Below are 72,089 nucleotides of genomic sequence, written 5' to 3' on the forward strand. Positions count from 1 at the left end.
TTCTAGAATATACTAAACACTAGAATATTCTATATGCTAGACTATACAAGATTAACCATATACTTTACATATAACTTAAGGATTTCCAAATGGTTTATCTAATTGTACTAAGTATTGGGTGTGTTATAGGTCAGAGGTTCGAGTTTATGACATTATCCCCCTTCCCAAACCTGTCGCCGGTTTGTGGGGATATCAGAGATGAAAATCTTGAACCACCTCTGGGGCATTTTGTAAATTCTTCGCGGGTTCCCACGTGGCATCAGACAAGGGGTAACCTTTCCACAAGACGAGGTATTGCAGGTGTTGACGGTGCAAACGTGAGTCAAGTATTTGGTCGACCTCGCATTCCTCGCCGGTCGTCAATTGCACAGGTGGGGGGGGGGAGGGTTGGCGTTCTGGGAGTTGTGAAGCATAGTGGGGCTCAAGGAGGGAGACATGAAAAACATCATGAATCCGGAAATGGGATGGAAGGGCTAGCCGGAAGGCGATGGGATTGATGCGTTCAACTATATGAAATGGTCCCAACTTCTTGTAATCAAGTTTCTCACATGGACGGGTAGTAGAGATGTGTCGTCGTAACAACCAGACCATGTCGCCAACAACAAAGGGTGGAGTGCTAGATCAATGGCGATCAATGTGCTTCTTGTATCGTTCACTAGAGAGACGAAGCTCCAAGGATAAGTCATGATGTAGCTCCTCTAAAACGCGGGCTCAACCTTCTGCCGAAGGATTCACAGAAGTGGTATGGAGGGAAATGTTGAAGTGAGGATGTAAACCATAGTTTGTAAAGAACGGAGTGACATCAGTCGATGCACGGACAGAATTATTGTAGGCGAATTCTGTGAGTGAAAGTAAGTTGACCCAATCATCTTGTTGGTAACTAACCAAGCACCGAAGATATTGCTCAAGGATTTGGTTGACACGCTCCGTCTGACCGTCAGTCTGAGGGTGATAAGTGGAGGAAAACTTGATGGAGATGCCTAAAGTTTGCAGCAGGCGCTGCCAGAAGTGAGAGACAAATTGGGGTCCGCGATTAGAGACGACATCGTTGGGGAGGCCATGCAAACGAACCACATGATTAAGGAGTAGATGTGTCATTCCTTCTCCGGAAATGGTTTTTGCGCATGGAGTGAAGTGATCCATCTTTGTAAACTGACCAACACTGAGTCATAGCTATTGCCCAAGGGTAGATCGCTTATGACATCCATAGAGATAAAGGCCCAGGCGCGACTAGGGCATGGAAGCGATTGGAGTAAGCCATATGGCCGATGATGAGCAACTTTGGAGTGAACGCAAACCTCACAAGTCTTAATGTATTCTTTGACCAACTTCCATGGTTGTGTCCACTAGTACCCTCGAGAGATTAGTTCGAGGGTTTTTGCAACTTTGAAGTGCCCTGCAAGGGGGTCATCGTGGCATTCCCGCAACACTCGGGTGCGACACGGGCCCTCCGGGACATATAAGAGATGATCGTGGAATAACAAACCATCTTGTATGGTGAAGTGGTTAAGGTCTGTCCTTCTCGGCGTCTTGGAGGGATTTTGTAGACTATCTCGAATCTTGTTGGCAAATCCATCAATCATGGATGCGTCAATGACCTATTAGAGTAATGAATCATCCTGCAACATACAAATGGCAAAAAGATGCAATTGGTCGGGTTTCAGAAAACAACGAGATTGTTGAGCATGAGCTGCATCCACAGGGCGGATGACAAATTCGGGTTGACGAGAACGAGCATTGGCCTTCCCATGTTGGCCACTAGGTCGAAATACGATCTCCAAATCATAGTCAGCGAGAAATGTCGACCAACGAACGTGCCTTTGATTCAAAGTACGAGTAGTGGAAAAATAAATTAAATTCTTATGATCAGTCACTACCTGGACATGGTGTTGTGCTCCGGCCAAATAGGGGCGCCATTCTTCAAAGGCGGCAATGATAGCAGCAAGCTCCTTGCCGTATATTGGATAATTGATTTCGGATGTCGTGAATTTACGGGAGTAGTACGCCACCGGGTGCATTATGTTGGAGTCATCGGTCTGGGATAAAATGACACCAATGGCGAAGTCAAAGGCACCAATTTCGACCTGGAAAGGTCATGTGGGGTCAGCATGTAGAAGCACGAGGGCAGTGGTGAATGTGTGTTTGAGAGAGTCGTACGCATTTTGTGCCGCCGAGGTCCATACAAAGGGAGTACCTTTGCGCATGAGGACAATAAGAGGATGAGATAGAGTGGAAAACCCCTAGATGAAGCGACAATAAAAATTGGCAAAGCCAAGGAAGGATTGTACATCTTTAAGTCGAGTTGGAGTCACCCACTCACGAATGACGAAAACCTTCTTCATATCCATCGTGATGCCATTGAGCGAGATGATGTAGCCCAAGAATTCAATCGAGGTACGGTTGAACTCGCATTTTTCACTTTTGGCATAAAGGTCGTGCTCCCGAAGTTTTGCAAGAACTAATTGGACTTGACAGGTGTGCTTCGCCATGTTTGGCGAAAAAATGAGAATATCATCCAGGTAGAAAACCACAAAATGATCGAGATATTCCCAAAATATATTGTTCATCATATCTTGAAAAACAACTGGGGAGTTAGTAAGGCCGAAAGGCATTACCTTATATTCAAAATGCCCATATCGTGTTTGGAAGGTGGTTTTCCATTCATCACTGGGCTTGATGCGGACCAAATTGTACGCGCCACGCAGATCAACTTTGGAGAAGACATGTGCTATGTGGAGCCGGTCGAGGAGTTCGGGGATAAAAAACCAGTGAAGAATTCGACATAAGAAAGTATGATCAATACAATTACTTTGTAATTGGTGGATTGCATTCGGTGGAGGCACGTCGGCAACTTGTGAGAGAACATCCAACGACTTTCTTCTTCAAGTATGCCAAGTGCAAAATTTACGTGGGCCTCACAACTGAAGAGGCAAAGCTATTGGCATGGGACCACAATAATGATAATGACCATAGGCAGAAAATGTCATCGATTGAGCGTATAAGGTTCTTCCACCACCTCCGCTTTTGCCATCGGAGATCGAGTATGGCTCTTACGTCGTCACATCAAGACAACTCGACCATGCGACAAATTGGATTAACGACGACTCGGTTCTTTTCATATTATCGGCAAGATTAATGATGTCATGTTCCGCCTTGATCTTCCTCCGCACCTTCAAATACATCTGGTCTTCCATAGTTCTCTTCTCGAAGCTTATTAGGCCAACACTATTCTCGATCATGTTACACCACCACCGCCCTCGCTTGAGTTGGACACCATCCCGGAGTATGAAGTTGTTGTCGTCCTCAACTCCAAGTTTGTTCGCAACAAACTTTATTATTTGGTCGATTGGCTCGGCTATAGTCCGAGCGACCATACTTGGGAACCCGTCGAGCATGTCACCAATGCTCAGGATCTTCTTGCTGATTTCCACCGAAAGTATCCGGACAAACCCGGTCCACAATCAGCGCCGACTTGTGACACTCGTCGTCTTAAGTGGGGGACAGTGTCCTGATATGGCAAGACTCGAACCCATAACCTTATGTTATATCGATCGAGCTCTTGACCATTACATTATCTATTGTAATACGTAAAATATTATTTTCATTTAAGTTTTACTATAGAAAATTATTGTATATTCCAGATTTCTCTGGAACATTCTAGAAGCTTCAGGACTATTCCTGAGAACACTATAAAAAGAGGCACAAGGCATTATTTCAAACCAAATTGGTTTAACGCCAGTCTTAAGCCTCATAGCTATTTTGTACTTACTCTTCACATAATATATCATCTGTTATCATCATCCTCTCTCTCTCTCTCTCTCTCTCTCTCTCTCTTGGTACTAATAGTAATTCCCTTCTCTAGTACTAATTCTCTCTCTGTTTTAGTACTATTCCTGACACTAGTTGTCGAAATTCCGAAGCATAGACAAAAGTTGCACGCAAACCTTGTTCGAGTGCATAAAGCTTGGTGAGTGTTGTATATCACTGGTCCGCCTCTCCAAATGTGGCCTCTAACTCGGCGAGGAAGGCAGGAAAGTCCTCTAATAGAGGTGACGAAGTTTCCACTAAATGTGCAAACCAAGCTTGGGCCAGACCGGAGAGGAAGGTGCCCACAAGTCCAACTTGTCGAAGACCATCAGCATAACGTTGAGGTTGTAGCCAAATGATTAGGCGAATTTGGTTGATGAACCCCCGGAAACGTGACCTCATTCCATCAAATCTTAGGCTCAAGAAAATGAGAAGAAGTTAGATTAGATGTTGGTAGAAGATTGGGCTTTGGGCTAGGTTGTGGTGGGATATTAGGCTCTATGGGTTGTGAGGATAGGGAGGCACCGACTTGAAGTTCTCGTAATGAATTCCAAAGGGCTTCATTTTCAAGCTGGAGTTGTTGTAAGTCTATCGTTATCTGGCTTAAGTCACAAGCTGTGTCGGACATGGCTACGGCTAATGAGGAGAAGAGCTACGAGGATGGGAAGGTGAACAAACTGTCATGAGTGGAAGATATACACAAGAGAGTAGAAGATAATCAAAGAGATGAGTTGATTAATTGAAAGACTCCGTAACTGGTGTTGTTCACCTTGATTGTAATCTAGGTGAACACACATATTTATACAAGTTCTGAGATTGGATATCTCTAGAATATACCTAAGAAATATCTCTAAAATATACTCATCTAGAATATACCATAGAGCATTTCTAGAATATACTAGAAACACTAGAATATTCTATATGCTAGACTATACAATATTAACCATATACTTTACATGTAACTTAAGGGTTTCCAAATGGTTTATCTAATTATACTAAGTATTGGGTGTGTTATAGGTTAGAGGTTTGAGTCTATGACACCAGTCCTCCTTCACGTTGTCGCGGAGAAAACCGGCCTTAGGAGGAATCATGGAATTCGGCGCGTGAAACGGCACTTATGCATGTGCACTCAAACCAACACACTGTACATAACTAGGAATAGGCCGGCGGGATGTGTATATCCTAGGGAGAATATATTAATAGGCTAGTAAATCGAAGCGGATCTTTGTCCGGAGGGACAGAGAATAAAGATGATGTGACCCGGATGGAACCGAGCTCCCTCCTCCTCAATCGTTGTTTTCTACGGGTTTTTTGAGTTGGTTGCTTCTGCTTCGAGGAAAGCCCGTGTGCTTTCCGGCAAAGGCTCTAATGCGTGCGTGCGTGGGTGTGTGATTGTCTGGGTTGGGTCTCTCGCCGGCTATTCGACTGTAATCCTGCGAACACTGTAAACTTTACTGTTATTGGAATCGAATCTCCTATTTCCCTCTCTGTGTTTCTATGAGCCTCTCTTTTACGCGAGTGTGCATCTTGTTTAGATACGCATTAGTGGTTCATTCAGTCGGCAAGCGTTGTCAGTTGCTAACGGCCCTAGCTGGCCCTACGCTTGCGCTCTTCTCCCGCTCCGCCTTCTTCTCTCTCTTGCTCCTTGGTTCAGGGCCCCCGCAGTCCCATCTTATTTCTATTAGGATTTCAGTCCCTCTGGATGGGATGATGAAGGCCCGGTGTGAACCGGATGTTGCACGCCCGGTGAGAACCTCTCACCGGATGAAGGGACACATGAAAATATGTTCCAGAGAGCCCATTGTGGCTATATTTGTAAATAGCCCGAAAGTCATATTAGTATAAACGTGACATAGGGCAAACACTTGAGTGTGGTTAGTTGTTGTATAGAGTTATTTGGTGGAACTACTGGATAGAGCGTAGCACACACAGAGAGAGAACGATACAGAGAGTGTGTCTTTGTTGTAATCGCCGCCAGGCGAAGGTTGAGAGCAAGAGGTCGTTGCCTTTGTGCTCCTTGTTGTATTTTCCTTGACATAGTGATAGTCTGGAGTCTGTGGGCTCCCGTGGTTTTTCGCTCACAGGGTTTTCCACGTTAACATATTGTGTACTCTCTCTCATATTGGCTGTGTATATGTGCATTTACCTTCATTGCCCATTTCTTCTGTGGTTGTGATTCTAACGAAGTGATTGAAGTATCGGTGGTGGCCGAGCATTATTCTGTATATTATTGTCAATCTGGTATCAGAGCGAAACGACACAGAAAGTGGAAGATTCGTTTGGAGGCATGTTCAAGCTCACCGGCTCCAACTACTTAGTGTGGAAGTCGAAGATGAGGGACATGTTCATGGTTAAAGATCTCTGGTTGCCGGTTTAGTTCAGGGACAAGAGACCGAACAAGATTGACGCCACGGTGTGGGAGGTGATGCACATGAAGACAACAACTTACATCCGGTGCTTCATCGACATGAGCCTGTACAACAACTTCAATGAAGAGAGCAAGACTCATGAGCTCTGGGAGAAAATCGGCATAATGTTTCAATGAACAGAGCAAGGCTCATGAGCTCTAAGAGAAGATCGGCATTATGTTTTAGAACAAAAATGTTGTTAATCGGGTTTCGGTATTTCGGAAGCTAGTAAAGCTCCAGTACCAAGACGACTCTAGTATGGCGGAGCACATGAATGCCTTCCAGGGGCTGATTAACCAGGCAACATCGTTGGAAGTACCTCTTGCCGATGAGGTACTAGCACTGCTCCAGCTCGGTTCCCTCTCGGATAGCTGGGAGATGTTAGTTGTCACTTTGGGCAACGTCGAGACGGAAGGGAAACAGTTATCCCTGGCAAGAGTCAAGTCGAGCTTGCTAGATGAGGAGGCGCGTCGAAAAGACAAGGATACGAGCTCCGACTCCAAAGCGCTCCTTACCGAATGGGAACGCGGAAGACAAAGGAACCGGAGTCCCCAGAACTGGGAAAATGTCGGGAACTCAACACTCCTTTTGCAGAACGCTCGGCCACAACCGAGCTTAGAATCATACACAGAAAACAGGAAACGAAAAAAAAACACGACACAAAGGAGAGAAAAGGTGCACAGGATGTTTACGTGGAAAACCCAAACTAAGGGAAAAACCACGGCAGCCCACAGGCTACAAGCTATCACTATGTTGGAATGTACAAACAGTGAGTTCACGGAGGCAACGACCTCGTGCTCACGATCTTCACCACAGGCGGCGGTTACAACAGAGGCAATGAGCTCTTTCTCTCTCTCTCTCTCTGTACACTGTTACGTGCTCTCTCTTCTTCTTCTTGCACCACCAAGAAAAAATGACAACAACCGTTACTAAAAGTTTGCCCTAAGTCATATTTATACTAATATGACTTTTCGGTTATTTACAAATATAGCCTCGATGGCCTCTCAGAAACATATTTACGAATATGTCTCTTCGTCCGGTGAGCATTCCTCACCGGGTCAGCACCATCCGGCTCTCCGTAGCCGGGTACTTCTCATCCGGTTCTCACCGGGTCTGCACCATCCGGCTCTTCGTAGCTAGGTACTCCTCATCCGGATCTCACCGGGTCAGCACCATCCGGCTCTCCGTAGCCGGGTACTCCTCATCCGGATCTCACCGGGTCAGCACCATCCGGCTCTCCGTAGCCGGGTACTCCTCATCCGGATCTCACCGGGTCTGCACCATCCGGCTCTCCGTAGCCGGGTACTTCTCATCCGGTTTGTTTATCGGCACTGTTGTTCTCTCTTCCCATTCGGAGGGACCTGTCTCCCAACAAACTCCCCCTTCACTCCGGCATGGGGTGTCTTCCCAGTCCGATCCGCTTCCGGCATACACCCAACTTGTCGGGTATCAGAACTTTGGTCAGCATATCAGACCCGTTCTCGGCCGTGTGGATCTTCGACAGTGCGAACTCCTGGTCATCTACTCTTTCCCGGATCCAGTGATACCTTCACTGGATATGGTTCGTCCGGGAATGGTAGCCCACATTCCTCGCAAGGTGGATGGCACTTTGATTGTCGCAATAGAGTCGGTATTCATCTTGTTGCATACCGAGCTCTCCGATGAAGTCCTTCATCCATAATATTTCCTTGCCGGCTTCCAAAGCCGCCATGTACTCCGCCTCCGTGGTTGACAATGCAACTGTCTTCTGCAGCCTCGACTGCCACGAAACAGCTCCCCCTGCATATGTCATTACATACCCGGATGTAGACCGGCTAGTATCCACATCAACCGACATGTCCGAATCGGTAAAACCGTCAAGTTGAGGTTTTCCGGAGCCGAATCGGAGACACATATTTGAAGTGCCCTTCAAATACCAGAGTATCCATTTGACCGCGTTCCAGTGCTCCTTGCCGGGATTGCTCATGAACCGGCTCACCACTCCGACTGCGTATCCTATATCCGGTCGGGTACACACCATTGCGTACATCAAGCTCCCGACGACAGAGGCATATGGAATCTTCATCATATCCGCCTTCTCTGCTTTCGTCTTCGGGCTTTGCTTACCGGATAGCCTGCAGTTTGCCGGAAGTGTCGATCCGACCGGTTTCGCTTCTGACATGTTGAACCGGTGAAGCACCTTTGTCACATACTTCTCCTATGACGGCCATAATTGCTTCTTTAACCGGTCCCGAATGATGTGCATCCCTAGCATCTGTCTTGTCGGACCCAAGTCTTTCCTTTAGAAGGTCCGGTTGAGAGCTTCTTCAGCATCCGTATTTTGACTTGGTCACGTTCGACGATCAACATGTCATCCACGTACAGAAGGAGTATCAGGAAGTCGCCTCCTTCGAAGTTCTTCACCAACACACAGTGATCGGCCTGCGTCTTGTGGTACCCTTGATCGATCATGAAGGAATCGAACTTCCGGTACCATTGTCGGGGAGCCTGCTTTAGTCCGTACAAGCTCTTCTTCAGCCGGCATACCAGGTGCTCCTTCTCTTTCTCCACAAATCCCTCCGGTTGCTGCATGTAGATCTCTTCTTCGAGGTCGCCGTGAAGGAATGCCATCTTCACGTCGAGCTGCTCTACCTCAAGGTCCATGCTTGCCGCTATACTCAGCACCGTCCGGATGGAGGTCATCTTTACAACCGTGGCAAATATCTCGTCGAAGTCCACGCCCTTCTTCTGCTGGAACCCCTTCACCACGATCCTGGCTTTGTATCTCGGGGGGTTGTCGGCATCTCCCGGTTTCAACTTGTACACCCACTTGTTTCGGAGTGCCCGTTTTCCTTTCGGCAACTCCACTAATTCGTACGTATGGTTCTCATGCAGGGAATCCATCTCATCCTGCATGGCACTTAACCATTTGCGGCTATGGGTGTCATCCTTCGCTTCTTCGAAGCTTTCCGGCTCCCCCTCATCGGTCAGCAGCACATGCTCTCCATCCGGAAATCTCCGGGGGGGCCTTCTCTCTCTGAGAGGATATCTCCGTCTTTGGGCTTCGGTAGCCGGCTCCTCCATTTGCTCTTCATCCAAATCTGATTCGGGGTCTAGGCTGGTTCCGGTTTTAACTTCCTCTACTTCTTCTTCAGCCTGTTCGGTATCCTCACCGTAACCGGCTGGTCCCTCGAGTGCTAACCGGTCTCTTGCCGGTTGGGTCTGCTCATCGTAGGGTCGATCCTTACCGGTTGACTCGGAGTTCATTATCTTCTTCTCCGACTCCCAGTTGGCGAGCGTCTTGTCCTCCATGAAGATAATATCTCGACTCCGGAATACCTTCTTGTTGACCAGGTCCCACACTCGGTAACCGAACTCATCATCACCGTAACCGAGGAATATGCATGGCCGGGTCTTTGGATCTAACTTTCCTCTCCGTTCCTTAGCTACATGCACGTACGCGAGACACCCGAATACCTTCAGATGCCGGTAGGACACTTCCTTACCGGTCCAGACTCTCTGTGGCGTGTCTCCGTCCAAGGGTACTAAGGGTGATCTATTTATCATGTATGTCGCTGTCGACAGTGCCTCAGCCCAAAACTTCTTGGGTAGTTTTGCATGCGCTAGCATACTCCGGACCCTCTCCATTATGGTCCGGTTCATCCTCTCGGCCAATCCGTTTAGTTCCGGCGTCTTCGGCACGGTAAATTCGAGCCGGATTCCCTTCGAGCGGCAGTACTCCTCGAACTGCCCCCGGTATTCCCTCCGTTATTTGCTCGAACCGCCTTCAGCTTCCGGCCGGTTTCTCTTTCCACTCTCGCGTGGATCTCTTTGAAGACGGATAGCACTTGATCCTTCGTCTTCAACGGTGTGGCCCACAACTTCCGGCTGTGGTCATCTATGAACGTCACGAAGTACTGCGCTCCGGCATGTGACTTCGTGTCTAATTGACACACATCCGTATGCACCAACTCCAGTGGTGCATTACGTCTCATCGGTGGCCTTGGTCGGAAGGAGGTCCGGTTTTGTTTACCGGCCAAACAATCAGTGCACTTCTCCAAGTGCACGTTCTTCACTGGAATGAGGTTGTCGTCTGCGAGCCTCTTCATCCCCTTCTTGCTCATATGACACAGTCTCTTGTGCCACAGCTCACCGGCAGTGTCGGATGCCACGTTCACCTCTTCCGGACATAACCGAGCATTCATCAGGTACAGTGTGTTGACCTTCCGGGCCCGAGCCACAATCAAGCTCCCTTTTTTGAACTTCATGACACCGTTCCGGATGCTACCCGTGTAGCCTTCATCATCTAGCCGACCGGCTGATATCAGGTTCAGACGAACCTCCGGAACGTGTTGAACATCCTTCAGCAACAACTTGCATCCGGTTGGTGTTGACAGCCACACGTCTCCTATGCCGATAATTCGGCATGTACCTTCATTCCCCATCTGGACACAGCCGTGATCACCGGCTGAGTAGGATGAGAAGCATTTTCGGTCCGGGGTAAGGTGGAACGATGCTCCGGAGTCTACCACCCAGGTCATCTCGTCGCCGGCAAGGTTTATCTCACTCTCCTCGGTGATGAGCATCAACTCTTCTTCACTTGCCACGATTGTCGTCGTTCCCTTCCGGTCCGTTCCCCTCCGGTCTTTACCGTTCCGGTCCGGGGTCCGCTTCGAATCGGTACCGTCGGTTTCCTTGTCTTTACGGAAATGCCGACAGTTCTTTTGGAAGTGTCCCGGCTTGCCGCAATAGAAGCAAGTGGGCCTCCCCCTTGACTTTGACCGTGTCCCTGACTTCTCCCGGTTCTGGGGACTACGGTTTCTATGTCTTCCGCGTTCCAATTCGGTAAGGAGCGCTTTGGAGTCGGAGCTCGTATCTTTATCTTTCCGACGCGCCTCCTCATCTAGCAAGCTTGACTTTACTCTTGCTAGGGATAACCGCTTTCCTTCCGGCCGGGCGTTGCCCAAAGTGACAACCAATGTCTCCCAACTATCTGGGAGGGAACCGAGCAGGAGTAGCGCTAGTACCTCATCGGCGAGAGGTACTTCCAATGAAGTTGCCTGGTGGATCAGCCCCTAGAAGGCATTCATGTGCTCCGCCATGCTGGAGCCATCTTGGTACCGGAGTCTTACTAGCTTCCGGAATACCGAAACCTGATTAACAGCATTTTTGTTTTGAAACATTATGCCGATTTTCTCCCAGAGCTCATGAGTCTTGCTCTCTTCATTGAAGTTGTTGTACAGGCTCATGTCGATGAAGCACCGTATGTACGCCGTTGTCTTCATGTGCATCACCTCCCATATCGCGGCGTCGATTTTGTCCGGTCTCTTGTCCCCGAACTGAACCGGCAGCCAGAGGTCTTTAACCACGAGCATGTCCCTCATCTTCGACTTCCACATTGAATAGTTGGAGCCGGTGAGCTTGAACATGCTGCCAAACGATTCATCCATTTCTGTGTCGTTTTGCTCTGATACCACTTGTCGGGAACTCAACGCTCCTTTTGCAGAACGCTCGGCCACAACGGAGCTTAGAATCATACACAGAGAACAGGAAACGAAAAAAAAACATGACACAAAGGAGAGAAAAGGTGCACAGGATGTTTACGTGGAAAACCCAAACTAAAGGAAAAACCACGGCAACCCACAGGCTGCAAACTATCACTATGTTGGAATGTACAAACAATGAGTTCACGGAGGCAACGACCTCGTGCTCACGATTTTCGCCACAAGCGGCGGTTACAACAGAGGCAACGAACTCTCTCTCTCTCTCTCTCTCTCTCTCTCTCTGTACACTATTACGTGCTCTCTCTTCTTCTTCTTGCACCACCAAGAAAAAATGACAACAACCGTTACTATAAGTTTGCCCTAAGTCATATTTATACTAATATGACTTTTCGGTTATTTACAAATATAGCCTCGATGGCCTCTCAGAAACATATTTACGAATATGTCTCTTCGTCCGGTGAGCATTCCTCACCAGGTCAGCACCATCCGGCTCTCCGTAGCCGGGTACTTCTCATCCGGTTCTCACCAGGTCAGCATCATCCGGCTCTCCGTAGCCGGGTACTTCTCATCCGGTTCTCACCGGGTCAGCACCATCCGACTCTCCGTAGCCGGGTACTCCTCATCCGGATCTCACCGGGTCAGCACCATCCGGCTCTCCGTAGCCGGGTACTCCTCATCCGGATCTCACCGGGTCAGCACCATCCGACTCTCCGTAGCCGGGTACTCCTCATCCGGATCTCACCGGGTCTGCACCATCCGGCTCTCCGTAGCCGGGTACTCCTCATCCGAATCTCACCGGGTCTGCACCATTCAGCTCTCCGTAGCCGGGTACTCCTCATCCGGATCTCACCGGGTCTGCACCATCCGGCTCTCCGTAGCCAGGTACTTCTCATCTGGTTTGTTTATCGGCACTGTTCTTCTCTCTTCCCATCTGGAGGGACCTGTCTCCCAACAGAAAAGTTGGGGACACGGTCAAAGTCAAGGGGAAGGCCCACTTGCTTCTATTGTGGGAAGCCGGGGCACTTCTAGAAGAACTGTCGGCATTTCCGGAAAGAGAAGGAAACCTACAGTATTGATTCAAAGCGGTCACCGGACCGGAAGGGTAAAGACCGGAGGGGACCGAACCGGAAGGGAACGACGGCAATTGCGGCAAGTGAAGAAGAGTTGATGCTCGTCACCGAGGAGAGTGAGTTGAACCTTGTCGGCGATGAGACAACATCGGTTGTCAAATCCGGAGCGTTGTTCCACCTGACCCCGGACCGGAAATGCTTCTCATCCTACACAACCGGTGAGCACGACTGTGTCCGGATGGGGAATGAAGGTACATGCCGAATTGTCGGCATAGGAGACATGTGGCTAACAACACCAACCAGATGCAAGTTGTTGCCGAAGGATGTTCAACACATTCCAGAGGTTCAACTGAACCTGATATCAACCGATCGGCTAGATGATGAAGGCTACACGGGTAGCATCCGGAACGGTGTCATGAAATTCAGCAAAGGGAGCCTGATAGTGGCTCGGGCCCGGAAAGTCAACACGATGTACCTGATGAATGCCCGGTTATGCCCGGTTATGCTCGGAAGAAGTGAACGTGGCATCCGACACTGTCGGTGAGTTGTGGCATAAAAGATTGTGTCACATGAGTGAGAAGGGAATGAGGAGGCTTGCCGATGACAACCTCATTCCGGTGAAGGACATGCATGTTGAGAGGTGCATTGACTGCCTGGCCGGTAAACAAAACCGGACATCCTTTCGATCAAGACCACCGATGAGACGGAATGCACCACTGGAGCTTATGCATACCGATGTGTGTCAAGTGGACACGAAGTCACATGACGGATCGCAGTACTTCGTGACGTTCATAGACGACCACAACCGGAAGCTATGGGCACACCGCTGGAGACAAAGGATCAAGTGTTATCCATCTTCAAGGAGCTCCACGCGAGAGTGGAAAGAGAAACCGGCCGGAAGCTGAAGACGGTTGGAGCAGATAACAGAGGAGAATATCGGGGGCAGTTCAAGGAGTATTGCCGCTCTAAGGGAATCCGGCTCGAATTTACCGTGCCGAAGACGCCGGAACTAAATGGGATGGCCGAGACAATGAACCGGACTATAATGGAGAGGGTCCCGAGAATGTTGGCACATGCCAAGTTACCCAAGACGTTTTGGGTTGAGGCGCTGATGACAGCGACGTACGTGATAAACATATCACCCTCAGTACCCTTGGACGGAGACATGTCGCAGACGGTGTGGACCGGTAAGGAAGTGTCTTACCGACATCTGAAGGTGTTCGGGTGTCTCGCTTATGTGCATGTGGCAAAGGACCGGTGAGCAAAGTTGGATCCAAAGTCCTGACCTTGCATATTCCTTGGATACGGCGATGATGAGTTCGGCTACCGAGTCGAGATATTAGCTTCATGGAGGACAAGACCCTTCCCGATTGGGAGTTGGAGAAGAAGATAATGAACTCTGAGTCAACTGGTAAGGATCGAACCGATAAGATTCGAACCTACCCGGCTAAGAGCCGGTTGACACTCGAAGAACCGGCTGGTTATGGTGAGGATACCAAACCGGCAGAAGAAGGAGAGGAAGCTGAAACCGGAACCGGACAAGACCCCGAATCGGATTTAGATGAAGAATAGACACAAGAGCTAGTTACCGAAAACCGAGGACGAAGATATCCTCTCCGGGAAAGAAGTGCCCCTCGGAGATTTCCGGATGCAGAACGCGTGTTGTTGACCGATGAGGGGGAGCCGAAAAGCTTTGAAGAAACGAAGGATGACACCCATAGCCGCAAGTGGTTGAGTGCCATGTAGGACGAGATGGATTCCCTGCATGAGAACCACACATATGAATTGGTGGAGTTGCCGAAAGGAAAACGGGCACTCTAGAATAAGTGGGTGTACAAGCTGAAACCGGGAGATGCTAGAAACCCCCCAAGATACAAAGCCAGGATCGTGGTGAAGGGGTTCCAGCAGAAGAAGGGCGTGGACTTTGACGAGATATTTGCCCCAGTAGTAAAGATGACCTCCATCCGAACGGTGTTGAGCATAGCGGCAAACACAGACCTCGAGGTAGAGCAGTTAGACGTGAAGACGGTGTTCCTCCACGGCGACCTCAAAGAGGAGATCTACATGCAGCAACCGGAGGGATTTGTGAAGAAAGGGAAGGAGCACCTGGTCTGTCGGTTGAAGAAGAGCCTCTACGGTTTGAAGCAGGCTCCCCAGCAATGGTACCGGAAGTTCGACTCCTTCATGACAGATCAAGGATACCACAAGACACAGGCTGACCACTACATGTTTGTGAAGAAGTTTGAAGGTGGAGACTTCCTGATACTCCTCCTGTACGTGGATGACATGTTGATCGTCGGACGAGACCAAGTCAAGATACGAACGCTGAAGAAGGCTCTGAACTGGACCTTCTCAATGAAAGACTTGGGTCCGACAAGACAGATACTGGGGATGCACATCATCTGGGACCGGTCAAAGAAGCAATTGTGGCTGTCATAGGAGAAGTACATGACAAAGGTGCTTCAGCGGTTCAACATGTCAGATGCAAAACTGGTCGTATCGACACTCCCGGCAAACTGCAGGTTATCCGGTAAGCAAAGCCCGAAGACGAAGGCAGAGAAGGCGGATATGATGAAGATACCATATGCCTCTGGGGTCGGGAGCTTAATGTACGCAATGGTGTGTACCCGACCGGATATCGGATACACACGCGGAGTGGTGGGCCGGTTTATGAGCAATCCCGGCAAGGAGCACTGGAATGCAGTAAAATGGATACTCCGATACTTGAAAGGCACCTCAAGTATGTGTCTCCGATTCGGCTCCGGTAAACCCCAACTTGACGGTTTCACCGATTCGGATATGTCGGTTGATGTGGATACTAACCGGTTAACATCGGGATATGTTATGACATATGCAGGGGGAGTTGTTTCGTGGCAGTCTAGGCTGCAAAAGACAGTTGCGTTGTCAACCACAGAGGCGGAGTACATGGCGGCTGTGGAAGCCGGCAAGGAAATACTATGGATGAAGGACTTCATCGGAGAGCTAGGGATCTGGCAAGAGGAATACCGGCTCTATTGCAACAGTCAAAGTGCCATCCACCTTGCGAAGAACACAACGTATCATTCCAGGACGAAGCACATCCAACGTAGGTACCACTGGATCCGAGAGTGAGTTGAAGATCAAGAGTTCGTGTTGATGAAGATCCACACGGAGGAGAACGGGTCAGATATGTTGACCAAAGTGTTGACACCTGACAAGTTGGACGCATGCCGGAAGCGAATTGGACTAACCAGTCATCCCATGCCGGAGTGAAGGGGGAGTTTGTTAGGATTTCGAGCCCTCCGTATGGGATGATGAAGGCCCGGCGTGAACCGGATGATGAAGGCCCGATGTGAACCGGATGTTGCACGCCCGGTGAGAACCTCTCACCGGATGAAGGGACACATATGAAAATATGTTCCAGAGAGCCCATTGTGGCTATATTTGTAAATAGCCCGAAAGTCATATTAGTATAAATATGACATAGGGCAAACACTTGAGTGTGGTTAGTTGTTGTATAGAGTTATTTGGTGGAACTACTGTATAGAGCGTAACACAGAGAGAGAGAGAACGATACAGAGAGTGTGTCTCTGTTGTAACCGCCGCCAGGCGAAGGTTGAGAGCAAGAGGTCGTTTCCTTTGTGCTCCTTGTTGTATTTTCCTTGACATAGTGATAGTTTGGAGTCTGTGGGCTCCCGTGGTTTTTCTCTCTTAGGGTTTTCCACGTTAACATACTGTGTACTCTCTCTCATATTGGCCGTGTATATGTGCATTTACCTTCGTTGCCCATTTCTTTTGTGGTTGTGATTCTAACGAAGTGATTGAAGTCTCGGTTGTGGCCGAGCATTATTCTGTATATTATTGTCAATTTCCTACGCGAAAGCGGAACAACACGACATAATTTGGTGAACCCGATGTGAAACAAGGAGGCAGAGGAGTAGAAGATGAGGGGATCAGAGCTCGTTGAAGCCATGGCGGCAACAGTCGATCACATAGTAAGTGCTCGCGAGGGCACATGCGCCCTCGATAGGGCCATTGAAGCAATTGTCAGCACAATAGGCCGGTTCGGTGGGAAGGACTCCACGAGCTATTTGGAGGCCTACCGAGTCGAGATGGTCATGAGGGACATTCCGGAGGATAGGCGTTTGGCCGGGTTCCCTCGGGTGGCGACACCGAGCATCGACACAGAGGTGCTCGAGGTATAGGCTGGATGCCGGACCTGGGGAGAATTCGAAGCACGGCTCCTCAAAAGGTACGGGCTTGATGACGCGCTTCGGTTATTGAAGCGGGACTTCATGGAGTGGGTGGAAACCCCTGGAAAGGGGAGGAACGCGTCGGCGCTCTTCCGGGAGTTCGAAGAATGCTTTGCACGGCTCTCGGCACTAGACAAGACCGTGCTAGACACAAGCCGTGTTCTGTTGTTCGTCAAAGTGGTGGACATGCGGGATCGGGATCAAGTGGGTCTCCTGGTTGAGACAGATGATGGGCCGACGACCGATTGGGCCACGGTCAAAAGAGTCTGCAACTATTTTGACAAGCGGCGTGAGTGGGGCGATTTGGGATTGTTGGCGGTGAGACCCGTCTTGGCAAGGAAGTTCGACGAGCCTTCGCTGGCACGAAAGGAGGAAACCCGGGATTGGCTTGAGACGGGCTCGACCTCGACCGGCGTGGTCAAGGGCCCATCCGGAGGAGCGACTCTGGAAGAGCTTACGCAGATGGTGTGTGATCTCCAGATCGCACAAGCCCGGAGAGACAATGGCGAACAATCCTGTGACCGGAGGCCTCCGGCTAGGCAGCGGTGCATGTGGTGCGACGCGTTCGGCCACACCCGGAAAGAGTGCGCGGATTTTGCAGACGCTCTTAGAAGTAATGTGGTGTACCTGTGGAACGGGCGGGTGCACACTGGTGATACCGGAGACCCCTAGAGACGAACTTCGAGCACGGCGGAATGAAGAGGTTGATGGAAGAAGCAACAGCGCATCATGCAAAGGCCGTCCATTATTCGGTGTTGGCCAGAATCCGGGCCGGAAGCGACGAGGGCCGAAAGACGGAAGACTCCGGATTCTGGCCGTTGGTGATAGAAGGCCTCACCGGCATACAACTAAGGAAGGAGGAAGTGGACCGTGCGGAGAAGCGGATCCTAGAGGTTACCGGGTGGGACGACCCGGTAAAGGAGAAGATCGGCTTCGTGGAGGCCGTGTGCCAAAACTACGAGGTTCTGGTGGATGACAACAAGGCAGGGAAGGCCGGTGGAACTGCAACCCCGAATCAGTACGAGACCCGGTTTGGGCCGAAGAAGAAGGATGCCGGCAATCCCGGCATGGCGGACAAAACAAAGCCGACCGGTTACCAACTGGGCACCGAAATAGAAAGGACAACTGACCTATGGAAGGTCCTCGAGGAGCGGATTCTCGACAGCAAGGTGGAGTTGTTGCTGAGGGAGGTGCTCCGGATCGCCAAGAGGGAGTTCCACGATTCCATCGTGGACTTGGTGAAGCGTAAATGGCTCTCGACGGAGCCGGAGCCGGAGAAGCAAGTGGAGGTGCGAACGACGCACCTAGAGGACGTGGCCATGGAAGACGAGTTGGCGGAGAGCCACTATTCGAAGTTGCACTGGGCAAGGGCTACTACGGAAACCCCTGTTCGGGTCGGGGAGGTCCAAGAGCCAGTAGTGGCGTTGATCGACCACGGATCAAAGATCAACTATTCGAAGTTGCACTGGGCAAGGGCTACTATGGAAACCCCTATTTGGGTCGGGGACGTCCAGGAGCCGGTAGTGGCGCTGATCGACCACGGATCGAAGATCAACCTAATGTCTATGGACTTCTATAAGAAAGGGAAGTGGTTGATCAACACCAAGCACGGGTGGAAGATACGCGCGACAACACACGCCACGGAGGAGCTGCACGGGGCCTGCCCGAATGTACGTGTAAAAATCGGCGATGTCGAGATTGATCAACACTTCTTCGTGCAAGAGACATCCTCACACCCGGTGATACTTGGTGAACCGTACATTACGGCGGCACACATGGAGACAAAGGTGTTGGATAACGGTTCAACATACGCACGTGTGAAAAGCCAAGATGGGCGACACTCCATCCAATTTCTGACAGTGCGACTGAACCATGAGCGTAACTACGAGACCCTCGGTGGCGACAACCGAGCGGATTTTTAGAGAGGGCTATCAAGCCATGGGGCCGTGATAGTCCGGACACTCCAGCAGAACCCCACAAGTGTACTATGGGTAGGAAGTTTTGGGTCTCCAACAATGGAAGTTGTACAATAGCCAGCGTCGGTGGCCAGGAGAAGAAGAGGGCCGAGGAACGTTTCAGAGAGTGTGGTGTCCTCCCCGACGAAGAAATTAGCAGCGCCGTGGAGGCGGCCTCTTTCCACGACACCTTGGGGGAAATGGGAAAGGTGATCGATGAAGGCCTCAATGAAGACCGAGTGATTCCAGTCAACTCGGTGGAGATGTACGAAGTCATTGCCGACTTTGGGGAAAGGGTCATGTTGGATCGGACGGCCTGTGTAGATACAAAATACAAGACTGTGGACCGGAAGGTGAGGCCAGTCGCGGCTCCCTTGCCGGAGGGCAGCAGGGAGTGGAGAAAGGGGGTTGCGTTGGACCCAAGTTTACGGAATCCGGCTTGCATAGAACACCGGTTCACCAACATAACGCTACAGGAGCTCAAGGTCGGTGGGGGTGGCTTCCTACTGCCAGCGGAGGAGGAGAGGTTTCGGAGAATGCTCGGAAGGCACGGGAAGGCCTTCACATTCGCGTCGGGGGAGATCGGGTGTGTAGACCCGACAATCGTGGAACCAATGGTGATCTTCGTGGTACTGCATGTGTCGTGGAATCTCAAGCTGATTCCGGTACCCAAAGCTCACATCCCGAGGTTGATGGAGCTACTGAAGCAGAAGGTGGAGTTGGGCATCCTCGAGCCATCGAGTGCCCCATATTCGAATCGTTGTTTTAGTGTGCCGAAGACGAACGGGACGTTGCGCTTTATTCAAGACCTGCAGTCGGTCAACAAGGTGACCATTCGGAACACAAGTGTCAGACCGACCATTGACGAGTTCGCAGAGGCCTTCACTAGAAGGTCGATCTATTTGGTCAATGATCTATATTCAGGGTACGATCAATTCCAACTAGCCGTGGAGAGTAGGGATATCACGACGATGCAGACTCCTCTTGGGCTAGTGTGGATGTGTACCCTACCGCAAGGAGGGACCAACTCAGTGGCACACATGGTGAATGAGATGAACAAGGTGTTGAGGGACAGCATCCCGGACATCACCCGTTCTTGGACGACATCCCAATAAAGGGGTGTCCGATGGAAGAGAAGGACGAAACGGTTGGGCTGGATGGATGTCGAAGATTCGTAGTGCACCACATCGGCGACTGTGAGAAGGTGCTTCAAAGACTTGAGGACGCGCGGCTCACCTTCTCGGGAGAGAAATCAGCTTTCGGGCAGTCGGAGATCCTAGTGGTCGGGCACTTGTGCGGGCCTTACGGCCGGAAGCCGTCTCCTGCAAAAGTAGAAGCCATCTTCACAATGAAGGAAGAATGCAAGTTGGTTACAAAGGTGTGGAGGTTCCTATGCACGTGCGCATTCTACCATATCTGGATTCCGCATTATGCACACGTCGTGGAGCCGCTTTACGGGTTGCTGAAGAAGGGACATAAATTCGAGTGGGGCGACGAGCAGGCAGAGTCGGTTCGAAGATTGAAGGAGGCACTGACCGCGGCACCAACACTCCGGAAAGCGGTTTACGGCAAGGACGTCCCAATTTACATTACGGTAGACATGAGCCTAATCGGGATAGGATGGGCGGTCAACCAGGAGGACGAAACCGGCACGAGGTTCCCCATCCGGTTTGGAGCGAAGGTGCTAAGTGAGCGGCAGCGAGGATACGCCCAAGTAAAACGCGAACTCTGGGGTATCGTTTCGGTTGTCAAGGCCGATAAAGACTACTTGATCGGGATGGAGGTGATAATCGAGACAGACTGTCTACCGATCCTTGGTATGATTTCCGGATGCGCGACGCAGGACCTGGCAATGCTCAGGTGGATCGCATACATTAAGTCTCTAAACCCAAAGATACGGCACATCTTCGGTAAAGACAACGCCATGGCCGGATTTGGTACATACATATGTATGGGGACCTACAGAAAATGCCTCAATTGGTGACTGTAGGTTTTATGTAACATTCATTAATGATTGCTCAAAGAAAACATGGGTTTACTTCATGAAAGAGAAGAGTGAAGTATTTGATTTCTTTTGTAAGTTCAAATGGAAAGCAAAATAGGTTGCCTTTCCCTCATGAAAGACATATAAGCAAAAACTTGTTGGATTTGGTACATACAAATGTATGGGGACCTAAAAAAATGCCTTAATTGGTGGCTTCGGGTTTTATGTAACATTCATTGATGATTGCTCAAAGAAAACATGGGTTCACTTCATGAAAGAGAAGGATGAAGTATTTGATTGATTTCGTAAGTTCAAATGCATGGTAGAAAAGCAAGTCGGGACTAAAATAAAATGTTTACGGTCTAATGGAGGAGGAGAATACTTCTCAAATGAATTTTCTGATTTTCTCTGCAATCAAGGAATAAGGAGATAGTTCACATGTAGTTGTACTCCACAACAAAATGGAATGGCTGAGAGGAAAAATAGAACTTTGGTAAACATAGCAATAGCTTTGATGATTGAAAAAAATATGTCATTGTATTACTAGGCAGAGGTTGTAAATACAACAAACTATAATCTAAATATATGCGTAACATCTGGAGTACATGTAGTAACTCCTGAAGAATGTTTCTATGGCAGGAAACCTAGTTTAGGACACTTAAAAGTGTTTGGAAGCATTGCTTATGTTCATATACATGCTGAAGTAAGGAGTAAGTTTGATCAAAATGCTGAAAAATGTGTTTTTGTAGTATATTCAGAGGAGCAAAAAGGGTATAGATGTTATAACCCTTTAACAAAAAAGATTGTAGTAAGCCATGATATAATATTTGATGAGTTGGGCAGTTGGTACAGCCCAAAACAAAATGTAGAAACTGATGAAGACAATGAAAATGAAGACAAAGATAAATCTAAAAATGGAAGACATTGCCATGGAAATGGAAATAAGGTTGGACAAAAAAGTTCAACGTCAATAGAATGTACTAGACCATCTGAAAACTCAGGTAGTAAATCTGATTCAAATTCATGGAGTGGAAAAAATGTAAGACATAAAAAATATTATGATAAAAAGGGAAAACAGAAAAATGGCAGAATATGAAATGTTTGATGAAGGATCTAGAAACATGGGAAATGTAGATTCAGATGTATCATTGGATGATGAGTTGGGTACACGAGTCCTGAAAATCCCTGGTATTGAAAAAAAAACAAAAGATGCAAATCAGAAATTGAGAAGATCAAATAGAGAGAAAAAAATCGTTGAAAGATTTGGTTATGATACATACATGGCTATGCATTATGCATATATGTCTAAAGTGGTACAAATCCCTAATCCAAATAGTTTTGATGAAGTAAAAGCTGAGAAGAAATGGGTAAATACAATGCAAGAAGAAATGGATGCATTGGCTGAAAAAGGCTTTCTATGGACTGAAACAAGCACCGAGAGCACTTTCAGAATCTCTGAAAGAAATTGCTTTCAAAATGTAAAGGTTGATCCATCATTGTATGTAAAAAGGATAAATGATTGCATTGTTGTTATTTTGATTTATGTAGATGATTTAATCAATGGAGGTGATTCTATGGATGAAATAAGCAAGCTGGAAAAAAATCTAGAAATGCAGTTTCGTATGACGGACTTGGGAGAGCAGAAATACTTTCTTGGTATTGAGACGATCAGATCTGAAAGTGGAATATATATGCTGCAAAAATAGTATGTTACAACTATGCTGAAAAAATATGGAATGCTTGGATGCAAACTTATTGATATACCACTGGATAAGAACTGCAAATTGAGAGCTGATTTGGGAGCAAAAATTGCATATGTCAACATGTACAGGTCTATGGTGGGCAACTTCATATACTTGACTATAACAAGACCTGATTTGAGTTATGCAGTTGGATTAGTTAGCCAGTTTATGCAACATGCAACAAAGCCACATTTGGATTGCATTAGGAGAATTTTGAGGTATGTAAAAGCTACTCAAAACTATGGACTGTTTTACATGATTGATTTGGACATAAAGTTGGAAGGATATACATATGCGGATTGGGCTGGAAGTCAAACTGATAGAAGATCCATGAGTGGATATATGTTTACATTAGGAAGTGCAGCTATTTCATGGAGTAGCAAGAAAGAATCTATTGTTGCATTATCAAGTACTAAAGCTGAATATAGAGGAGTTGCAATAGCTACTTGTGAAGAAGTATGGATTAGAAGATTGCTTGCTGATTTGGGAGAGTATATAGATGATGCAGTCACAATTTGGTGTGACAATATGAGCAACATTCAATTCGCATAGAAAAACATACACAATTTAAAGACATGATGGGAGTTATAAGCATTGATATGATAACCAAAAAGCATGATGGAAAAGAAGATTGATGATGATCTCAAGAGTGGATAAGTTGAGCTTGAGGTGGAGTGTTAAAAAACAAGCTCAACAAAAGCATGTGATGCTTATTGGTAACTGAGATCTTCTATAGTAACTATTAGGAAATTAGCTACTATTAGACATATAGGTAAAACAACTATTTAGCCACTCACAGCTATTTAGTTGAATATGTAAGTGTTGAGAGTCGAACTCAACTTCCCATAGTAATAGGTTTCACACTAGCTCATGGTCATACCAGGCTAGTTTTGTAAATAGTAGAAAGGGCACTTGCCCTAGTTTAGTTGGTATTTAAACCAACCCCTTGTAACTTAGTTACTGTTGGAAGTATTTTGGTTAATGCAATATACAGTCTTTTATCTTTGTCTTAAGCTCTCTCTCTCTCTCTCTCTCTCTCTTTCTCTCTCTGTTTTGCCTTACGTGCATACACACAGTCCTTCCGATGCATTTCAACCACTCTTGCTCCTCATTTTATTTACATGGTATCAGAGTGTGTGGTTGCATAATCGAATCTATTCAACTGTGTTGTGGTACACGCCGATGATCAACATAACCGGCTCATCAACAGAGAAGAAATCGACATAATGAACACTCAGATGGGAAGCGCTCTTCCTACCGAGAAGCTTGACAGAACGAACTTCGCATCTTGGGAATATAAGATGCATCAATACCTTGTTGGGCAAGGTTAATAGAGCTACATTGAAGGAGCTCATGAAACTCAACCCAACTCAACACACACTGACTATCCCGTTTGGGAGCAGGCCGCAAGTCGTGTGTTGTATTGCCTTGCATCATGTGTTCATGATCGTATGCTTGGCTATATTCAAGATTCGAAAACACCGAAAGAAGCTTGGGGAAACCTCAAGAAGATTTTTGCGGCCAACACGACTGCATGAAAGCTCCAACTTTGACAGGAGCTAAACAACATGCAACAGAGGGACGTGTCGATCACAGGCTATACCTTAAAGATCAAGGAGCTATGCGATGCCCTCGGTTCGCTTAATGTCGTAATCGACAATGACAAGATGGTGCAAATATGCCTCAGCGGCTTAGCACCCCGATTTGGCTCGATTAGATCGGCCATCCTTGCAAGGGAGAACCCTCCTTCATTTTTCGATCTCCAATCAATATTGTTGGTTGAGGAAAATCACGCCTGACAAAGGAGCAACGCACCAGAGGGTCATATGCTCTACTCCCAGTCGGATGATAGAAGAAATTTCGGTCGTGGAAATAGAGGTCGATTCAAACAAGGTCGTAATGGTCAACAGACTCAAGAGCGTAACCCCCACCAATGGCAAGCGGACATGAACAGTCCCAGAGAGTTCGGCAGAAGGGGGAGTCATCACGCCGGACCGAGCAATCGTAACAACCCGATCGAATGCGAGTATTGTGGAAAACACGACTACTATGAAGAGGAGTGCCGGAAAAAGGTACGAGACTCGGCCTCAACTAGCCGACAGCTCACGAACTACGCATCGAATTCCGACTACGACAACCGTAGCGGAATGTTTACAGATTACACCACGAATTCCGACTACGACGACCGTGGCGAAATGTTCGTAATGAGACACGAAGCATGCCAGTTCGGAAAGCAACGCCGACATCCATTCCTAAAAGAGAGGAATGTGAGCAAAGGGATCCTGGATGTTGTACATTCAGATGTATGGGGACCGGCCTAGGCAAGCACACTCGGCGTATGCCGATATTACGTTACATTCATCGACAACTTCTCCAGGAACACTTGGATCTACCCGATGAAACAAAAGAGCGAAGTGTTTGGATACTTCCAAAGATTCAAAGCCAAAGTCGAAAAAGCTACGGATCGACACGTACGCTGCCTTCGATCGAATGGAGGCAAAAAATACTTTTCGGATGAGTTTACGGCATATCTCCGAAAGGAAGGAATCCGACAAGAATTCTCATGTTGTCACACACCTCAACAGCACGGTGTAGCTAAGCGTAAAAACTGGCACATAGTAGAAGTGGCGCGGGCAATGATGAATGAGAACAACCTGTCGACATCGTACTGGCCAGAAGCGGCAAACATGGATGTATACCTCATGAATAGGTGCACAACCTCGGGAGTACACGACGTAACTCCTCATGAGAAGTTCTTTGGAAAGAAGCCGAACTTATCACATGTCCACATTTTCGGCGCAATTGCTTACGTACATATTCCCGATGATACGCAACAAAAGCTCGACCCGAAGTCAGAGAAATGTATCCTCATAGGATACTCACTCGAACAAAAGGGGTACAAATGCTACAACCCATCTACCCGAAAAGCTCGAACAAGTCGAGATGTAGTCTTCGACGAGTCGGCATCCTAGTACGCACCAGAAACAACTTCGACTCTGACTCCACTCGACCTGGAATCCGCCGAAATGGAGATAGAAGACGAAGATCGGGTCACACGCATGTTCAAAGAAAGCCCGATTATGACACGGCTTCGTGGACCACGGGAGCCCCCGAGTGACCAAAGCACATTTCGACCGAGTCCGAAACTCGACAAAGGGAAGGCCAAGATGTCTGAATACGAAGATCCAATCGATAATGCGTCGACTCACTCCCTCGACAATGAGTTCGAAGGCCTGGACATCCCAATCATCCGGATAGATGGAGCGAAGAAAGCCCTAGTATCTACAAATGAGAAACTCCGTCGATCGACCCGTGAAAAGAACCCCGTAAGCCATTTCGGCTACAACAATTATATGGCGTACCATTACGCCTTCATGTTGAAGGTAGCGTCAATACAGGAGCCGGAGACGCTTTCCGAAGCCGTAAAGGATCTGCAATGGGTCGATGCGATGAATGAGGAAATGGAAGCGTTATGCAAAAACGAGACCTAGGATCTCGTCCCTCACACGCCGCACAAGAAAGTGATTGGTTGTCGATGGATTTACAAAGTGAAACACAATGTCGACGGCTCAGTAAATCGCTTTAAAGCACGGCTCGTTGCGAAAGGATATGCGCAAAAGCGCGGCATAGACTACGAAGAGACCTTTGCCCCAGTGGCAAAGATGACAACTGTGCGGACCGTAATTGCAATCGTGGCAGCAAAAGGGTGGCACCTCCACTAGATGGACGTCAATAACGCCTTTCTTCAAGGCGAATTGGAAGAGGAGGTGTACATGATCCAACCACCCGGTTTTGAATCATGCAATCATTCAAACGTCGTGTGCCACCTCAAGAAGCCACTATACAGCTTCAAACAAGCATGTCGTGCGTGGCACTCGAAGATCACGCAATATCTTCATCAGATCGGATTTCGAATGTCAAAATCTGATACTTCCTTGTACATCCGACATGAGTTGGATAGCCCGATTGTCATCATCCTTTACGTGGATGATTTGGTCATCAGAGGAAAGGATATCGCCGAGATTAACAAAGTCAAATCACTTCTCTCTGACAGATTCGAAATGAAAGACCTGCACGAGCTCCATTACTTCCTAGGCATTGAAGTAATTCGGACATCAGTCGGAATAATGATCTCACAACGGCACTACGTTCTCAACTTGCTGTACATGTTCGGAATGACCGAATGCAAACCTGTGTCCACCCCTCTCGATCGTAATCTCAAGATGGATGTCGATTCCAGCACAGCCATGTGCGAGTCAACTCAGTATCATCAATTGATCGACAACTTAATCTATCTCACCATTACTCGACTCGATCTCAATTATTCGGTTGGCCTACTTAGCCAATTCATGCAGAATCCGTGAAGCCTTCATCTCGATTGCGCTAAGAGGATACTCTTGTATGTCAGTACCACGATGGATTATGGCATTATGTATAAGTCCAATACGCCCATTCGATTCGAAGGATACATAGACGCGGACTAGGCAGGATACAAAGCAGATAGACAATCCACATCCGGATTCGTCTTCTCCCGCGGCAACGGAGCGATCTCCTGGATTAGTAAGAAGCAACCGACAGTCGCACAATTGAGCACGGAAGCCGAATACAGGGGCGCGACAGTCGCCACATGCGAAGCTGTATGGCTCAAGCGCATACTAAAGGATCTGGGCATTCCCATTACGGATCCAATTCGCCTCTTCTGCGACAACATGAGCAGCATCTACCTCGCTCGGAACCCCATCTTCCACGCGTGGACTAAACACATCGAAGTGTACTACCACTTCATCCGCATGTGTGTATAGGCCGAAGATATCAATCTGCAACATATCAGTATGCACCTCCAGATTGCTGATATTTTTATGAAGGCCTTAGGAGTCGACAAGCTCGGGCAATTCACATCAGATCTTGGTCTCACGGCATCCACATTGCCGAGCTTGAGGAGGAGTATTCCGAGTGACATGCGCGCACTATACGCATTTGATCGAGTACACAATATGCAACGATACGTGAGTACGCAACACGAGCACGAAGCCGAAAAGCCAAACAATCCAGTTCGAGGATTACGAATGCCGGAAGCCTTATTCCAAAGACAGAACCGAAACAAATTTTCGACAAATGGAAGTTGTGTTCGAAGGGGCGTTTTGAGAGTCGAACTCAACTTCCCATAGTAATAGGTTTCACACTAGCTCATGGTCATACTAGGCTAGTTTTGTAAATAGTAGAAAGGGCACTTGCCCAAGTTTAGTTGGTATTTAAACCAACCCCTTGTAACTTAGTTATTGTTGGAAGTATTTTGGTTAACGTAATATACAATCTTTTATCTTTGTCTTAAGCTCTCTCACTCACTCTCTCTCCCTCCCTCTCTCAGTTTTGCCTTATGTGCATACACACACACACACACGCACGCACGCGCAGTCCTTCCGCTGCATCTCAGCCACCCTTGCTCCTCATTTTATTTATAGTAAGTCACTTATATACTTAGGTAAAAAAGTAAGACTGAGTAGGAGAGTGTAGAGAAGATAGAGAGAAGAGAAGAGAAAAGAGAGAGAGGTTTTTTCTCTGCGTAATGAAACAAAACGTTTTTGGGCTGCTAAAGAGGTTAGTCTCCTTCCCCCCTTTCCTTCCTCTCTTGAACACACTAACGATCTTGCACATCACGATCCGTTGTGCACTAAGAAGAGCCGCAACGCCTTCGTAACACTTTCGACTTGAGATTGTGTAACCCCTCTTTAATATTGCACTTGTTATGCTAATCTCGTGTTTCAAGACTATTCTTGTACATTAATAATTGATCTACTTGTGAGCGCAAGTGTGCAAAGGAGAGGAACACGTTGCACCTTTCGACTCTACGGAGCATTCGACTCTAGTGAGCCTCCGAGTCCCACAAAGCCTTTGACTATGGAGAACCTTCGACCCTAGGGAGCGTTCGCCTCCTGCCAGCTTCCGACTCTAGGAGGTCTCGACTTTGACGAGCCTTCGAGTCCTAGGAGCCTTCGACGCTAAGGAGCCTTCAGCTCTAATGAGCTTTCGCGGCCTAGGAGCTTTCAAGTCTATTGAGCTTTCGACTTCTAGGAGTCTTCGAGCCCCGTAACATGTGCGCCCTGTTAAGCCCTTAGTGTCCTTCGTAGTTGACGACCCCATGTGGTCCTGCCTGAGTAGCGCATGCGCACACGCGATTACGCCACAACGTTTCAGGGCAAGGCCTCGAGCAAGGCGGGTGAGCGGACACGCAACGCAGTGACGATGGCCAACGATTCCCATTCCTTCTTTCTTCTTTTTTGTCCGCCTTCTTCTGTCCGCAATGACGAAAAACTTCTTCTTCTTCTTCTTCTTCTTCTTCTTCTTTATGTCCGGCTTCTTCTGTCCCAAAAGAGAAAAAGAGAGAGAAGAGAAGAAGAATCCATGGCCATACCCTCCCTCTCTCTGTCTTCTGTCTCTGTCTCTGTCTGCCATTCAAACTGGAAAAAAAAGCTCCTGCTCTCTAACGGCTCCATCTCCTCCTTCCCCCAATTTTCAATAATGGCGCCCATCTCATGCTTCTCTGCTCTCTTCCTTCTTCTTCTTCTTCCTCTCATGTCTGCCTCCTGCCTGTCTATGCCCCTCCATCCTTCCCTCTGCAGGTGAAGAAGAAGAAGAAGAAGCTTCTCTCTCTCTTTTACCTTCTTCGGATCTGATTTCCTTCTGATCTTCCCATCCATCTATCCATTCATCCATCTATCCATCCATCCATCCATCCATACCCATGGCTCCCCGACATAGCTCTCGCTTCTCTCGCAGCCGGGAGCCCTTCTCTGCTGCAACCCCTCCCCGCCAGAAATACGTCTTCCCTCTCGTTAACACCCCTGTTCGCAGATCTAGGGAGAACTGCGAGAATTTCCCACCCGAGAATGCTTCTTCTCTCTCTAACCCTAACCCTAACCCTAACCTTAACAGTAGCCCCTTCTCGGAGTTCAAGCCTTCTCCTTCTCTCGCTAGATCTTCCTCGAAACCCAAGCCCAGTGCAAATAATCTCTCCTTACCTTTGCCTTCTCGCAATGCTTTGTCTCGTCCTTCACCTATTTCTTCAGTCCACACTGTGGAAGTCCACACTATGGCCGTGGATGGCAACGAAAACCCTGGAAATGCAAAGAGGAAGCTTAACCTTGAAGCCCTACAGCCTGCAAACGAATCTGCGGAACACGACCATGGCGTCAATGTAACAAATTTCTTTCTTTCTGTTGCTATTGCTTCTCTCTCTCTCTCTGTGCAGCTGTTTCTCATCTAGGATCAATTCCCTCTGTGAGATTTCGCGAACTGTTTCTAACTATGCGTTATTTTCATAGTGTTTCCATGGTCTCTTTCTGAATTCGTCGCAAATTCTCTGCTTTATTCTATTTCCCCTTCAGATTATGATAAGGATTCGCCCAGGTAACTCTAAAGAAGCCACAGAAGAAGCCACAGAGATCGTTGACAAGCTCTCAGAAACCTCCTTGAGCTTGTTAGATCATCAATTCACATTTGATCGTATCGCAGGGGGAGATACATCCCAGGTAAAATCTCCTGAGAACTGAACCAATAAATTCGCAAATATCCCATTGTAACACAGTTTTTGAAGTTAATGTTTCCTGGTTCTGTCTCAATTTGCAGAAATATTAGCTTAATATACTCTAAACATAAGGTTTCCCTGTATAAATTTAGGCAGCTAGATGTTAATATCACCTATTTGCAGAAATTCTTGATAATCAGTACCCAGTTTCTCTGCATTGAGCTCTGGCGAACTTGGTACATATTTGAGTTCGTCAGACTCCACGACAAGGGTTTTCTTTGAGGAACTGTAGAAACTTGCAGAGATCGTTCTTAACAGGGAAAAATTTCTTTACAATGATTGATAGGATTTCACAGAGCGAGGTCAATGAGCTTCGAAACTAGGATTTTCCTCTGAGTAAAATTAGGAATTTGACCAAATCGAGGTCAATAAGCTTCCAAATTAGGAATTTTTTTCCTAATTAGAATTTAGGATTTTTTATTCTCGGCGTCAAAATGTTGCACAGGTCAAGCTAATTTAACTGAACAACTACTGAATATTGTCTATATTTTTCCCTGGTTTCCCAGCCATGAAATTGTTGTATAACACCATTTCTTTGTTATATCCAGCAAGGAATGTTTCAGATGGTTGGCTTGCCTTTCGTTGAGAACTGTCTGAAAGGCTTTAACAGTTCTCTTTTCACCTATGGGCAGGTACTTTACTTTTGTTGAAAATTCTTCAATTATACTCATTTGATGGTCAAAGATATTTTGTCTTTAATTCAGCTACCTAATTATACGTTTAATCTTCATTGTCTCATAAAAGACTGGAAGTGGGAAAACATACACCATGTGGGGTCCTACAGAAGGACTAATACAAAGATCCATGGAAGAGAAAGGTTTAGCACCTCGTGTCTTCGAATGTCTGTTTCTAAGAATAAAGGAGGTCAGTGTAGAGTTGTGTTGTTATGGTAGATATGTGGTTCCATTGATTGTACTATACTCATCACTCACAACAGTGCTCTTGTTTTCTTCCTCTTAATTGGACAGGAAGAAGGAAAACACAAAGGTGAACAATTCTCGTATCAATGCCGGTGCTCCTTTCTTGAGGTTTTCTCTCAACATCTTTATCGGTTAATGTTTTAAACAAAGAAATGTGTTAAGCTATTTGTAACTGGGAAAATCGAGATGAGGAAAAGGAATCCAGAGTTTGCAATATGAATGCCTGTTTATTTGTTTATTGATTGTATTTTTTTCCACTGATCATCAAACCACAATATAGGCTTAAACTTAATGGTGGTCATTCAGGAAATGATATGCTGCAGTATCCATAGTCTGTCTTCAGTTTGAATGGTGCAATCAATTCTCCATCAGAAAAGATTTGTAAAATGGACTTAGTATTGATACATTTGGAAACTTGGGCAAAGTCTCTGAAGAGTAGATGTAGTGAAGTGAAATTAACCAAAAATTAAGGTTCTTGGATTGTTTAAATAGTCATTTCTGCAGAAATTGGCTTGTTGCCAGTGACTACATGCAGAATTATGTGGAGAAAGAAAAGAGGACGGATACACTTGAAGAGATTTTGCTGTATAGCATAGTAACCAAAAGATGGGATCACATAATACTTGTCACCATGCATTAGCACTGTAATTTCATGTTCTTCATGTAACGCCGTATATATATTGTTGGCTTACAGATCTACAATGAGCAGATAACAGATTTGCTAGAGCCCTCCCAGAAAAATCTCCAGGTAACAATTGAGCTCAAGCTAGTATGTGCGTATGTATAAATATGTGTCTGTATCTTGTGACAAGTCCTCAAATTTTCTCATTATTGTAAACTCTGTAGATCCGCGAGGATACAAAAATGGGTGTGTATGTTGAAAACCTTACGGAAGAGTATGTTTCTTGTGTAGAAGACGTGTTTAGCCTAATATTGAAGGTATAGTTTTGTTCATCAGTTCTCATATGTTCATATTCTTCCTTCCATGCATTGAAGCTACATGTACTCTTTCTTGATGCAATAGGGTTTGGGAAATCGGAAAATTGGCTCAACCAGCATGAATTCAGATAGTTCTCGCTCACACACTGTATTCATTTGTACAATTGAGTCACGATGCAAGGTACACAATCTCTATTGAAAGAGTAAGAAGTTTGAAGGCAAGATAATTGATGCTAACAGTCATCACATATACTGTTTCTATTACGTAATAGTTTGATTTCTCATGCTGAATCATTCATATATTTTACAACAGAGTGCTAATGGCGTAAGCTGCGTCAAGACAAGCAGGATGAATTTAGTGGATCTAGCTGGTTCAGAGCGTCAAAAATCAACAAGGGCTGCTGGACAACGTCTGAAAGAGGCAGGAAACATTAATCGTTCCCTTTCACAGCTAGGGTAAGAAGCAGGGGAGTTCATTTTTTCCATACCATGCTGATTGAAACTTGTTTTACAATTTTCTAGTCATTTGATGGTCACTGCAGGAATGTGATCAATATCCTTGCTGAGATGTCGCAGACAGGAAAACCACGGCACATCCCCTACCGTGACTCAAGACTAACTTTCCTTCTTCAAGAATCTCTTGGTGGGAATGCAAAACTGGCAGTTATTTGCACAATATCTCCAATGAGCAGGTAGGCATTTTGTTGATCAATAGTTATAATATGTATGATTGAAATATATATAGTACACCAATGGTTTTGCTCGTGCAGCTGCAAAAATGAGACCTTGAGTACGTTAAGGTTTGCTCAACGAGCAAAAGCCATAAAGAATGAGGCAATGGTCAATGAGAAAACGGAAGATGAAGTTCAATCACTGAGGGAACAAATTCGGCAACTAAAAGTAAGGATATTATCTTTACTTAAGCATTTGAACAATAGAAAATGTTAATAGTTTTTACCTTTCATAGTAGCAATGGGTAGAAAGTACAACTTGTGTCATGATTGAATGAGCAGGATGAACTTATGAAGATGAAAAACGAAATTCCATCGAATGGTCTCGGGAATGCTGCCTCTCTTTGGAATGCACGGCGAAGCTACAATCTTCTCAGGATGAGCCTAAAACGATCAATGATACTACCTCACCCTGATAGCGATAGTGATGAGGATATGGAGTTTGAAGATGCAGAAGATGGTTCTAATGATTCACCACCTAAAAATCAGGATGAGTTACCTCTTTCCAGTGACAAGAAAAGCCGTCCACTGAATCTTTCTGATGGGGAACTAAATGCTGAAGATTCAGAATGTCGTGCAAGTAAGAAAGGGAGGCTTCTGAATGGGTCTGATAATCCTACATCACCAACAAGTATAGGTGCAATTTGCTTGCTGGAATTCCCATGATTCTATTTTCAAATCATCGTTTTATATATGTATGACTGTGTAACTTGGCAGGTAACTCTGAAATAATTCCCTCTGATGATGTTGAAGAGGGCACCGTCGGCATGGGATTGGAACCTTTGAAACCTCATCAACAAGAAGATGAAAACAAGGGTAGATGCTCCCACAGTGTTTTGGCAAGTTCGGAATTTGCAGCAGCCACAGACATTCACCTTCCACAAATCTCATTTGATGCATCAAATGGAAATGAAAACTCTCACATGTCTGAATGTGAAATATTCCATTACAATACTGAAGCTACAGATCAAATGCAGGTGGCTGTATCACCAAACACAAGCATGGTCAAGAGTTGTCCTCAAGTGCCTGCATTGAGTGTTTCTCCAAGTTTCCAAGCAGTTAACGTGACAACCTCATGCAAAGGATCATTTTTCGCTGACAATGCTGGAACTCTGCCCATGGAAGATATAGAAATTGACCAATATGAGCAATCCAGAGCTCTAAATGGAAGCTTATGTGGAGAAGAGAACAATAAGATTCTATCTTCTTCCACTAAAGAGTTGGTCGCAAGTCCTGGAATTGAAAACTCTGACATGTGTGAATGTGACACATTGTGCTACAATGGTGATGCTGCAGAGGCAATGCAATTGGTTGTCTCTCCAAGTTCAAGCATACTCAAAGGTAAGCTCCAAGTGCCTACATTGTGTGTTTCTCCAAGAATGCAGGAGATTAAAAAGGTAAGTCCATGCATTGTATCTGCTTCCACCTCCAATATTCAAGCTTTGCCCAATAAGTTTGTGCAACCTGGAGCCATACATCGAAGTCTTTGTGTTGTAGATAATAATGGTATATTGCCAGTGCAGTCAAAAAGTTTGTCCTCTCCCACTGAACGGCTTGCTGCAAGTCTTTATCGCGGCTTGCAGATTCTAGAAAACCATCAGAAAAAGATTGCAAATAACCGTGCATCATATACATCTTCCTTCTCCTTACAAAATCTGTCCAAATCTGTTGTGGACAAAAGTGTACAGACTTCACCAATGATGTCTCCTAAAAAAGCAGACCCTTTACATGTTGCCATTACTCAAGATGTTGGCTTGCCAGAGCATCAAACATTTGATATACCAGAATGTGATGCAAGTGCTCATGAGAATCCAAGCATGGGAAGTCAATGCCATGAGGATGATCCTCTGATTAGTGTGGAGGACACAATAATAGGCCAATGCGATGAATACACCAATACAGAATGTGTTTTGGTTGATACATTTGCCGATCCATCAACTGTGTCACAGTCTCATCAAGATGAATATGGTAAGCCCACATGCACTATGGTTGGTACAGAAGAACCAAGCACTGGACCTCAATGTGAAGAACTCCAGGTAGAGGATTATCTTCGTGGATGTAACTAAAATTTTTTGTATGCAAATTGTTATAGATCTTATCAATTCATTCGGTTTTGTCTATTGATACAGAACCTGAAGGCTCTTTTAGCCGGAGCTTTAAGGAGGGAATGTGCTGCTGAAGAAGCTTTGAACAAGAAAAATATGGAAATCGAGCAGCTAAACCGACTGGTAACCAATCGATTTGAGATTGTCTTTACTAATCGCCTATTGATATTGTCTATATTTGATGGTTTTCCATTATGTAGGTAAATCAATACAAACATGAAAGAGGGTGCAATGCTGTGCTACAAGAAAGTGGTGAACTCAAAATGGCCAGGCTTCAGAATCTTATGGAGGGAACCATGCCCACTGATGCTTTCATGAATGAGCAATGGGCTTCTCTAGTGAATGAACACAAGGTAACATCTTTTCTTTTCTTTTGGTGATATGTGATTGATAATTTAAGCCATTCCTCTCATGTTTGTGCATTCTTTGATTTCTGATATGATTGTTTATGATTTTTCACTTTTACCAGATTTTACAAGGAAAATATGATAGACATCCTGATGTGACACTAGCTAATTTAGCACAACACCGTCTCAATGAGGAGCTTGAGAAGTATCGGAATTTCTATGATTGTGGAGAACGGGATGAACTACTTAGCGAGATTAGCCAGCTGAAGAGCAAATTGCATGATTCTCTAGAGAAAAACAAATTGGTTGGTGCTATACCTGAGGAAGAATATGGGAAAGAAAGTTCATCTTCAGAGCAGAAGTTCACATCTATGATTAGTGACCTAATGATGCAAGTTGAAGATTACAAGCGTATTGCGGAACAGAAGGAGACAGAATTAGAGGGTGAGCACAGGTGTGCAAATGAGATGAAAGAAGCTCTACAAGTGGCAATGGAAGGGCATGCACGTTTGTTAGATCAATATGCTGAATTGCAAGAGAAGCATATAAGGTTACTAGCAAAGCATAGGAAGATGAGAGAAGCCATAGCTGATGCTAAGAAGAAAGGTGGAAAGATGGGTTGTTTCAGAGGTAAGTGGTTTGAAGCTCAAGCAGCTGAATTGGCTGCAATTAAGATTGAACAGGAGCAAGAAAGAAAAAGAGCAAAAGAACAGATAGAAGAACTCCAAGCTCAAGTTCATGATACTGCTGATGCTGTCCAGGCTGCTGGTGAGCTTCTTGTTCGGCTGCGAGAAGCATATGAATCGGTATTGGTTGCTGAGGTAAACAATGCAATTGAATGATTTGATATTTATGTGGTTATGAAGGTTGCTATTTGCAATTGGCGGAATTTTATTCCAAATAAAGGATTGCTATCGACTTCATGCTAACTAATTCAGTGGATTGACTGTTAGACTCAATAGATTGGCTTCCTCTTCTATGTGGTTACAGGATGCTGCAGAACTTGCTGCCCAAGATGTGGAAAAGCTTCATCGGGAGAATGAGAGGCTAAAGAGAAAGCATTCGACCGAAATTGCTACAATGCAGCAAAGGCTGATGGAGGCGAGGTTTCAAAAGACAACAGTGTGTCCAATGTGCTTAATGGCGGAAAGAGTCAAATTTCAATTCCCAGAAGTTAATGCAGAAGAGGCCCAAGCAGCCATTGAAGCAGAGCAACTTGCAGCTGGAGAAGAGGATGAAACATTGAATTCATTCACATGAATAGAACATTGTCATCATCGTTGTGATGTTAAGCATTATTATCATCATCAACATCATTGCATGATTATCAGCTTCCCTGTCAAGTAATCATTATCATGTTGAATATTTCAACTAAGCATCCCCTGTTTATAAATGGCAGCCCTTAGCATCTTATTCTTGCAAGTAGTAGTGGTTGTAATAGGGCAGATCTCATGCCCTTGAATTGCTGATTAAGAAGACTGGTATTATTTATACATATGTGTGAGTGATTAAACTCACTAAGGTTTGTCATTACATAAGAATTTCATTTTTTATTATTGCAAATTGAGTCCCATGAGAAATTGGTAGTTCATCTATGACTATGAAATGAAATTGGTAGTCCATCTATAACCAAGTAGCAAGGAAGGTTGACAATTCTTGAGTCAAACATTCTCCGTGGTTCTAAGGTTGTGAGTAGTGAAGGCGTAGCAACCGGATATTCCCATCTTAAATACCAAGAAAGTCTCCAGGAACATTATACAATTTTGGTGGTTTTCTTGGAGATATTTCAGCTACTAGAGGCGTTTCCTTCAGTTGAGTGGCTCGTAAGTGCTATGCACCGTTTCTTTACTAAGCTAATGAACACTACGATCTATGTATACATGAAATCACTTTGCTGAATGCTCGATTTAGTGGTATCTCTATGGGGATCACATTCATTTTTGGTTTCTTATCCGGAATTTCTTGAGTTTCTTTTTGCATGGTTGTAAGATGGCATGTGGATACTAGGAGATTGTGGCCAATCTTAATACACTATTGAGGCACATTATTTTATGACATTGGAGCATGGAACCCAGCATGTGACACTATAGCATGTTACAAAAGTGCAATTGGGGACTAGGAGGCAAAGGGAGCCTCGCTAACTCTTCTAGTGTCACACAAGAGAAGTCCACCCGCTAACTCTTCTAGTTGTAGTCCATTTGCCACATGATTAACCTATGCCGCAAGCAAGCTAAGTGGAAATATGTGGGCGGCATAGGTGTGCTTCAATAAGAGCTAAACCCTAAACCTTAAATCTTACTAGGTTGGAGTGCACGGTTGTGTTCGGGTGGTGAATTCAAGAAGTCACACGAGGGTTGCTGAAGTTGATGCATTAGGCAGCCACAAAGGCCTTTCTCCATGCCTATGAATCAATGAAGTTGTACCTTCCGTTGATTCGTTGGCCTAGGATCTCGATTGACATATACCCTTTTGGTGACAAACCGGGCCATGGTAATTGTCAAGCACCTTTGAGGTACTAGTTTACTTAACGTTGGTTATTAGTACTTAGGCTCACACACACTCTCTTGCAGAGAGACCTTAATATAGAAACAAAGAAGATATAAGAAATCATACACTACTTCTAATTACAAAGAGGTTTAGCACCGTACAAGAGTGTAGAGATTAAGGTTCTCTTAATTAGCTTAACCTTAATTTTTCTTAGTTCTAATGGATATTAAGGGAAGTAGGAGCTTTAATTCATTAAAGGAAAGTCGAAATCCTATGATTGGGTAAGAGCAACAAAAGTGACCAAAATGTGGCTTTTATTGCGTTTTACAAGGCAGGTGGGTTCTTTCTACACTAGGTTTCGCATGGGATGGTTATTTTGTTTGTTTAATTTGGTTTTTCCTATGGTTAATTGAGCTCAGTGTCCCTTATGAGTGCCTCAGTCTCAAGAGTTGGGTACTTAACATCCTCCCAACCTAATGAGTGCACAATCCTAGGCGCACGACACTAGGCATTTGTTATGGGTGAATGCGGAGGAGGGGGATCAGAAGTGACAAGGATGGAGTATGGTGACTTGGGTGGGTGAGATGGGTTGAGCAAGCATTGTGGATGTGGGTGGGGTCGGAGGCGATGAATGTTGATGGGGGGAGTATGATATCTTGCATCTAATTTATGGTTGTGAAAAACTCCTTGAATTTGCCAAAGAGCAATGTGGAGGTAACATAGATTGTGAAGAGGGAAGGTGGTGTTCCACTAAAACTAATGTATGCAGGTGTAAACCATGTGTCAATCATGGTTTCAAAATCCCATTTGTAGGCCAGAGGAAGAATGTTAACACATTTTCACAAACCAACTAGTTGCCACCAGGTTGGCCTGTTATTTATTAAGTCAAATGTTAGTCCCCATGATGGATGCTTATGTTGTTAGAACTGACGTGCGTAAAATGGGGGTGAGTCGAGTAACACCTTCAAGAACTACCAAATTTGAATGGCGACCTCAAGGACCTCGAGGTAGGTTTGAATGAAGTGCCTCATTAATTCAAGCATCCTAGCTTCTATCAATATTTTTTGCGCGGGCTTATGAAGAGTGACCAAGCGAATTGAAGGGTTATGAGCCCTTATCGCAATGTAAGGAAGTTTGTCCATGACCAACGTCATGGAAGTGGAAAGAACATAGGCTTGTTGTGTCTTTCTGGGGCGTGCATCACAAAATAATGCCAAAATGGCTGGTTATCAAACCATAGGAGAGGCCACAGGGGTTGAAGGCCGGGTGGCTCGGTTAGGGGGTTGGTAACTACACATGACCATCTTTGTGTCAAGATGGGTGTGGAAGTGAACCACGCCAACATCTTTGTTGGCCGGACAGGATGGCCAAAGGTGTGAAAGGGTAAAAGAAGCCAAGCACAAAAAGATGAACAAAAGGCATTACTATAATGCCAAATATTCAATGAGTAAAAAGCGATTGTAACTGACCATGCTCCCCAAAAATAGGACGCATGGAATCTTATATCAGGGCGGAGTGAATGAATGAGAGTGCGACTGTAATTTTAGACGAGAGACATGAACTAGTGTAAGCATTAGATAAGGATAGAATATAGATAAATAGATAGAAAGGAGAGAGAGAAAGAAGGGTGCCGATCCACCCGGCCACCCCCGAACGAAGGGATCGAGACGGACTCGAGCCTCAATCGGCATCCCATACCACCGTCGTGGCGTCGAGTCGTACCTGGTGCTGGCGCGCTCGCTATAAGAGTTGACCCACCACAAGATAGAGTCTCGACGTAGTCAACAAGATGATGAAATGAGGGTAGCTAGGCCTCTTATTTATAGCGATCCCCAAGGCCCCCAACCATGTTCACACTTGGCCTAATGGGTTGTCTCAATCCCGAGGATTAAAAGTAATCCTCCCCTTCTTTGCACTCTTGTTTAACCCTCACACTTATCCACGTGTATAGAATACTACGGTAAATTCTGACCACGGGATATTATATGGTCATGCCCGTAACAACAAGAGAGGAGAGCACTTTTAGAGAGAACAAAGAGCTATACCGATAGTCGATCGATACTTGTAACAATGTTGTATTACTAATATATTATCTCTTTCTTGTGGGGAAACCCTTGTGGTCTATTTGTGTTATCAGGTGTGCGGATCTCATGTGACTATGTAGTCGTGTGCCCTTAATCGGTTGTAGTCGATTCGACAGGGTCCCTATCCCTATGTTCCTTGCGAGTCTATAGGAATCAGTATGTGTCTTTGAGTGTCGTACGGAGCTGACGAGCAGGCATTGTTAGAGCTAGATCCTAATGTAAGCATGAGATAAGGATATAAGAGATGGATAGATAAGAAAGGGGGGAGAGAGAAAGAAGCAGACACCGATCGAGGCTCGAGTCCGTCTCAATCCCTTCAGTCGGGGGTGGTTAAGTTAGGATATAGCTCTAATAATTGATATCACCACTAGATCCGAATGTAAGCATGTGATAAAGATATAAGAGGCATCCTCAGAGTGAGATATCATGGAGTCCCTAGAGCAAGGTTGTCACTAGCTCCCATATCTGACTGAGTGCACGGTCGACGGGATGACCCGAAACTCTTTCCCTCCTTCCTACCACAATACCTTGATCTGGTTATGTGGAAGTAGTAACCGAGAGTGTGTTCCTATATGTAAAAAGAATAGCGTGCGGAAGCAATAGAAAACCGAACACAGAAATGCAGGTTTAATGGAGAGCTTGAATATACACATTACCCAGGGGAGAGGGAGAGAGAGAGAGAGAGAGAGAGAGTCAATACACACAACTCAATTCAAAAAATAATACGTAGTCTGTACATAGGATGTGCTCAGTGAGCACTTTTATACAAGTCCATACGGACTGACAAAAGTATTGACACGTACTTCAATGCTCATAATTGAGCTCTACACTAACTCCCAAAATATATTCCTACGCAGAATATCTTTCCAACGGCCTCATAGTTTACGCACCGCTACGGCTTCTTGTTGCGCATCGGTCTGCGCACGGGTTTACACACCCGGTTTATGCATCGGTCCGGCCTAACCGATCGATCCCAACTGATCCGGTTCTCAGCTTGCACAGCCAATTCGGCCAATGTTGAGCTTGTACCTCAACACTCCCCCTCAAGCTCAACTTGAGGTTCCATCTGCTCTTCTGGATCTACGCTCCGATTCCTTCTCGCTTCACGCCTTGCTCGCGCTCCTCGACCTGTTCGATTCCGCACGCCTCGACCCTTCCGGTCGGTTTGCGTGCTTGTGCGGCCCTTCTCAGCTCCGTTGATGTCACGGTGTTGGCGCTTCTTCTGCTGCCTTCTCTTCCACTTGGCCCTCAGTTGATTCAGCGTATCCGAATCAATCATCCAAACCGACTCGGCTTCCTCCGATCAGTTTTCGCTTTCGTCAGAGTTGGCTGTCTCCAACTCGTCTTCGGTCTTCTCACCCTTGATGGTGTCGTCTCCCCCACGCTTGGTTGGCTTCAGCTCTTTCTTTCGACTTCTCCCCTTATGTCCGCTTTCGGAATCTTCTGCGGATTTGCCCTCGGCTTCTTTAGCCGATCTGAAATCGAAATCATCATCCGACCCGGCGTCGTGGTCTTCCGGAACTTCTCTCCCCCTTCTGTGGTCATTCGGAACATCTCTCCCCCTCAAGTTCGGCACATCGAGGTGACGCAACCCAAGCGCACTTGAGAATTGCCACAACTTGTCCAAACCAAGAGGCTTGGTGAAGATGTCGACGGTCTGCCGATCCGTCGGAACATACTGAAGTTTGACTTCACTAGAGAGGACACACTCACGGACGAAATGGTAGTGCACCTCAATGTGCTTAGGCCGGGCATGGAAGACGGGGTCTTTGCTAGCTGGATGTTATTGAGGTTGTCGCAGTAGATTGTCGTTGGATCGGATACCTCCACCTGTAGATCCTTAAGTAGCCGTGTCAACCATATTGCTTCGTATGTCGCGATAGCCACTCCTCTATACTCGGCTTCAGTGCTTGACAATGCAATTGTCGGCTGCTTCTTGCTACTCCACGCGATCGCGACACTCCCAAGAGAGAACGCGAAACCGAACGTGGATCGGCGATCGACGACGTTGCCGGCCCAGTTGGCATCGGTGTAGCTGACCAACTGCGGGGCTGTACCGGTCCGATATAGTAGCCCCCGGTCCTTAGTGCTGCTTACATACCGCTGTACCCGTTGCGCACACTGAAGGTGCTCCTCGGTAGGTCGCGCCATGAACTGACTAATCACCCCGACTGGGTAGCTGAGATCTGGTCGAGTGATGGTCAAGTATATAAGGCTTCCGACTATCTGTCGGAACCTCGTCAGGTCGCATACCTTTCCGGAATCGGGGCAAAGCTTGACGGTTCTATGTAGAGGAGTCAAGACGGACTTATAGTCGGCCATCCCGAATTTGAAGAGCATACTTAGCATGTAATGCCGTTGGCTGATCAGTATGCCTTCAGGGGTGCGGATCACTTCGATCCCGAGGAAGTAATGAAGGTCCCCCAGATCCGTCATGTCGAATGATGCCACAAGCTAGAGCTTCACGCGGTCAATCTCACCTAGGTCGGCGCCGGTGATGACCAAGTCATCAACATAATGTAAAATGCTAACCGGCCTGAGTCGACCTTTCCGGATGAACGAGGAGTTTGATTTTGACGTTGCAAAACCCATCCGACGCAATCGTTGCGAGATCTTCGAGTTCCAGGTACACGGGGTTTGCTTTAGTCCGTAAAGGGACTTCTTCAACCGGCACATTGCCGAGGTGTTCGTTCCGAATTGAAATCCGGGGGGTTGTACCATGTATACCTGTTCCTCAAGCTCACCTTGCAGGAACACATTCTTTACATCCATCTTATGTAAGTGCCACCCCTTCGCCGCAGCCACTGCGAGCAAAGCGTGGACGGTCGTCATCTTCGCGACTGGTGCAAACGTCTCATCGTAGTCGATGCCATGTTGCTACGCGTAGCCTTTCGCTACTAACCGGGCCTTGTATTGGTTGACCGAGCCGTTGGTGTTGTACTTGACCTTGTACACCCACCTACATCCGATCGGCTCCACACCTTTCGGTGCGTCAACCAGGTCCCAGGTTTCATTTTCTGCCAATGCGCGCATCTCTTCCTCCATTGCGGCATGCCAATTCGTGTCCTTCGCCGCTTCTGCATAGCTCTCCGGCTCACGCACTTCCGCTACACGGGTCATGTACGCATAGTGATGCGCCATGTACTCATTGTATTCGAACCTCACAACAGGGTTCTTCTGGCAGGTAGATCGGCGTAATTGCTCATTAGCTGATGTTGAGGCTTTCCTGGCCGATGCGGACTTTGCTCTTGAAGACCCGTCATCACTTCCCTCGGAGTCGGACTCGCGTCGATCCTACTCGTTCCTATCCATGCCGTAATTAGACACCTTCTTCTTCCCTTTTTCCTTGCGCATAAGCTGTCTCCTCGGCTTCCTACGCGGGGAATGCATGACCGAGTCTCCACTACTCGCCGACTCTTCTTCGGATTGGTCAAACCGACCCAGTCGCTCATACGGTCCACTTAGCCAAAATGAAATCGGACTCTCATCAAGGGTCTTGATTGACGGGAACTAAACGCTCCTTATGTGCAACGCTTGGCCACAACCGAGCTTAGGATCATACACAGAAAACGGGAAAGAAAACACGACACGAAGAAGAGAAGAGTACACTGGATGTTTACGTGGAAAACCCCAAACTAGGGTAAAAACCACGGCAGCCCACAGGCTGCAAACTATCACTATGTTAGAATGTACAACAGTGAGTTCACAGAGGCAACGACCTCGTGCTCACGATCTTCGCCACAGGCGGCGGTTACAACAGAGGCAACGACCTCTCTCTCTCTCTCTCTGTACACAGTTACGCGCTCTCTCACACCTTTCGCCAACAAGAATGACAACAACTGTTACTAGAAGTTTGCCCTAAGTCATATTTATACTAATATGACTTTTCGGCTATTTACAAATATAGCCTCGATGGACTCTCAGAAACATATTTACGAATATGTCTCTTCATCCGGTGAGCATTCTTCACCGGGTCTGCACCATCCGGCTCTCCGTAGCCGGGTACTCCTCATCCGGTCTTCACCGGGTCTGCACCATCCAGCTCTCCGTAGCCGGGTACTCCTCATCCGGTCTTCACCGGGTCTGCACCATCCGGCTTTCCGTAGCCGGGTACTCCTCATCTGGTTTCGGCCTCGGCCGAGTTTGTTCATCTGCACTGTTCTTCTCCCTTCCCATCCGGAGGGACCTGTCTCCCAACATTTATTTCGCGGTCATCCGGAGGCATTTTAGCCTCGCTGACCTCATCGTCAGAACTCAGGTCCCAAGATCCGGAGTTGGAGTTGAGGTCCGGAGTCGGAGGCAAGTACCAGGACGCGGACTCGTCAAACACAACATCACGACTCACGCGAGCTTGTTTGGTTCGGGTCATAACACTTATAAACCTTATGTTCGTCCGAATAGCCGACTAAGATACATTTCTCAGCTTTCGTGTCCAACTTCCTCCATTTCTCCTTCGGCAGATGCACATACGCAATGCTACCGAAAAATCTCAAGTGTCGTAGATTCAATTTCCTTCCGAAATACAACTCATGCGCCGACACTTTGTCTCCGATCCAATTCTGGATGTACACCATGGTTCGTATCGCCTTGGCCCAATAGAACTTGGGCAAGCTCTTTTCTTCCAACATTGCCCGCGGCGCTTCTACAATTGACCTGTGCTGGCCCCCATACATCGGAATGTATCAAGTCGAGCTTGTTTCGGCTCCGATTACACTCGTTAGGGAAAGGAAGTCGGTGTTGCTTCCCTAGCTGGCAGGCTTCACAAATTTGTGCCTTCCGGCCACTAAATTTGGGCAAATTGAATCAGAACACCAGTTGTTTCGATTGCAAGTCCTGAAGCCGTTGATAGTTGACTTGGCCTATCCGCTTGTGCCATAAGTCGATATCCGACTCGACTTTATGTCCTTTCGCAAACATTACGGTGCCACCATCACTGGAGTCGAGGATAAACATGCTCCCGTCTTTGCGCCCTTGCGCAATAACTCGGCCTTCTTCTTCGATGAAGCACTCGAGATGCGTAAAACGAACATGCATCCCCTGGTCAACCATCTGTCCGATCGACACAAGGTTCTTCGTGATTGTTGGTTAGTTTCCCTTTCTACCCGACATGGCTCAAGGGAACTTCACCGACATTCGCGTTTGGATGCGGAGTCTTGTCTCCAGTTGCGACTACTTCCGGTTGCATCGGTTTCTCAAGGTATGAGAACCACTCCTTGTGGCACATCATGTGGTTTGATGCGCCGAAGTCGACGTACCACACCTCGTCCGCCACGACCACGGGGCCTATCTCCCTCCGTGTATAGCATCTTGCTATCGGCATGCGTGCTCGTCGAAGCACCCACGTGGTTCTCCTTTATAAGGAGCATCGACTGTAGGTTGAAAAACGACGACGTATTCTCCCGTGTCACACAATAGTTCAGAACGCTCCGAATGTCGACGCCAGTCCCTCGAGACAGATTTGCACCATCTCGTCTTCCTCGACGTTCACATCGATAGAGGCTAAGGAGTCACATATCTCTTTGATCTTCGAGGTGTAATCAGCCACCGACAAGTCGCGTTGTCGTAAGTTGCTCAACTCCTGTTGGAGCTGAAGCTTCCTGGCTGTGGTGCTTATAGCGAAAAGTTTCTTTAGATTTCCCCAAGCATCTTTCGGCGTTTTCGCAACCCGAATGTAGCTTAGAAGTTGTTCGCCCACAGAAGATGCGAAGTAGTAGAGGACACTGCTCGCCGACTATTCCCACATTGGGAAATCTCTATGTGTCGAATCGGGTGTTGTGTCATTTGCTCTGTCGACGTAGCTCCAGTAACCGTGCCCGAGCAGGTACTGGTGCATCTTGTAAGACCAAGACGCGTAGTTGTTTCTATCGAGCTTCTTTGTTGGAAGCAAGCTAGCCATGCCTCTATCCATTTTGTTTTTCCTATTCTTTACGAAGTTTAGGTTTTCTTCTTTGAGCTAAGGTCGGCTGCAGAGGTTCTCAACCCTCGCGCTATGATACCATGTAAAACGAATAACGTGCGGAAGCAATAGAAAACTGAACACAGAAACGTAGGTTTAATGGAGAGCTTGAATATACACAATACGCGGGAGAGAGAGAGAGAGAGAGAGAGAGAGAGAGAGTCAATACACACAACTCAATTCTACTGACACGTACTTCAATGCTTATAATTGAGCTCTACACTAACTCCCAAAATATATTCCTACGCGGAATATCTTTCCAACGGCCTCGCGGTTTACGCACTGCTACGACTTCTCGTTGCACACCGGTCTAGGCACCAGTTTACGCACCTATCATGAACACATGACCATTATGGCGTCACCCGGACTTGAACCTCGAACCTTGTAATTTATACTTGAAAACCTCAACCATTAAGATAGCTTATTTTTATATGAAACAATAAAAGCTACTTCTTGTATTACATTGATTATTGTAAAAACTCTAGATTATTCTAGAATGTTCTAGAATGTCCTAGAGCATTCTAGGTCTAGAACATTCTAGAACATTCTAGAAATCTCTAAGCTATTCTATAGGAACCTATAAATAAGCGCATACATGTATTCTCAAATCAATTCGAATCAACACCAGTCTTTAGCTCTCATTACATATCTTGTATCCATTCCCTTTCTTTCTCTATCTTATACATCCATTCTTCTCTATCCTTCTTCCATCACTCTATCTTTTATCCTTGGTTCTGACAGTTTGATTCGAATTCTCTCTCTCTCTCTCTCTCTCTCTCTCTCTCTTATCCTCCTTTGTAACCATCCTGAAACCATGGCTGCCATTAACTCAGAAGAATATCTCACCCTTGTTGCAGAAATGGAGAACCTTAAATCCAAGTTCGCATCTCTTGAAGTAGAGAATCACGTCTACTTGGGGATCTACAAAAGGTTACTATAGAGAAGCAACAACAACAAGAGGAGTTCACGCGACGAGTGCAACAGTTAGAGTCGACAATCGTCATGTTACAACAACAAAGGGTTGAAGGTCAGGGACTTATCAAGGAGCCCAAAATTAGCCTCCCAGCTAAATTTGATGGGTCAAGGGCGCATTTCCGAGGTTTTTTGAATCAAGTACGGTTGGTGATTCAAATGCATCCCGCACGTTATCCAACAGATGCATCACGAGTCGGGCTAGTGGGCACTTTATTGACTGGCATAGCGTTGTCGTGGTTTGCTCCATTGGTAGAGACCAATTCTCCTCTACTAAATAATTTCGAGGAATTTATCAAGGAATTTAAGGCTTGTTTCGGAGATACTGATGGGGCGAGAACAACTATCAACAAGATTCGTACACTTCCTCAAGGTGATCAACCAGCTTCAACATATGCTGCCAATTTCCGTCTCATCGCAAGCGATATTCCTTGGGATGAACAAGCCCTAATGGAGCAATTCCGTTCAGGCCTTCGTAGTGATGTCAAAGACTTACTTCTTACCTTCCCCGAGGATCCAAGGTCATTTACAGAAGCTATTAGTTGAGCAATACGGTGTGATAATCGCCTTTTTGAGCGTCGATGTGAGCGACAACAACAAATAACAAGATCTAGATTCACACCAATTTATGCATCAGTAACGACGCAATCATCCCCAAGGCAAATGTATAGCCCTGCTCCAACTCCAAGGCAAACACGTAGTCCAGTCCCAATGGATAGTCCTACACCCATGGAGATCGATATGACTCAACGACGAGGACCGTTGTCAGACGAAGAGAAGCAACGTCGTCGAGCAAACCATCTGTGCTTATATTGTGGAGGTCCAGGACATATAGCCATTCATTGCTCCCGTAGGCCGAGACGTCAGGTAAATCAAATTCATTATGACAATAAAAATGAGTCCAACATTTTAGAAGTAGTTAGTGAATCTAATATTATGAATAATCCACCCTTGTCCAATAAATTTGAAGTCCTAAGCCAATTAGAAGAGGAGTCAAACGAATAAGTCCGGCCAAAATAGGAGCCATTTGGTTGGACAACCCTAGATATGTACAACCTGGTGTGGGTTCCATTTCTTCCAAGCATGTTAGTAGAGTCTTCTCAGCCCTAGTACAAGTTAGGACACCCAGTTGTCAACTTCAAGTCCAAGCCCTCTTAGATACTGGACCCAATTCTTGTTTCATGGATAGAGATTTTGCCCAGAAACACCAAATATCCTTGCATACACTTCCTTGTCCAGTTTCCGTAGTAGTGATTGATGGACGCCCCATAGCTTCTGGGAAGATATTTGAAGAGTCTGAGCCAATACACATACTCTTGGGTGATTTAGGATGTGTAGTTTCCTTTAACATAATCCGTAGTCCTGAGCATCCAATTGTCCTCGGTTTGCCATGGTTCGAGCTACATAACCCTAGAATCGATTGGAGGAAGCGAGAAATTAGGTGCCCTTTAGCAAAAAATATCATTGTCAAGGATCGAACTCGGGATTATCCTCCCAAAGTATATAGTTCTACCGATGCACCATATCCTTCTCATCAAATTTCAGCCATCACATTGCAACAATTGCACCAAGAGGGAGGCAAGGAGGACCTTTTCTTATTTGCAGTATCAGTGACACCTTCTAGTGTCACTCAAGGGAATTCAAACATCCAAATTCCCAAAAAATATCAAGACTATGCTGATGTTTTCGACAAAGTCAAAGCTAGTGTTCTTCCAAAGCATCGGCCGTACGACTGTCCTATTGATCTCCAACCAGGAAAAGAGCCTCCGTGGGGTCCGATTTACAATTTATCACCCACTGAGCTTGAGGTTCTTCGAGAATACATCGAGGAAAATCTTGCACATGGGTTTATTCGACATTCAAAGTCTCCAGCTGGTGCTCCTATCTTTTTTGTGAAGAAAAAGGACGGCTCCCTTCGTTTGGTCGTGGACTATCGAGGCTTAAATAAAGTCACCATAAGGAATAGGTATGCTTTACCTTTAATCTCCAATCTCTTAGAACGCATTGGTGGGGCAAAGCATTTTACCAAAATTGATCTAAGGGGTGCATATAATCTTGTTCGAATTCGGCCAGGAGATGAGTGGAAAACAACATTTCGTACTCGGTATGGTCATTTCGAGTATACAGTCATGCCTTTCGGGCTCACAAATGCACCTGCCGTATTCCAACATATGGCAAATGACATCTTCCGGGATTTCTTGGATATTTTTCTAATCATCTACCTAGATGATCTATTGATTTACTCTAAAACACAGGGGGAGCATGATATACATGTGCGGCAAGTACTTGAACGCCTAAGGAAGTATGGTCTTTACGCCAAACTTGAGAAATGCAGTTTTGATTGCAAACAAGTCAAATTTTTGGGATACACTATTTCATCCCAGGGTGTTTTCATGGACCCGGCAAAAGTCCAAACAATATTGGAATGGAAACCCCCATGCTCAGTTCGGGATGTCCAATGTTTCCTCGGATTTGCGAACTTCTATCGCAAATTCATACATAATTATTCAAGCATTGTGTTGCCCCTTACTCAACTCACCAAGAAAAATCAAGCATTTTTTTGGAGTATCGAAGCGGACAAGGCTTTTACGCAGCTAAAAGAGGCATTCACATCAGCACCCATCCTAGCACATATTGATCCCGAAAAGCCATTTACTATTGAGGCGGATGCATCAGACTTTGCATTGGGGAGTATCCTATCACAACCAGGCGAGGACGGGCAGATACATCCAGTCGCGTTTCACTCGAGAAAGTTTACTGTTTCGGAGATAAACTATGAGGTGCATGACAAGGAGTTACTAGCTGTGGTCGACTCATTCGAGCAATGGCGTCATTTTCTAGAAGGATCACCTCATCAGATTATCATTTATAGTGATCACAAAAATCTCACATATTTTCAAACAGCTCGAGTATTAAATAGACGACAAGCTTGGTGGGCCCAATTTCTAACGCGTTTCGATTTCAAGATCATTTTTCGCCCCGGAAAACAACAAGGGAAAGCAGATGCTCTGTCTCGACGTTCATATCTAGCACTTCGACCTGGAGATCCGGCCTTTGACAATCAAAAGCAAACTCTCCTCGGGCCATCAAAGCTATAGGTAACAACAATTTATGCCACACCACTTGATTCTACCCTTCTTGACACTATTCGGCAACAACTTCATTCGGATGATTTTGCTAAGGATGTCTTAGCCCACTGTGGTTCAAGTCGTCCATCTTGCTCCACATTGCCAGGGTCATCTCAACATTATAAGGACTTCAAGTGGCAAGATGGTTTACTCTTCTACAAGAATCTCCTTTACGTCCCCGACGGATCACCCCGACTTCAAGTGTTGGAACATTGTCATGATGCCCCCATGGCTGGACATTTTGGTATTTCCAAGACCATTGAGCTGGTGAAACGTTCGTTTTGGTGGCCTCACTTGCAAAAATTTGTCGAAGATTATGTTCGCACTTGTGACACATGCTGTCGCGCCAAAATACCCCGGCATCACCCTTATGGCTTACTACAACCATTACCCCCTCCCAACAAGCCATGGCAGTCTATTTCTATGGATTTCATTACGGATCTGCCACCTTCCAAAGGCTTTGATACTATTTTAACAGTAGTGGATTGGTTCACCAAGATGGCACATTTTGTACCATGTGTAAAGACCATCAATAGTGAAGAAATTGCAGATCTCATTATGAGTGAAGTGTTTCGCCATCATGGTCTCCCGAATGATATTATTAGCGATCGAGGTCCTCAATTTATCTCACACTTTTGGAAGCACCTATGGGCAGGCCTCAAAATCTCTTGCAAACTCTCTTCGGCTTATCATCCACAAACTGACGAACAAACAGAGCGCACAAATCAAACGCTCGAGCAATATCTTCGATGTTTCATTAGTTATCAACAAGATGATTGGAGTAAAATTTTACATCTTGCTGAGTTTGCATACAACAACACGGTCCACTCTTCTACCAAAGTTACACCTTTCTTTGCCTACACCGGAAACCACCCTCGATGGTGTATACTGGATCTTCCCGAGGTGTCACGAAACCCTAGTGTGGCGCATCACCTCCACCGACTACAACAAATCCAGTTCGAGTTATCGTCACATCTTCAGAAAGCGCAAGCACACCATAAGACCAATGCCGATCGACATCGTCTTAAGTCTCCGTTTAAGGTTGGTGACCGTGTATGGTTGCTTCGTCGTCACATCAAGACTACCCGACCGTGTGCTAAGCTTGACTATCAACGCTTAGGTCCTTTTGTCATCACGACGCAGATTAATGATGCAACATTTCGTCTTAACCTTCCTGCACATATGCGGCTTCACCCTGTCTTTCATAGCTCTCTTTTGGAACCTTGCCACACCTCTTTAATTCCTGATCGTGTCGTGCCACCACCGCCTTCTGTACAACTTGTGGACGGCCCCGAATACGAGGTAGCTGCTATTCTCGATTCTAAGATTGTGCGCAATAAGCTTTATTATCTAGTTGATTGGCTTGGTTATCCTCTGAGTGATCGCACTTGGGAACCCATCGATAACGTTTGTAATGTTGAAGCTCTGGTCAACGACTTCCATCGTCACTATCCAAACAAGCCCAGCCCAACAATGTTAACGCCGACTTCCACTCTGCGTTCTCGAAGGAGGGATAGTGTCATGAACACATGACCATTATGGCGTCACCCGGACTTGAACCTCGAACACATGACCATTATGGCGTCACCCGGACTTGAACCTCGAACCTTGTAATTCATACTTGAAAACCTCAACCATTAAGATAGCTTATTGTTATATGAAACAATAAAAGCTACTTCTTGTATTACATTGATTATTGTAAAAACTCTAGATTATTCTAGAATGTTCTAGAATGTCCTAGAGCATTCTAGGTCTAGAACATTCAAGAACATTCTAGAAATCTCTAAGCTATTCTATAGGAACCTATAAATAAGCGCATACATGTATTCTCAAATCAATTCGAATCAACACCAGTCTTTAGCTCTCATTACATATCTTGTATCCATTCTCTTTCTTTCTCTATCTTATACATCCATTCTTCTCTATCCTTCTTCCATCACTCTATCTTTTATCCTTGGTTCTGACAGCACCCGGTTTACGCACCGGTCCGGCCTAACCGATCAATCCCAACCGATCCGGTTCTCGGCTTGCACAACCGATCCAGCCAATGTTGAGCTTGTATCTCAACACTCTAGAGGGGAGTAACACAATTTGGCACGCCTGGTTCAAACTGTGAGTACACTGCGAACAAGCAAAGGAGGAATATCCAGTCGTAGGAACAACACGGCACAACAGACCACGTGCAGAACAAGAAGAGAGTGTGGAAAAATCCGCACTCACTAAGCAACCTCTCCAGGATTGGAAGCCCAACAAATTGCGCTTCCTGATACAACATCAACCAACGATAGTAGTTGAGAGGTCGAACACCCCGAAGACAACAACCCACTTCAGGGGGTACAAGGTGTTACATGCATGACCATATAATATCCCATAATAAGATTGTACCATAGTATTCTATACACATGGACAAAGTGTGAGGGTTAAACGAGAGTGAAAAGAAGGGAATGATTACTTTTTATCCTTGGGATTGAGACAACCCATTAGGCCAAGTGTGAACTTGCTTGGGGGCCTTAGGTTTGGCTATAAATATGAGGCCTATGTTACCGGCATGACCATATAATATCCCGTGGTGAGAATTTACCGTAGTATTCTATACACGTGGATAAGTGTGAGGGTTAAACGAGAGTGTAAAGAAGGGGAGAATTACTTTTAATCCACGGGATAGAGACAACCCATTAGGCCAAGTGTGAACTCGCTTGGGGGCCTTGGGTCTCGCTATAAATATGAGGCCTAGCTACCCTCATTTCATCATCTCTTGACTACGTCGAGACACTGTTTCGTGGTGGGTCAACTCTTGTAGCGAGCGCGCCAACACTAGGTACGACTCGACACCACAACGGTGGTATGGGACGACGATCGAGGCTCGAATCCATCTCAATCCCTTCTCTCGGAGGTGGTCGGGTGGATCGACACCCTTCTTTCACTCTCCTTTCTTATTTCATATATATTATATCCTTATCATATGATCACATTAGATCATCACTCTAACAGTTGGTATCCGAGCTTATGTTTCTAATGTTTCTTTTGTTGGTTTTTGTTGTCTTCTTGATGGATGATGATCAATCGACGTGCGGTCGACCTTGATCTAGATAACGATCAACAAAGGAACTTCGGTAACTCTTTCTTCATTGGGTCTATTAGTGCCATGTTGTAAGTTACTAATGACACATGCCTCGAGAGCACTTTGAGATTGCCGAAGTTCGGACATTTGATGAGCGGTTGAACTAAGGAAATTTTGTATTTGTAAGAAATACGACTCAATGGAGATTAGCCCAAGAGGATTTCCTTGAGTTCCTTCCACTTGAGCGGATGACATCGGGTCATTATTATAAGCCATTGAATGATAATTTTTGGCAAAGAAATAGGATAAGGTCAGACAAATAGTCATAACATCATGTCGTGATGTAAACATATCATGGGCCAACATTAATCGATATCATGATCTCACGTCAATACCCCTCTAGACGTATGAGATGAGGTTTAAGATCAGGTTACTATGGTAACACAAAGGTGTTTTAAAAACCATGGGGGTGACAAATGAATGTCTTTCCCTCATCTCTATATTGATTTTTTCTTGACGGCTCCCTGAGGCTCAACCATGTATGTTTGCGTCATGAATAGTTTATACACGAAAACAATGTTAACAATAAACTATGTTTTTGTGCCCACGTATGTGGTTTCGGCTCTTTAAGTCCTATTACGAGGACCCCGAAGTGCACTTAGACCTAAAGTCTAAACATGTACTATAGTCATATGTATCAACAATGGTGTATGGTCTTGATCATATTTGAGCTCGAGACCTCGAGAACAAATGCATTAAACACTTCGGCTAACCAAATAGGTTGCTCGTGTTGAATGTTTAATATTTTATGCGTATAAGCGAGGCATATGCCCATATATGTTTTCTTTAAAAGAAACATATATGTCAAGAGTCCTTATTTCCCTCTCATTTACCACAAACTATGTTGGTACGTTACCTAACCTCAAGTCTCATAATTGCGATGGCATACGCCAAAGTGCAACCTAATGGTCAAGCCAAATGAGCCCTCTTTTCGTAGTAGGCCCACATGGCCCATCACATGGTTACGTTGTCGTAGTGTAGGTTGCACACTATGTGGAAATTATATTTTTGTCCCTCCGGATAGAGAATGGAGTGCTCGGTGAGAACCGGAAGAAAACGGCATACCGGCAAGGAGGAAAACGGCATACCGGCAAGGAAGAAAACGGCATACCGGCAAGGAAGAGCCGGATAAAGAGACATAAATGTAAAAAAAAAAATAATAAAAAGGAAATACTCACTACTGCGCAGGGCATGATTTGAACTCTGCACCTCCACGTTGACAAACCCCAACCTTACCATTACATTAACTTATCTTAAGTGTTTTAAATATAGATTTAATAGGTATAAGACCTTTATTTATGCATACCTTTAAAAGGTAAATCGTGTATTTTTTTATATATGAAAAAAAGAAAAGAAAAGAAAAACACGAGACACTAAAAAATAACTCATGCACATCTAGCGTGCATGAGCCCTATATTTAGGAAATAAAAAAAAGCATCACATGCACATTTAGTGGACATGAACACTTTTTGTAAAAAAAAAAGCATGAAGCCATGCTTAGCTCTTCCTTCCTTATATAAGGAGGAGAGAAATATGTATATGGTTGTTGATTTTTTTTGGATTAAGAATTAATCAATACAAAAATTATTCGTGGGATTCACGATTTATACATCTACTTCTCTCTTAACACCCTAAGTACCAATTAATATAGTATACTCGTGTGATTCACGAGTTTCTTATCTTTCTCTTTGCTATTTACTCATAATTAATCTCTATCTCACGAACTTCTTTCTCCTAGTCCAAGACCTCTGTGGTTCCCACCCGACTCACGCAACGATCCGGAGCCGAAAGGCACGACACAGTTGGTGAACCCGACGTGAAGACGGGTGGCAAGGAGATGGAGGCTCAACAAGCTAACAATATGATGGCGATGTTCGAACGGATGCTTCAAGAACAACGCACGATGTCGGAGATTTCGGCATCAGTAGAGCGGCTCATGCAACGCAACGGGCAATTTAATGGTAAGGATGTGTCGCGATATTTGCAGGACTACAAGGCGGAGATGCTCCGGTGCCGGGCTTCGGAAGGACTGCAAGTGACATCCTTTAACCGGGTGGCGACCGACGGGCTTCAAGGGAGTATCCACGGGTTGCAACAACAAAATCCGACGTGGGAAGCATTCGAAGAGGCGTTAAAGACCACGTTTGCCATCGAGGACTCCTCCAAGGCAACGTGGAGGGGATTCGAGGATTGGGTGGAAACGTCAGGTAAGGGGCTGAAGGTCCTCGAAGTGTTTTCGACATTCGAAAGTCAGTTCGGGAGGTTGTCCGCGAGAGATCAAACTATTCTTGCACCGGACAAAGTCATCATGTTTTTGCGAGCTGTGGACGTCCGGGACCGGAAAGATCTCGGAGTGCTTCTTGAGGACACGACCACCGAAAGCGGCCTCACCGAAACATGGGAAAGCGTGCGGGATATCGTCGCGCGGTACACGAAGAGGGGGCAATGGCTTGCCAACGAAGAAAAGAGGGTTTCGGAACCGATTCCGAAACCGAGAACGGGACTGGAAGACCATCAACCGAGGGCTCGGGAGATTACGGCCGAGAAGGGAGTCGACGCGTCTACGGTGGAGCAGCTGCTGAAGGAGATGGAGAATCTAAAGATCGCGATGGTGAAGAAGTCGGATGACCGCCCCACAAGCTCCAAATATACGGATCGACGGTGCATATGGTGCGATAGCGCCGAACACGATCGGAGGGATTGCGACGACCATAAGGAGGCGCTACGACGGGATCTCATCTACTACGAGGGAAACCGGATTCATTCGATGGACTCTCGGAAGCCACTCCGACCGAACTTCCGGAAAGGCGGCATGAAGAAGGTGCTCGAGGAGGAGTTAGCGGCAAGAAGCAACTATGCGACAACCGCGGGAATATGTGTCGGGGAGTCATCGGGAGCGAAGGCGTCTTTCTGGCCGGAGGTGCTAGGAAACACCGAGAAAACCGACTCCAACGATATCCGAAACACCGCGGAAGGCGTCCGGGAAGCTACGGGATGGGAGTGCCCTGTCGACAAAAATAGCATATACGCCCTGTGTCAATTACATGAGGTGTATGTGGACGAGAAACGACGGCGCACGGAGGATGCGGCCGGACCATCGAAGATACCGGAAAGCTGGAACTCCGGAGGTAAGGGAAAAGAAAAGGCGACTCCGGCATTCAAGCTCGCCTCGAACATAGAACAACAAACCGACTTGAAAAGAGTGTTCGAGGAAAGAATCTTGGATAGCCGGGTAGATTTTTCGCTGCGGGAACTACTCGGAATAGCGAAGAAGGAGTTTCACGATCTTCTCGTGGATCTCGTGAAAAGGAAGAGACAAAGTACGGAGGAAAATGCTCCAAGGGTGAATGCAAATACCGTTTCAATGAACGACACCGAAGTGGAAGGCGAAATTCCGAACTCCCACTATACAAGGCCACACTGGGCACGTGCGACTACGGAGACTCCGGTCCGAATCGGCAGCATCAAAGAACCCGTGCTAGCATTGATTGATCACGGATCGGAGATCAACTTGATGTCCAAGGAGTTCTACCGAAAGGGGAAGTGGCCTATAAACACCAACCATGGATGGAAGATTCGGGCAGCCACGAAAACGACAAAAGACCTATTTGCAGCTTGTCCGGATGTGACGGTAAAGATCGGGGATGTCGAAATTGACCAAAATTTCTTTGTGCAGGATGAGGTTTCACATTCTGTCATCCTCGGCCAACCCTTTATCACGGCTTCACGGATGGAGACGAAGGTGCTCGATAGTGGTGCGGCTTTTGCGCGAATTCGGAGCCAAAACGGAGGGAAATCCGTCCAATTCCTAACGGTGCCGGCAAATCACGAAAGGAACAAGAGGGAACTCTTGTCCCAAGTGAGAATGGATTTTTAAAGCGGACTGTTGCGGAGTGGGGAAGTGATAGTCCGAGAAGCCCTGATACCCCACACAGGAAGAAAACTCTCGGAGCAAAACAAGTACGAATCGGCCTGGATGGGGCATCTACGTACACGGCCGTAACCGGAGGAATGAAGAAACAATACCGACAAGTGGAGGATAAGTTACGGTCGGCATCAATAATAAAAGAAGACGAAGAAATCGTGGGAGTGATCGAGGAAGTGTTCTATGGGAATACACTACAACGGCTTGAAGAGCTTGCGGAAGATAAAAGCCAAGGGAACCGGGTAGTCCCGGTGGAATCGGTCGAGATGTACGAGATCGTTGCGAAAATGGGGCCGGATGCGCTCCGCAAAGAAGAAGCAATGGTAAGTACGAAATACAAGACCGTGGAGAAGAAGGTGAAACCGGCCGCGGGACCACTACCCGCCGATAGCGAACAAAAGAAGAAAGAAGTCTCGGGAGATCCGACACTTCGGAAGTCCGTGGATATCGGACATGCCTTCACAGATGAGACCCGGAAGAAACTTCGGATCGGTGGAGGTGGGTTCCTCTTACAAGAAGAAGAAAAACGGTTTCGAGAGATGTTGGAGCAACATGGCAAAGCATTCGCGTTCACATCGAGGGAGATCGGATGCATTGATCCAAAGATAGTGGAGCCGATGGTGATTTTCACGATTGATCATGTACCGTGGAACCTGAAGCCGATTCCGGTGCCACGGGCGCATATTCCGAAAGTCATCGACTTGCTCAAGGAGAAGGTGGCGATGGGGATTCTAGAGCCATCAAGTGCTCCGTACTCAAATCGATGGTTTACGGTTCCGAAGAAGAATGGGTCACTCCGATTCATCCAAGACTTGCAACCGGTGAACAAGGTCACGATCCGGAACTCGGGAGTCGGTCCGATAGTGGACGAATTCGCGGAAGCTTTTGCCGGACGTGCGATATACTCCATCGGGGACCTATACTCGGGGTATGACCAATTCCAACTAGCCGTGGAGAGCCGAGACATCACTACCATGCGGACACCGATAGGACTAGTTCGAATGTGCACACTACCACAAGGAGCGACAAACTCGGTTGCACATATGATGAACGCGATGAACAAGGTGCTTCGAGATTGCATCCCGGAGATAACGATGCCGTTTCTAGATGACATTCCGATGAAAGGATGCGCGGTGGAAGAAAAAGATGAGACTATGGATGATCGGGGATGCCGAAAGTTCGTGGTCGACCATATTCATGATTGCGAGAAAGTGTTGCGAAAGCTAGAAGATGTGCACCTAACACTTTCCGGGGAGAAATCGGCATTCGGGCAAGAAGAAATATTGGTGGTCGGACATCTATGTGGACCCTACGGCCGAAGACCGTCACCAACAAAGGTCGATGCGATTCAAGCTATGAAGGAAGTATGTGAGTCAACATCGGAAGTCCGAAGGTTTCTGGGTGCGTGTGCATTCTATCACATATGGATTCCACACTATGCACATATAGCGGACCCGCTCTATCACTTGTTGCGGAAAGGTAAGAAATTCGAGTGGAAACCGGAACACACTAAAGCCATGAGGAAGCTCAAGAAGACACTATGGAGGGCGGAATCACTTAAGAAGCCAAGCTACGAGCGGCCAATCATAGTAACGGTTGATACAAGTCCAACCGGTATCGGGTGGGTCATCAATCAAGCCGACTCGGATGGTTCGCGGTATCCGATCCGATTTGGAGCAAAGGTCCTCAACGAAAGGCAACGCGGATATGCACAAGTCAAAAGAGAATTGTGGGGAGTCGTGTCGGCGATAAAATCGGATCGGGATTATTTGATCGGAGCTGAAGTGGTGATCGAGACGGATTGTCTTCCGATACTCGGGATGATGCGGTGTTGTACGATACCGGATGTGGCTATGCTAAGGTGGATTGCATATGTCAAGTCACTTAATCCGGAGGTTCGACACATCTCGGGGAAGGACAACGCGGTAGCGGACATGTTATCGAGGGCGCGGTTTGAAGACGACATAACCGAATCAGATAATGAAGAAGTTTCCGAAGACTACTTCACGTCAGAACACATATGCCGAGTGAACGTGATCCGAGAATTCCGGGAAGAAGAATACGAGGGGGAAACCTTGATGATCGGAAAGATGCTACAAGAGGTCGAGGATTCAACCAATGATAAAGAAAGGAGAGCCGAGATCCGAAGGAAGAAGAGGCAAGTCCAAAAGTTCTTCTTGGAAAACGGTTTAATATGGAGGACGCCGAAAAGACCGGATGGGATACCACTTCGAGTAGTCGGGACGAAAGAGCAACGAAACCGGATAATGTCCAAGTTCCACGAATCCGATTGGGCTGGACATCGAGGAACATGGGCAACTTTTGTGAAAATCAAGCAAAGATATTGGTGGAAGAACATGTATAAAGATGTCGCGGAGTTCACAGAAAGCTGCGAGAAATGTCAAGTCTACTCCGGGGTCCGACACCGAGATGAGCTGCATCCGACATTCTCACCGACAATCAACTTCAAGTGGATGGTCGACATTGTAGCTATGCCGATCGGGATTGGAAAAAAGAAATACTTGGTGTTAGCTCGAGAAGATCTCACAAACCAAGTTGAAGGTCGAGCGCTTCGGAGGAAAACGTGTGCCGCGGTGTGCCAATTTCTTTTGGAAGAAGTGTTTTGTAGGTACGGCTGCGTAGGACAAGTGATTGCGGACCGGGGAGAACTCGACTCGGACAAAGCTAGGGGATTCTTCGCCAAACATGGAGTTCGGTTAACGTTGACAACGGCCTACAATCCGGAGGCCAACGGGAAGATCGAACGAGGACATAGTCCGATCGTGAAAGCACTTGCGAAGGCATGCGACGGAAGGGTGAAGGATTGGCCACAAATGCTTCCGTATGCACTATGGGCGGATCGGACGACGCATAGCTCCGTGACCTGTTACATGCCGGCAGAACTCATGACCGGACAAGCACCGGTAATGCCAACGGAAACCGCAATCGCGACATGGACAATACTACCGTGGAAGGAAGAGATGAGTCGGGAAGAACTACTAGCGGTCCGGATACGACAACTGGAGGGAAGACCGAAAGATGTAGCGGAAGCGTCACGCCGACAACAAGAAGCACGGTTCCGGAACAAAAGCCGGTTCGACACAAAGCACCGACTACGACCGAGGAGGATTGAAGAAGGAGATTGGGTGATCGTCTATGATAGTAGCTTGGACCATCAACATACAACGATGCGGAAATTCGCGAAAAGGTGGTTCGGGCCGTACGAGGTTCGGAAGGTCTTCGACAACGGGACGTACCGACTGTCCGAGTTGGATGGAACAATACTACGAGTGCCTATAGCCGGGAAGCGGGTGAAGATTTTCAAGAAGCGGACCGACGACAAACCTTATGTGATCCAAGTCGAGGCCGACAACGAGGAGCAATCGGACGAAGACCACAATGATGCGGGAAGCGAAGAAAGTGGATTACAACTCATAGTCGACATAAGGGGAGAATCGGAGGAAGCTTCGGATGAAGACGGATACGAAGAATCAAGAACTTCGGCACATACCGGAGGATGTGCGGGTTTGGAGGGGGCGAGTGTCGTAGTGTAGGTTGCACACTATGTGGAAATTATATTTTTGTCCCTCCGGATAGAGAATGGAGTGCTCGGTGAGAACCGGAAGAAAATGGCATACCGGCAAGGAGGAAAACGGCATACCGGCAAGGAAGAAAACGGCATACCGGCAAGGAAGAGCCGGATAAAGAGACATAAATGTAAAAAAAATAATAATAAAAAGGAAATACTCACTACTGCGCAGGGCATGATTCGAACTCTACACCTCCACGTTGACAAACCCCAACCTTACCATTACATTAACTTATCTTAAGTGTTTTAAATATAGATTTAATAGGTATAAGACCTTTATTTATGCATACCTTTAAAAGGTAAATCGTGTATTTTTTTATATATGAAAAAAAGAAAAGAAAAGAAAAACACGAGACACTAAAAAATAACTCATGCACATCTAGCGTGCATGAGCCCTATATTTAGGAAATAAAAAAAAGCATCACATGCACATTTAGTGGACATGAACACTTTTTGTAAAAAAAAAAGCATGAAGCCATGCTTAGCTCTTCCTTCCTTATATAAGGAGGAGAGAAATATGTATATGGTTGTTGATTTTTTTTGGATTAAGAATTAATCAATACAAAAATTATTCGTGGGATTCACGATTTATACATCTACTTCTCTCTTAACACCCTAAGTACCAATTAATATAGTATACTCGTGTGATTCACGAGTTTCTTATCTTTCTCTTTGCTATTTACTCATAATTAATCTCTATCTCACGAACTTCTTTCTCCTAGTCCAAGACCTCTGTGGTTCCCACCCGACTCACGCAACGATCCGGAGCCGAAAGGCACGACAACGTCAGTACGAATGCCTTCGTTCGTAAGAATGCTCTCATGGTGGCATCGTATCCATGTAATGAGGGAGGGGTCGAAGCATGCTACGGTGTACCAACTTTTGGCCAAAAATTTAGTACTAAATCGAAGAAGAAAAGAAACATTAAAAATTGTAAATAAATTTCAAAAAACCAAAAACAAATTCATTACGTCACACTCGAATGTTCAAAGATATTATACGTCACACTCGAATGTCCCTAGGCCATATTTAATGCATTAAGTGTTGCCCCAGTCTCCTAGGTAGAGTTGTACGAAAGCACACCTGGAGAAGGTTTCCATTGTGACAGGTGGTCAGTGTCAATCTCTCTCTCTCTGGTATTGGTAGTCGAACGTGTCAGTTGGTATGTCTCTCTCTCTCACTCTCTCTCTCTCTCTCTCTCTCTCTCTCTCTCTCTCTTCTGTCTCGAAGTTGTCAGACAGACACCTTCGAAGGTCTGTTTCTCTCTGTCTCTCACTCACTCTCTGTCTCTCTGTCTGTCTGTCTGTCTGTCTATCTCTCTCTCTCTCTCTCTCTCTCTCTCTCTCTCTCTCTCTCTCTCTCTTCTGTCTCGAAGTTGTCAGACAGACACCGTCGAGGGTCTGTTTCTCTTTGTCTCTCACTCACTCTCTGTCTCTCTCTCTCTCTCTTCTACCTCGAAGTTGTCAGACAGACACCTTCGAAGGTCTGTTTCTCTCTGTCTCTCACTCCACCTTCGAAGGTCTCTTTCTTTCTTTCTTTCTGTTTCTCTCTCTCACTCCACCTTCGATTCTCTGTTTCCCCGTTGTTGTTCTTGTGTTCCCCTCTGTGCCAGGTTCGATCTCTGAACTCTGTATACGCAGCAGCCTCTGAAGTTTGTCTCCTCTGCAGCAGCCTCTGAAGTTTGCTCGTTTGTCTCCTCTGCAGCAGCCTCTGACGTTTTGCTCGTTTGTCATCCTGAAGTTTTCTCGTTTGTCTCCCAAGGTATCGAAATCAAGACGGTGTGGTACCTCTGCAAGTTTAGCGACCTCCAGGTATTCTCTGTGTTGCATGCCCAACTGGTATGTATTCTTTTTCTGAATGTTTCCTCTCTGTCTGTTTTTTATTTGTATGTGTATGACCATTTGTAGGTTTTGATTATTCATAGTCTATGTGTTGCATGCCCAACTGGTATGTTTTTGTTTTCTCTGTGTTTCTCTGTGTTTCTTTTAAAAATGTATCACAATATTTTGTTCGATGTGGTTGTGTGTTAGACATGTTTGTACATGTGGCCAAAATGGAGTTGGCTATGATGAGTTGCTATGTTTTTGTTTTGTTAATGTTTCATGTCCATCTGTTTTTATTTTGTGTGAGTTTGGCATGGATGAGTTTTTTTCCTACTATTTTGGGTTTTTGTATGTTGGACATGGCTTGTACATGCGATGTGATGGAGTTGGTTATGATGATTTACAAAGTTTTCGTTTTCTTTGACTTTCCTATTCGTCTGTTTTTATTTTCTGTGTGTTTGACATGGATGAGTTTTATTTTCTGTGTGTTTGACTATTTAGGGTTATTGTGTGTTGATTTGCAATGTGATGATTTGCTATGTGGTTTGTACATGTGGTTTGTACATGCAATGTGATGATTTGCTATGTGTTGATGGTAATTGCGATGTGTTGATGGTAATTGATTTGCTATGTGTTGATGAGAATTGTGTTGACTAGGAAAATGACGAGAAGGACACCCATAAAGAAGACATTGATGAAAGAGAAAGTGAAGACACCAGTGAAGGAAGGAAGAAGGACACCCATGAAAGAAAGCAAGAAGACACCCACAAGAGAAAGGGTGATGAATTCATCAACACAGAGAAAGAAGACCTGGCAGTACCAGTCCATCAGTCGAGACACACCTCTTGGATGGAATTATTTCCTTCGGGCACGACCTGACGTTTACCCAGAGTTGAGAGAGTGGTTGTTAAAAACCTGGGGGTCAGCACATCCCGACACAAGGCGAGGATTCCACATGAGTGGTTTGAAGAGGGAATACATCAATTTATTGAAGACGAGATACGAACATGTTTATGATACAAATCAAATCACTAACAATGAGGTGGGTACTGTTTTTGCACGTGCTTTTGCATGTGAAGTTCAAGGTGGCATCGACGTTAATTGGGAAGATTTTAATCGGCACCGGTCAGAACATTACAAAGGGTCCTCCAGTACCAACACTGGCTTGAAGTCATCTGGAACCTCTCATGTGGATATTCCAGCTACAACACCTGTCCAACAAGTTCTAGAGGCAAAGGTACGGGCCACAATGACTGAAAAACATGAACAGATGATGGCTGGTTGCATAGCTTCTATGAGCTCAAGAATACAAGCACTACTTGCTGATTTGGAAGCAGTTAAATCAGCTGAGATACAGGCAGAAAAGAAATTTTCTTCAATAAAGACTACATATGAATGGATTGCATCGACAATCCAAAATTCAGAAAGTGAGGTGTTGAAAGAGGAGTTGAAGAAAGAGCTGAACAATATGGGTGCTCAATTACATTCACAGATGACAGACCTTGATACTTGTAGGAATGCACATGAAGAAATAGATAATAAGTTGTCAGCCTTAAAGTTGCATTCTGAGAACCTTGCATGCTTGATGCAGGATTTAAAACATAATGGTTTTGATACTTTGTGTCCATCTGTAATTGAGCACCCAAGTGGTATAGAAAGTACCATTACTAGTATAGCTATATCACGGTATTAGCTTTAAAAGTTATTTATTTCTACTTTTATGGTATAAATAAGTGAGCAGCTAATATATTATAACTTGTGTTTGCAATCTTCCAGGTGTATATTTTGTGGCCTCGGATTCAAGCTGGAGGCTATGGATGTTGTGATTACACCATGCTTGCACACATATCATGTGCTATGTGCTAAGTATCATTTTGAGAAAGAGAATACATGTATGGACTGTAAAACTACAATTGCGGCTGAGTGGTACTATGCTTGGGGTTTAAAAGTACACCCGTACGGTATGTGGCTCTACTATTCTATTGTTTGTATTATATAATGTCAATTATCATTTGGACTAGAACTAGTGTATGCCACAATTCATACTTAAAATTTAGGAGAACAATGGATTAGTATTAGTGTATCTCTAACAACAATGGGATAGTATTGGCAGTACTCTTAATATATAATTGGTATGTGTAGTTAGTTGAAGGGATATTTTCCAGAATTAGTAGTACTAAAAGGGAACCAGGTACAACATCGTCCAATCTATATTGTAACTTGCCTAGTATTAGTTTAGTAAACACTATACTTATAGTACACTGTTGACTGTTAGTATTGTTTGTGTAACTTGGAAATTAGTACTAGTAATGTAATTTGGGAACAAGGTGTCACTTAAATTGCTGAATAATAGTACAGTTTCTGTAATTTGGAAATGAGGTGTGTGAAACACATATCACGTTTAGTACTAATACTGTTCAAGTTCAATACTGTTGGTGTAATTAGTACAAGTTATGTAACTAGGTGTGTAGAACACATATCACGTTTAGTATTACTTGTGTGCAAAATACCAATCTACATTTGTTGGATTAGTACTTAGTAATTACTACATTGTTCATGATTAGTACTAGTTTTGTACTTTGTGAACTAAGTTTCTAGTACATTGCTCATGATTAGTAATAGTTTTGTAACTAAGTGAGTAGTACATTGCTCATGATTAGTACTAGTTTTGTAATTTGGGAACTGAGTAGTACTTTGTTCCCTATTAGTACTAGATTTGTACCTTATTTGTGTAAATTGGTAACTAAGTGAGTAGTATATTGTGCATGATTAGTACTATTTGTGTAATTTGGGAACTAAGTGAGCAGTACATTGTTCGGGATTAGTACTAGTTCAGTGATTTAGGAAATAAGTGAGTAGTACATTGTTCAAGATTAGTACTACTTATAAATTTGACAAAGTCAGTGGTGCATTTTTCGGGATTAGTACTTGTGCATGATTAGTACTACTTGTGTATATTGTGCATGATTAGTACTATTTGTGTAATTTGCGAACTAAGTGAGCAGTACATTGTTCCTTATAAGTACTAGTCCACTAATTTAGGAAACAAGTGAGTAGTACATTGTTCATGATTAGTACAGTGGTACATTGTTCGGGATTAGTACTCCTTGTGTAACATGGTAACTAAGTGAGTAGTATATTCTGCATGATTAGTACTACTTGTGTATATTGTGCATGATTAGTACTACTTGTGTAAATTGGGAACTAAGTGAGCAGTACATTGTTCCTTATTAGTACTAGTTCAGTAAATTAGGAACTATGTGAGGAGTACATTGTGACCTACATTGTATATTTTAGATGATGGTACTAACGTTCAACGTTTTTTTGTTTCTTGCAATGAATGTCGTAGTGTCAAGCAACTCCACGCCAGGGAAGGTCATGGAACTACCAGCCCCTGTGCCTAAACCCTCAATATCTGCCGCACATTCCAAGGTTCAGGGACCATCATTACCAATAACCTATGATTTTTATGATGAGGATGAATGTATGAGAAGGGCCATTGGAGCAGTGGAACATATGCTTCTACAAACAAATTCCCCAAGCTCCGGTCAACAATTTGAAATAGAGCCCACTAAGAAGAGAAATGATGTGTCTTTAGAAATAGAGCCCAGTAAGAAGAGAAATGCTGCAAGAATGTTGTATGGAAACGGCAAGAAAAGGAAAGTTGAATGCAATGGTGAGTCATATAAGTTCTCACCTGTCAGGAGCGTTGTCAACCTAATCCATTGTCTAATACCATGTACTTGTGTTGCTAGCTGATGACGAAATGATATTTGGTGACGGAGATACGAGTTCAAAACCTGATCGTGAAGACGAATTTATCACACTCCCAGGTAAACGTCAAAAGCCAGACTTTGAAAACAATGATTTAGCTCATAACAACCCTATTATATTGTTGCTTTTGGTGCATTCTATAGATCATAGCAACACTGTTGAGCACCTAGATGTTGTGGAGAAGATGACCGAGCCCACCACTTGCAATGGGGTATCTACGGCTGTACAGTATGACCATGTAACATTAGGTAAAAATGTGGCCCAAAACCCTATGTTCATTGTTTGCAAACTTTTGAGTATGTGAGTTGATACTAATATTGTTTGGAATCCCATTAATTAGGTTTACAAGAGCAGCCTGAATCGGGAACTTCATGGAGCACAAGTGCAGAGTCAGATTCTGGGATTAACCTTTCCACGGAGGCAGATTCTGGAAGCACATCTTCCACACATGAGGATTGTGAGAAAAACGAAGCATTCATATGTGAAGAGCAGCTGGCATGTCCAAACAACAGTATGTCTAAAGAAGCCCATGAGGAGTGTGGAAAGAATATGGCAAGTACTGAAGAGAAGATTGAAGCCCATGAAGAGTCTGGAAAGAATATGGCAAGTACTGAAGAGAAGATTGAAGCCTATGAAGACTCTGGAAAGAATATGGCAAGTACTGAAGAGAAGATTGAAGCTCATGAAGAGTGTGGAAAGAATATGGCAAGTACTGAAGAGAAGACTGAAGCCCATGAAGAGTGTGGAAAGAATATGGCAAGTACTGAAGAGCAGACTGATTGTACTGATAATGTGTTAGTAGTGTCTACTGATAATGTGCTAGTACTGTCTAAAGATTCTGATGAGGAGTATGGAAAGAACATTGCTAGTAATGAAGAGGAGCTTGATTGTACTGAGAATGCCCAAATGGATCGTGGAAAGAACATCGCTTTCCCTGAAGATAAGCCTGATTGTACAGAATCACATGAGGAGCCTGATTGTACAGATAAGCCTGATTGTACACGTAGTCTTAAGAATGAGTTGACAGCCACCGTACAAGAGGAGTTGACCATGACTACTACCATAGTCCACATACAGGAGTCTAATAAGAACGAGTGTACAGGCATCATTGATGATGATAGGGGAATAAAGATGAGTGATAATTTGACTATCGACAGCACCTTTGTGGATTTGTGTACAAGCATTGCAGTTGCAGAAAACACAGTTGCTCTCTCAAGCTTGCCACCAGTACAAGGTGCCCGCGCATCCACGCCTATCTCTGATGCCTCTGATGATGAAGTGCCACTTAGTCAGCTCATACCTAAAGGCTTTAAGATAAAGAAGAATGTAAAATCTGGCACCAACAACAAGCGCATTACAAGATCGGCCAAGTTACCCTCTAGTGCCTGATTTTCTTCCGATTGTACTTGAACTTTAGCTGTTAGTGATGTCTGAAATACCTCTATTTGGATACCAAAATACTGTTTCAATTGCCAATGTCAAAATTCCACTTCTGTATTTTGTAGAAACAATGGGAATATACTTTTTGATCTAAGTATTCCTCTTTTTACAACGTTTTGTTTCTTTTTTGAGATCATCTCCTGATGAGTTGCCAAGTCTTTGAGTCTGTTGTAGATAAAATGCTTGAAATTCTTCTTAGCTTGCTAGGAAAATTTAGGTTTTCAGGTGTTAATGATGATAAACAGAAAATATCGGGTGTTATTGAAGTATAGACTGTTTCATCAATCCCATTTGGAGGGTAACCAGAATTTGTGCAAATTGTTGAAGCAATGTGGGCCATATTTTGATGATATCATCCCAATGGATGAACTATCCACTAACAGTAGTAAGGAAACACTCCCCTTTTTGAGCTATCACAAATTATTGTTTCAGGAGTTGGATTATTTTGTTAAGGAATTTGAGGCTTCATTGCACATTTGCTTCTTGAAGAATGAACTTACAGTATAAAATCTTACAATATTAAAGTCATAATTTGAATTCAACTTACAGATTTATGTGCCTACAGAGGACACACCAACGGCAATGAATCTAGACTTTATCAAGAAGATATACAATATTTTTACTCATTTTACCATGGCTCTGCAAAACTTCTATGCTCAAATAACATCAGGAAACATGAGCAATATCGGCAATGAAGAAATCCAAGTCTTGTTGACAACAACTAATATATTATGAAAGATAAGTACAAGTGGTTGACAGGCATAAACACTTTAGAAGAAAGATGAAATATATCAATTCATTTGTCAATCATCAAAATTAATAGTGAACTCCAAGTATTGAGAGGGTACAATGTATTGAGAGGGTGACTTTCAAGCATTAAATAGAGAGACCTCCCCTAATATGTGCTCATGAACCTCTTGGGGGACCTTGTAGACAGTGTTGTATCCCTTAACCTTGTGCTTTGCTTGAGTCATATTGAATTTGATCGCAAGAATGGCATCAACGTAGATTATTGCGATGGGTGCTTCTTTTAGTAATGCATATGTGTTCTTGCACTGCGGCAACTTTGCATAATAGTTTCCATACACGACAGACTCACCAACGTTGAAATTGTTGCCCCAGCCATCCCTCACCACTTCTTTCAATAATGTCTTTCCTTGCTTGCACACCACAATGTAGTAGTCTTCTAAATCTTCATTCTGAGGAGATTTGAGCACTGCAAAATGATCTCCAACTTCCAATAAAACTGCCAAGTCTTGATTTTGGTTGTAGTATACAATATCGTTTGAATGCACATCATCTTCAATATCATCTTGTCGTTCAGGCTCAAGCTTCTGCAACTTCCAGGGCTCCACGATTGATAGGTTGATGCATTTATCCCAAGCTTCATCTATACACATGGAACAAAAGCATGATAAACTACGTAGTAACAATTGTGTTGTGTCCTTGCGGCTAAACCCTAACACACAATGGGTGCTGCGTGTGCCTTTCACGGTTTTACAACCATATGATTTAGTTCTATCGACCTCATCAGCGCGAACTTCAACAAACAATCTGTTCTTACCATCATTTGACATCTTCCATGTTAGCCACTGCACAACATCATGTGCATTTTGTAGCTTAGCACCATTATTATCCAACTGCTCACTTGTAAGGGCACGTTTGATCACAGCCCCCGCGCCATCATGCTCTCCTTTTCCATGTCCAGACCCGAAGTAATTCCATTGCATACGAATGTTGAATAAGGAGAAATACCTGCTTTTGTAACTCAGGTTTCCAACAAAATTAGTACTATGTTGTCAATAGAGAGTACTACACTTCCATTAATACTGGCATCCATTTAATACTAACTTAGTATGGATATAACTTAGTACTAACTTAGTCTGGTTTATACTATGAGTACAAGATGAGTACTTTACATCCCCTTGTATAGTACAATGTGTCTATGGAGAACCCTTCACATGGATTAAAACATAATTAGTACAATTCTCTTAAGGACGGACAATACTATAAGTACAAGATGAGTACTTTACATCCTTTTGTAAACACAACATAGTACAGAAGCAACACACAACATAGTACAATGTGTCTATGGAGAACCCTTCACATTGATTAGTCGATACTTAGTACAATTCTTAGTACTAACTTAGTCTGGTTTATACTATGAGTACAAGATGAGTACTTAACATCCTCTTGTATAGTACAATGTGTCTATGGAGAACCCTTCACATGGATTAAAACATAATTAGTACAATTCTCTTAAGGACGGACAATACTATAAGTACAAGATGAGTACTTTACATCCTTTTGTAAACACAACATAGTACAGAACCAACACACAACATACTACAATGTGTCTATGGAGAACCCTTCACATTGATTAATCGATACTTAGTATGGATATAACTTAGTACTAACTTAGTATGGTTTATACTATGAGTAGAAGATGAGTACTTTACATCCTCTTGTATAGTACAATGTGTCTATGGAGAACCCTTCACATGGATTAAAACATACTTAGTACAATGCTCTTAAGGACGGACAATACTATGAGTACAAGATGAGTACTTTACATCCTCCTGTAAACACAACATAGTACAGATACAACACACAACATAGTACAATGTGTCTATGGAGAACCCTTCACATGGATTAAAACATACTTAGTACAATGCTCTTAAGGACGGACAATACTATGAGTACAAGATGAGTACTTTACATCCTCCTGTAAACACAACATAGTACAGATACAACACACAACATAGTACAATGTGTCTATGGAGAACCCTTCACATGGATTAAAACATACTTAGTACAATGCTCTTAAGGACGGACAATACTATGAGTACAAGATGAGTACTTTACATCCTCCTGTAAACACAACATAGTACAGATACAACACACAACATAGTACAATGTGTCTATGGAGAACCCTTCACATGGATTAAAACATAGTACAAACAAAATTAGTATGCATGCATCCATTCACAAGTGCAAGATTCGAATAGTTACAAACATAATTAGTATGCATCCATGTGAATAGTACTGTTTGTTAATAATTACAAACATAATTAGTATGCATGCACTAACACAAGAATTACTTCCTTACACATTGCATGGTAAGTACTAAACATATGGATTAAAAATTACCTGGCGATAAAGTAGAACGATCGTGCCGCCTTAAACTGCGAGGCAGCACCATCAGACCAAACCCAATGACGGTTAAAGGTTACCCCTAGAGAAAATAAATCTGCATGGTGAAGCTTAAAACAATGTTGAACAAATAGTGTATCATGCTTTTTATCATCTGAAATGTAAAATATTGATTTCTTATGTAACTCACCGTCTTGCCTCCAATAGCAAATATGCACAAGTATTGTACATTGATCATTGTACCAATGCATTGATTGAACCTCATTCTGAACTTTAAATGTATAGTTTTCTGCAAAGTCAATAACAGATACGATGACACCCGTTGGTAAGTTATTAATACATTCCTTGAATTGTGAATTTTGCCAATAACTCCGGAAGTTATGTGGAATGAACTCCCCAAGTTGTTTCTTAAATTCTGAGACAAGGGTAGCAGCACATGTCTCCTTATATACTTCCTTGATACGCTTAGTTACAACTCCCTTGCCAATATTTTCAGTCACATACTCTAAATATTTCCATTTCACGATATGACTGTTTCCCAAATCAAGCTCCTGCATACAAAATAATGGTAGCGGACAAACCTTACATGTTCTTAATAGACATGTACGACGATGCCACTCACATGATGGTTCTTTTTCACAAACACAAGACCTCCATAGCTCAGAAACAGATGCATAAGTCATGTTTCGTGCATTACACCTATTATCCTCCCCATTTGGTCTACATATCTCACAAGTGCAGACACATAATTCCCCGTGTATACCCTTACAATCAGTACGCATTGCATTCACGGCTAGCCTTAACATGTCCATCTTCACATGGTACACACAACAACATGTATTCCTCTCATTTAATTTTCTAACATAAAATGGTTTCAAACCTTGGAACTTGCGGAATCCAACAGTCAAGCTTGGATGTTGATCTTTAAAGTTCATGTACAATTCAGCCTACATCAACCAATATATATAGCAAACATTAATATACAGTTGGTCAAAACACAAAGTTATGGAATGTGAAATGATATAAAAAAATGGAATACCTCTGTCATCTCCAAGAAGTGTCTAGGGTGAATCTGGTACTTACCCTGACTTATTCGTTGTCTACACACGTCCTTCTTATTTGGTGAGACACGCGTATTTTTGGCCCAAAATGAATCCACTTTCTCAATAATCTCTTGAGATAAGGCATCACATCGTCGTCTACGTCCCAACCCCATCCACTTGAATTTGTTTGAGTGTATATTTTGGCGATGTTTCCTCAAGTTCCTTCTTTGAATACCCAGGGCTAAGGCAACTTTAGTATCACTATATTTTTTTCCTCTCGCACCGT

The 72,089-nt window shown here is 45.0% G+C and overlaps 3 protein-coding genes across 3 annotated transcripts in view; 2 read left to right on the plus strand and 1 right to left on the minus strand.

Annotated features, from left to right (window-relative positions):
• Positions 1-29,375: 29,375 nt before the first annotated feature.
• LOC147864393 (kinesin-like protein KIN-12A) lies at positions 29,376-36,859 on the plus strand. The gene is made up of 17 exons (XM_087320188.1): positions 29,376-29,876; positions 30,067-30,210; positions 30,815-30,898; positions 31,011-31,130; positions 31,235-31,294; positions 31,881-31,934; positions 32,033-32,125; positions 32,211-32,306; positions 32,439-32,581; positions 32,668-32,817; positions 32,896-33,025; positions 33,139-33,493; positions 33,574-34,892; positions 34,986-35,084; positions 35,162-35,314; positions 35,431-36,129; positions 36,299-36,859. Exons 1-17 carry the CDS (start codon positions 29,424-29,426, stop codon positions 36,566-36,568), a joined length of 4,422 nt encoding a protein of 1,473 aa, XP_087176314.1. The 5' UTR covers positions 29,376-29,423; the 3' UTR covers positions 36,569-36,859.
• Positions 36,860-65,873: 29,014 nt separating this feature from the next.
• LOC147864394 (uncharacterized) lies at positions 65,874-68,114 on the plus strand. The gene is made up of 6 exons (XM_087319751.1): positions 65,874-66,069; positions 66,149-66,226; positions 66,311-66,415; positions 66,508-67,302; positions 67,782-67,873; positions 68,040-68,114. Exons 1-6 carry the CDS (start codon positions 65,880-65,882, stop codon positions 68,112-68,114), a joined length of 1,335 nt encoding a protein of 444 aa, XP_087175877.1. The 5' UTR covers positions 65,874-65,879.
• A 36-nt stretch (positions 68,115-68,150) lies between these two features.
• Positions 68,151-72,089, minus strand: part of LOC147864395 (uncharacterized) — a 4,626-nt gene continuing 687 nt past the window's right edge. The window contains exons 1-3 of the mRNA XM_087319752.1: positions 71,800-72,089; positions 70,758-71,707; positions 68,151-68,166 (exon numbers count right to left, since the gene is read on the minus strand). The exon at positions 71,800-72,089 is cut by the window's right edge and continues 687 nt beyond it. Of these exons, the coding sequence (XP_087175878.1) occupies positions 68,151-68,166; positions 70,758-71,707; positions 71,800-72,089 (1,256 nt within the window). The remainder of the gene's footprint in view (positions 68,167-70,757; positions 71,708-71,799) is intronic.

Source organism: Azolla caroliniana, unplaced genomic scaffold, assembly GCF_043228905.1.
Source record: "Azolla caroliniana isolate FFs.n. ecotype wild unplaced genomic scaffold, voAzoCaro1.0.p SCAF_5, whole genome shotgun sequence".
NCBI classification, from domain to species: domain Eukaryota; kingdom Viridiplantae; phylum Streptophyta; class Polypodiopsida; order Salviniales; family Salviniaceae; genus Azolla; species Azolla caroliniana.

What these genes read in the sequence shown, in the direction of transcription:
- LOC147864393 (XM_087320188.1), top strand. Translation starts at nt 29,424, where the DNA reads ATGGCTCCCCGACATAGCTCTCGCTTCTCTCGCAGCCGGGAGCCCTTC. An exon ending in CAGGGGGAGATACATCCCAG is followed by an intron (nt 30,211 to 30,814) that starts GTAAAATCTCCT and finishes TGTTATATCCAG; the next exon opens with CAAGGAATGTTTCAGATGGT. An exon ending in CAATTGAGTCACGATGCAAG is followed by an intron (nt 32,307 to 32,438) that starts GTACACAATCTC and finishes ATTTTACAACAG; the next exon opens with AGTGCTAATGGCGTAAGCTG.
- LOC147864394 (XM_087319751.1), top strand. Translation starts at nt 65,880, where the DNA reads ATGAGAAGGGCCATTGGAGCAGTGGAACATATGCTTCTACAAACAAAT. An exon ending in CGAATTTATCACACTCCCAG is followed by an intron (nt 66,227 to 66,310) that starts GTAAACGTCAAA and finishes TGCATTCTATAG; the next exon opens with ATCATAGCAACACTGTTGAG. An exon ending in TGATAGGGGAATAAAGATGA is followed by an intron (nt 67,303 to 67,781) that starts GTGATAATTTGA and finishes AGTCTGTTGTAG; the next exon opens with ATAAAATGCTTGAAATTCTT.